The 68,887-nt window shown below is 45.1% G+C and overlaps 5 protein-coding genes across 7 annotated transcripts; 4 read left to right on the forward strand and 1 right to left on the reverse strand.

Annotated features, from left to right (window-relative positions):
- The first annotated feature begins 2,796 nt into the window (after nucleotides 1–2,796).
- Nucleotides 2,797–15,032, forward strand: TRAF1 (TNF receptor associated factor 1). The gene is made up of 9 exons (XM_063316171.1): nucleotides 2,797–3,320; nucleotides 5,077–5,149; nucleotides 7,676–7,774; nucleotides 8,340–8,456; nucleotides 10,397–10,462; nucleotides 10,587–10,997; nucleotides 11,289–11,466; nucleotides 12,167–12,315; nucleotides 14,284–15,032. Exons 1-9 carry the CDS (start codon nucleotides 3,106–3,108, stop codon nucleotides 14,500–14,502), a joined length of 1,527 nt encoding a protein of 508 aa, XP_063172241.1. The 5' UTR covers nucleotides 2,797–3,105; the 3' UTR covers nucleotides 14,503–15,032.
- A 6,818-nt stretch (nucleotides 15,033–21,850) lies between these two features.
- Nucleotides 21,851–38,080, forward strand: PHF19 (PHD finger protein 19). Its single transcript, XM_063316174.1, has 15 exons — nucleotides 21,851–22,095; nucleotides 25,980–26,169; nucleotides 27,626–27,707; nucleotides 28,429–28,524; nucleotides 29,019–29,116; nucleotides 30,567–30,715; nucleotides 31,058–31,153; nucleotides 31,306–31,374; nucleotides 32,015–32,135; nucleotides 32,586–32,653; nucleotides 33,419–33,589; nucleotides 33,686–33,761; nucleotides 33,950–34,035; nucleotides 34,270–34,365; nucleotides 35,031–38,080. Exons 2-15 carry the CDS (start codon nucleotides 25,990–25,992, stop codon nucleotides 35,380–35,382), a joined length of 1,740 nt encoding a protein of 579 aa, XP_063172244.1. The 5' UTR covers nucleotides 21,851–22,095; nucleotides 25,980–25,989; the 3' UTR covers nucleotides 35,383–38,080.
- Nucleotides 38,081–38,998: 918 nt separating this feature from the next.
- Nucleotides 38,999–46,667, forward strand: PSMD5 (proteasome 26S subunit, non-ATPase 5). 3 transcript variants are annotated; one of them, XM_063316027.1, is made up of 10 exons: nucleotides 38,999–39,202; nucleotides 39,867–40,014; nucleotides 40,410–40,523; nucleotides 41,246–41,374; nucleotides 41,918–42,027; nucleotides 42,566–42,708; nucleotides 43,239–43,430; nucleotides 43,575–43,684; nucleotides 44,450–44,590; nucleotides 45,126–46,667. In XM_063316027.1, the coding sequence occupies exons 1-10, from the start codon at nucleotides 39,018–39,020 to the stop codon at nucleotides 45,381–45,383; spliced, it is 1,530 nt and encodes a 509-aa protein (XP_063172097.1). In that variant the 5' UTR covers nucleotides 38,999–39,017; the 3' UTR covers nucleotides 45,384–46,667. The 3 variants fall into 3 exon arrangements, with proteins under 3 accessions (XP_063172097.1, XP_063172098.1, XP_063172099.1); XM_063316028.1 differs by having other exon boundaries at nucleotides 39,870–40,014; XM_063316029.1 differs by lacking the exon at nucleotides 41,246–41,374.
- Nucleotides 46,668–47,656: 989 nt separating this feature from the next.
- B3GALT9 (beta-1,3-galactosyltransferase 9) lies at nucleotides 47,657–48,811 on the reverse strand. Its single transcript, XM_063316457.1, has one exon. It carries the CDS (start codon nucleotides 48,809–48,811, stop codon nucleotides 47,657–47,659), a length of 1,155 nt encoding a protein of 384 aa, XP_063172527.1.
- A 6,405-nt stretch (nucleotides 48,812–55,216) lies between these two features.
- LOC134506225 (kelch-like protein 20) lies at nucleotides 55,217–67,897 on the forward strand. The gene is made up of 7 exons (XM_063316315.1): nucleotides 55,217–55,374; nucleotides 58,537–58,720; nucleotides 61,406–61,549; nucleotides 62,525–62,658; nucleotides 64,368–64,576; nucleotides 65,881–65,987; nucleotides 67,720–67,897. Exons 3-7 carry the CDS (start codon nucleotides 61,476–61,478, stop codon nucleotides 67,820–67,822), a joined length of 627 nt encoding a protein of 208 aa, XP_063172385.1. The 5' UTR covers nucleotides 55,217–55,374; nucleotides 58,537–58,720; nucleotides 61,406–61,475; the 3' UTR covers nucleotides 67,823–67,897.
- Nucleotides 67,898–68,887: the final 990 nt, after the last annotated feature.

The raw sequence follows: 68,887 nt of genomic DNA on the forward strand, positions 1-68,887 counted from the left end.
CGAAAGTTTCTAGTCCTCGTGACTCCTTGAAATTGTAGGCTATGCCTGCTGGAATTTCAAAAGCCAGCATGGAAGACTAAAGAAGAATTCCAGCGGCCAATATAAGGTGTTCTGGTACTCTTTCCTGACGAAAAAATCATCATCATCATCATAGATCACTCAAAATAGGGTAAATGTTCATATCTGATATATTTGATCGTATGTGTTTGTGTGTTTGTGTGTATGATAATTTGTTATATGTTCTCAACAGCGAAGCCACTGAAGATATCACTAGACCCAGAATTCAGTGAAAGTTGTAAATCACAGGTTGCCAATGCAGTTTCTACTGCAGGAAATGGGGGGCTGGCTAAAATACCTGTCCTAACAGTCAGGAACCACGCTGAGACAAGGAATAGGTCTCTAGTGTTTTATTACTGCTACATTAGACAGAAAATCCTAACAAACTGAAGAAGCGTGGGAAAAACCCAGACAGATAAACCCCAAAGTTAAGGCGGGTCTGCTCTGAGTTTCTTTGAAGGACAGTTCAAAGCCTCTAAACTACGCATGCGTTTTCCCCCCTGGATAGGGGCCCCCTCCTGCTCACCATCAGTACTCATGACAATACCCTCTGTTACTGTAATGGAGAAATTCTACCCATCAGAAACCTTTTTCTAATTTTGAGGAGCTGCTTGCATCCACTCTAGATACTTCCCTTCTGCAAGTCCCCCTTTTTCTTTTTTTAAGGAAAAAAAAAGACTGAACAGGGCAAACCTATGCCAAGACTCATAGCTTCACAGAAGTGGCTGGGACCATTTGGACTATCAGGTCTCTGTTTTGCTCTCTGCAGAAATCCCAGCCCAAGTATCTCCTAGAAATGGCTGTCTGGCCCCTACTCAGAGGTAAGCACCTCTGCATTCAACAGGACCAATTTTGGGGTATCGACCTGCAGGCCGAACTGCAAGCTGAAACTAACAATAAGTTTTCGGTACTTTCCGCAGCTGATCTATTTCCTCTGGTAATTCCCCCTCGGCTCATCCTTTGATGAGCTCAGAGAAGAGGCAAAAAACACTCCAAAACACAACAGGATGTGGCTGGCACAGAACTAGGGGCTCAAAGTGCTGGATTCCCCTAATGTAGGCAGCCAATCTGCAGCAGAAAGGTTTGCAAAGCAGCATTGCGCGGGTGGGAGACGGGTGCAGCTTGCAAATGCAACTGACAAGCTGGAGATGCTGGATTGCTGGGCATTTTGCAAAGGGTCCGTTGTTGTTTTTTTAACAAGCAGCAAAACCAGATATGTCACAGCAGCCCTTGTGAGCTAACACGCATGCATGCCTTGGAGGGGGTATATTCAGTTTTCAAGATCATCTGTCCTAGATCCTGTCTCTCTAGGAAAGAGGGATCTATTTATGTTGCTGAGGACAGACCAGATTTACCTGATGCACAGCAAAATAACAACATTGACTGCCTTGAAGGTCGTGATAAATTTTGGCTTCGAGGGCATGAAAACCTGTTTCAGTAGCTGTCCACTACAAATTTCATTTGCCATAAAAAACAAGGAATTTGCCTTCTTGCTAAGGGTGCGGGAATATCAAAGGCAGCTGAACGGCTGCTGCAGGAAACAGGACGCTGAGATTAGATGGATTTTCTGTGCTTCTGTGGTACAATAGTTACCATAACATATCCTTTTCCCATCTACCAGCTTCAGGTTGTGCTGTTATATACAGGTTACTGATCTGGTTCGTACTGGGATGGGAGACCATCAGGACCGTCCAGGCTGTGGGCCAGACAGGGAAGCTGGAAAATATACCCCCCCCAAAAAGGCAAAGATAGAACAGCTTTCATATGGTGACCAAGAATGTTGTATGGATAGATCACATACAGTTTTGTGCCTAGCTCTGTTTAAAGGAGGTTTACGTTGATAGGATGATGAAGTGGGTTACTGCAGCAGCATCTTTGCGAAGGGTGTTCAGGCAATCAAATTGGCAACGCCCTTGCCCTGTCTTCCTCCACGTGTGAGCTTCATTTTAGAAAAATTAAACAGGAGGAGGAGGAGGAGGAGGGGGAGGATTGGTCAATGAGTAGTCCATAAAACCCACTGCATGCATAAAACAGATACTGATTAACCAATTAGGTAAACAGATCAACCTGCTGCGCACCTTGCATATTGCACAGATAAGAAATGCTAGGGGTGCCTGCTCCCCATCCTAGAGAAAACGGGTCTTAGGAGCCTTATCTGGGAGATCTTGAGCCCAGGCAAGCAGAACAAAACATCTGAACTTCTTCTTCCAAGGCTTGGCTTGGATTAGGGGGCCCTTGGAAAGCGGTTTTGGGCTAATGGGCCAAAAGAGCTGAACGGTTTGAGATAAGAGCAAACTTCTCTGGATCTGGCTTTTGTCATGATTAACAGCTGCCCGACTGGTTGAGCTCCACTTGCACTGAGAAAATAGGTCAGCCTAAGACTAGCGGAGGGATCATGGTAGGATTTGAGGGCAGAGGACTTGGGCATGGTGTAGTGGAAGGAACAGAAACACACACACACACACCAGGACAACAGGATGTTTCTCAAAGGGAGAGAGAAGTCACGCACATCACTGGCCCCCAGCCTCCCCCCAGAAGACCCTTCAACAAATCTGAATGTTTACCCACACAGACTTGGCCAGGCCCATTCATCTGTGAAGATGGCGCAGACATAGGGCAAAATCCTGCCCTATTTCCTCCCTCCGGCAAAGCCTGGGACCCAGCCCCCCTCCTCCATCCAGGCATCTCTTTCCTGGGTTGAGGTGGACACTGTGGATAGGCCAGCTGGTCCCTCTGCCCTCCATGCATGCTGCTCCTCTGTCTTTCCTGCCCTCTGCTCTGCGTCTCTGTGTTTTCGGGGGAATTTGAAGGCTGACTTTGCAACTTCCTGCCTCGGCTGCCTCAAAGCCTTGCGCTCGGCTCCCTTCGCCACCGCCCGGCAGCCTTTGAAGGCCACCTTGGAACGACAGCTCGCTAGCTTTCAAGCCACCCCGGCAGGCCGGAGACACCTTGGCCCTTGGAGAGGGATTTCTGCCTGAGCGCTGCAGGCAGGCGAGGCAGCGCCAGCGCGCCGCTGATCTGAAGTCCCCTTTCTCTCTGGCTGCGCGGATGGCAGAGAGACAGCGAAGCAACGGCTCGGGCGCTCCTGCAGCCAGCTCCTCTCTGGATGAATCCAAGCCACCTTTGGGCTCCCCGCTTGGCGTTTGCGCCAGCGCGGGGGAGCCAAAATACTCCCGCAGCCCCAGCGGGACCATCCTGCAGGAAGAGCTGCAGAATCTCTGCGGGAATCCCCATTACACGGCCTGCCTGACCTGGATTACCCGGTGAGTCTTTTTTGCAGAGGGAGGCCACGTGATAAAGGGGCGCGGGGTGGGGGGAGAGAAAGAGAGAGAGGGAATTGAAACGACAGTCTGGTGCCCGTAGGAAAAGAGGAGGGAGAATGAAACTTGCGGGGGGGGGGGCGGTTTGGCGGAAATATGCGGGGGGAGAGGCACGGGGCACTCTCCTAGGCTGTCAAAATGTAGAGCCAGGGCCGATCATCATGGATGAAGAAAGCTGGAGAGACAATTAGCTTAGGATGCCTATCCTGACTAAGAGGTGGAGGAAAGATTTCCTCCTAGGCTTTCATCACCGGCACTGTCCTCAAGCCCAGGGTTGACCTCCTAACTGCTGCTCTACCTCCCAGAAGAGCATCTAATCCTAGCAGCATCCGTTCCTCTCTGCCTCTCTGGGGGGAGAAAGACCCTCTCACCTCACTCCCCTCTGCCAGGCCGTGGGGAGGGAAATCAAGGGGATCTGGATGCTGCGGGAAGTGAGCCTGGTGTGGGGTGGAGAGAATTGTAGAAGGTCCCTTCTATTGCAAAAGACAAGGCTGGTCAATGGTACCAAGAGGCAAGGCAGGCTGATTCTCCTGTGATTGTCCAAACGTTCTCTGAAGGCTGGGGGCGAAAATTCAGGGATACATGAGAAAGACCCCCAGTTTGAAAACCCAGATGATGCATCAAATGCCAGGTTGTGCTCTGCGCTAAAGATCTCAATCTTCTCCTCTTTCTTCTGTGTGCTGGCGAGGACTACGGTACCTATTTACTCACCCACTAAGCTTATTGCAGCCAAACCAAGAAAATTGTAGGATGACTTCTTAAAGGCCGACCAATGTTTTGTTTCATTTTTGCACGCGTCACAGAAATGCGTACTATTTTGCTGCACAATTTTCTCTGCATAGAGAGCGTGGCCTCCTCTCTACTCTCATAACCTGGTGAAGTGGATTAAGCTAGATTAGAGCAGGGAAAAGGAAACAAACCCGGCTTTGCTGGTGAACCAGAACTTCTGCCTTTATATCTCCCATCCTCATCCAAGGCAGTGTCTGCTTTGCCATAGTTCTTGTTGATATTCCCTCTTCATGGAAAGGGAAAAACCAATTTAGCAAAAATCATGCCTTAAGACTTCTCAACTGCTCTGTTTTTTTGAGCCATGGAAATGCTTGACAAGAGGTTGCTCCCCACCCCCAACTTTCTTGCTCTTCAAACTTTAGGTGAGGATGTCCAAAAGAGTTCTTTATAGGTGTCCCGGCCTGGGAAAACGATTTCAAGATAATATTAGAGAGACAGTCTGGTGCAGTGGTTAAAGTGCTGGACTAGAAGCCAGGAGGCCATGAGTTGTGGTACTCCCTTAAGGATAAAAACCAGCTGGGTGACTCTGGGCCAGTCCCTCGCAAATCAAATCTCCTTACAATGTTGTGGGGAAAATAGGAAGAGGGAGCCTTAAGGATGCTGCCTTGAGTTTTAAAACAATAAAGGCAAGATATAAAAATAGTGAAGATCTCTGCCATAGATTCTCTTGCTATTCAGAGTCTAAGAGATCCTGAAGTTTTAGTCTGGAAATGTGATGATGAACCTTTTGGTATCAGTTTCAGTCTTGAAGCCTGTAGATGCCTGCACATATCTGAAGGATTTTCCCCACCTCCGTGGCTGAAATAAGTGTTAGTTCTTTTAACTAAATAAACTAATCTGGCCTTTGAAGGATTCCCATAAAAAACCCTCTGGGACCATTTTATTTTTCTTCTTTTTCCTTTCCACTCAGAAACAATAACAACCCCATATGTCAGGGCTGTAAGGCAGAAGATTCTGGCCTTGCTGGGAGATCTGAAGAAAAGGTATGTTACTTCCCCTGAACTTAGCAACGGTTAATTATGTGTAAACTGCACAGGTTAGAGTTGAAAAATGGGGAATGTGGACAAAGGTTGTGGAAAGGACTCATAGAACCATTGTGTGCTAAGATTATTGCCGCCGTTGTGTCATGATGAAGCCATTAAGTTGGAAAAAAAATTAATTCCACATGATTCAACAACATTGGGAGATTTCAAGTCTGGCTGCTTTTCCGAGTGGAAATTTATCCCCTTATCAAACAACAGTGTGTCAAAAAGGCTGCTGTAGTTCCTCCAGAGTCCATTTCACATGTTCACAGACACAATGAGCAAACAAACTCGGTGTATGAGTTTACTAAGCAGTGCACAGAGGTGTGAACAGTGGAAAGTGCCAGTGAAATGGTCCTGTTAACTCCTGCATTCACACAGTGGTCCTTTTGCCACACGTAACCCTGTGAGCTACTAAGCCAGCCAGACCCCTTTGCCTGTGGTTATGGAAGTACACAAGCACATAGACTGGTGAGAGATCGCCATTTGGAGAATGTAGAATCCCACCCACTTCTCCTAAGAAATCTCTGGAGCCTTTGTGGCATTAACAGTTAAGCCAACAGTGCAGTCAACGAGTACTTGGGTGTGTTCAATACTGCCATGCCTTGATAGTAGGTTCAATCATGGTGAAGATGTCTTCTTTAGCTGCTCTGTCTAGAAAACTCTTTTTCTTGGAAGATTTAGTAGACAAAACGGGGCAACTGGGTTAGGCATTATCCTGACATCATTAGGGGGATGGAGGTCTTCATTCCATGCACGGCTGGATCTGTTTTGGGCTAAATTGAACTACTTAGGGGCTACTTCTGACATCACACTAACTCTCTCATTGACTAATTAAGCGTGTTGTGGTGGGAACAGGGTTATTCAGTTACAGGGAGTCAGTTATCTGAAGAGGAATCCAAACATTTCCCCATGTGGGGAAGCTGGTACGTAGCTCACATCAGGAATATTTGCCTGTAATGTTACCCAAATGTATTTAGCATACAAAACATTAACAAACATCTGGCTTAGGATGTTGGACTAGCTTAGCTATCCTTTCCCCCCCTCTAAAATTTATAAACAGCCTTCAAAGCCAAATGGAAAATCAACAAGCGGCAATAAACACCATAACTTGGTAAACTACAAACAAAGGTAGAAGCGTTTTAGCCAGACTGTATACTTTCTCTTTAACGGATTCAGCGTTGATTTTCAAACCAGCTTTTGAGCAATGGTTGAAATGGTTTTCCTGGGACAATTTATGACATCGGAAACACCCTAAAACCAAGTGCCTCTTTAGTTTGAAAATTTCAGATGACAGAAATCCCAATTAAAGCCTCGGTCAACGGTTTGCCTGGCGTAGTTAATTGAACCGCGTGGGTGCCAGCGCAGATGACTTTTCTTTACTGGGATTGATTAGTCTTTCAACGAAGCTGTTCGCTGCCTGTTAAAAGCAACTTCCTTTGAGGTTGTTTTGGACTGAAAGAATAAAGCAGCAGGCAGGCATTTGGTAAAACCTGGGCTTGGATGTACCACAGGGTGCAATAGTCCACATCTGACTGTTGTAAAATCATGTTCTTTCTGAAAATGGTTTTGCAATTTTCTTGGAAATGTTGCCATTTGGGTAAGCTCTTATGAAAAGTCAAGGGTGGAGAGGGACCTGCAAACCTCCAACATTCCCTCTAATTGCTCAGGGTGAATTTATTATGTAAATTAGAGAACCAACATAATATAATGGTTAAAATACAGTGCTGGGAACCAACAGGATCCAGTTTTGAGACTCTCTCCGGCCATGAAATTCATGGAAGGCTTTGGGCCAATAACTCTTAGCCCAGGCAACTTCACGAAGTCCTTTTTAAGATGAATGCTGTGAGATTTTCTGCATGTTTGCTGCCTTGAACTCTTAGAGAAAAAGTGGGTGATAAATGCAATAATAAATGTAAGGGGATAAAAAAAATGTGCCTCAGTATAGGAAGACTTGCCTTGGAGCGGCAAAAGATGACAAGCCTATTTAAAACAAAAAAAGGAGGGGGTACTCCTAATTCAATACAACCAACATGTTTTATACATGGATTTAAAAAACACTTTTAAGAGCTAATCCCTCACTCTGGATGGCCACATCTGTCTATTTCATTTCTTCCCACATCGAAATCCCTTTTAAAAATTGCATTTCGCCATGTCCTCATTTAAAGACACTTGACAAAATGTCCTCCCATCCCTACTGAAAAAGCAAAAACCAAAATTCAGTAGTGGTACCGATTAAGGAGATTTTCAAAAGTCCTGCTGGATCCAGCTAAAGCTGGGTCCATTTAATTTCAGCGCCCATCTTGCAAACCATGGTTTAGGCCAGAACATGTGCAATCCCAGCCATTGCAGTTCATAAACCCAGGTTTATAGCTTAACAAGTGTTGTAAACCCGCCTACCTGTGTTTTTACTCAGCAGGCCATAGCCAAAGAAATAATGGTGTTGCAAGGTTTAGGCATATTTTGTGTGTCCCTGTTTGCTTCCAGGGTCTTAGCAAGGCTGCCGTTAACAAGGAGATTCCGGAATTTGCTGTACATTGTGGGATCCCGGGATGCAGGTGGATGGGTGCCATGACCAATTTGGAAGTAAGTGAGAAGGTGTGGTGGCTGGGGACTGGTGAGAAAGCATGGAATGGATACGGGAGGTGATCATAGAGCATCTTATTGAGTTATTATCTATGTCTAAGCTATTGTCAGTAAACTCAGAGATGGCTAAGGGAAGGGTTAAACTCTCAGATAGGGAAATCTTCTTACAGGGGTGTCCACAATCAAAAAGTCAAGATGGTGGTCACCACCATACCATCAAAACCCTGCCCCCTTTTATGCACACTTTTTGGACCCCCTTCCCTGCAGACACCCTTTGTTGTTTATTCGTTCAGTCGCTTCCGACTCTTCGTGACTTCACGGACCAGCCCACGCCAGAGCTTCCTGTCGGTCGTCAACACCCCCAGCTCCCCCAGGGATGGGTCCGTCACTTCTAGAATATCATCCATCCACCTTGCCCTTGGTCGGCCCCTCTTCCTCTTGCCTTCCACTCTCCCTAGCATCAGCATCTTCTCCAGGGGCAGACACCCTTGGGTTCCTATAAAAATCAAATTCCCTTTCCCCGGGGGTAACGTTTTTAAACGTTTTTTAAAAACTTATCTTGCAGGATCATCGCCGCACGTGTGAATATGTCCTGGTCAACTATGGTCAGGCAGCGATGTGCAGGATGTCGATGGATCCAGACACTGGCGATCTTCCCAGGACATCCGAGAACGAACACCAGGTCCCGCCATAAAATCTGTCCGACTTTTTTGGCCCATATCTAGACACGTTTAGGTGTGCGTTCATGGGGTGGGGGGATGGCAGGGAAATGTTGGAGGCTTGGCCTGTTGCAGTATTGAAAAAAAGGCATTTTCCAAAAAACAAAAAGCAAAACCTTAAAATGTTGAAAATCCTTCAGCCGAAGGAAATCTTGGACCTTCATTTTACGGCCATCTGTTTGATTTCACCTGTCCAACATAAAGCCCAGGGTGGCTTTCTCTTCCTGTTCCCAGCAAATGCACACAACACACACACACACACACACACACACAAACACAGACTGAACTGCTGGCTTTGATTGGCTGGCTGGCTGGCAATTATTACTCTTATATCCCATTTTTCTTAATTATTACTCTTAATTATTACTCTTATATCCCATTTTTCTCCTGCTAGCATAAGCTGGAAGTTTGGTGGTAGGGAGGCCAGGAAAATCTCTCCTTTACCACAGTCCTGTGAGGTCATTTAGCCTTGTATGTAGCACATATAATACTTTATCTTATTTCAGTACAGTAGTATTTGTACAGCATAGACTAAAGATGATTAATACTGTAATGTTTAGATAACTTAGGCCATTCAAGATGGAAAAAAGAGAAGTCTTCTATCAGTATTAACTATGATTTAAAAGGTCAATGTGAATAGGCAGATTATTCAGCTTTTTCATCCAGAACTGCATATAACATTAAAAAAATGCTACAAATTACATCAAAATATTTGTTGTACAATAAGGGATTCCTATTACTTAGCTGATCACTTAGTATTAAGGTCTCCACTGTATTGTTACTTATTATTATTGGTGCATGTTTAAAAAAGAAGATAAAGTCTTTTTAAAATTCACTCATTATTATTATTATTATTTTGCCTTTCCATCACATTAACGTTAAGACTTCTCTTTCTGTTTTTGCAGTCTTTTTAGTCCCACAACTCTATGCGCAGGGACAGAGATGGGTTTCTGCACTGTCTTCCCAGGATATGTTTGCAAAAGTCACAGGAAGAATAACGAGGAATGAGCACAGTCCCCCTTAGACAGCCCGCTATCTTGATATCTGACATTTTTCCGGGCTCAGTGCCTAAACTTTATACAAAAAGTCTGAGACAGAACCATTTCACAGCTCACACTTTCTTCCCAGTCCAAGAAAAATGTTATTTCTCAAGTTGGCAGAACTTGAGATGCCCCTTCACTCCTGCCGCTCAACAGCTTTTTATTTTGAAAGTCTGCTGAAAGTTGATCTGGTCAAAGTATTTCAGAAAGACTTTTGAGTCTGGAGGAAAGTGCACTGCAGACGACGTCCTGCAGAGGGGTCTGATCACTCATCTTGTATGTTTGAGACACACTCCTTCACCTTCCCAGTCTATGTTCACCAGGTTAAGTGTGTAAGTGTGTGTGTGTGTGTGTGTGTACTCCGACAGATCTCATCGGGACAGCTGCATGAAATGCATATTCCCCTCATCACAGCTCCAGTGGTAGAAAAAAAAATAGGGCTTTCCATGGGAGTGCGACATAGCAATTTTTATTCCAAGGGTGCAGATGTGAAATTAAAATAAATACTAAAAGTGCATAGGATTATTTATTTGTTTATATTTATTAGTTAAATTTATATTACCGCCTATCTCCCCCAATACAGGGAACACCTTATTCCCTGGTAACCCTTCTCATCCTATCGAGCCCTGATTTTTTTAAGTAGGGTTAAGACAAGGGAAGTTATGAAAGTCTACATTTTAATTTAAAATGTTTATATTTCTATTTTTTCTCTATGTCTCTATGTCTGTTATCTACCTACCTACCTACCTATCTCCATCCATCCATCCATCCCCTTCTTCTGTCTCCCTTTCTCTCTCCACCCACCCACCCCCCTCTCTCATCTCTGTCTCTCTTTCAATTTTTGCCAATCCTTTCCCCAGTAGAATCCTTCAGGGCTTTCCCCCAGTGATGAAGGTTGCCGATTTTCCAGGATTGGATGCTCCTTCAAGGTAGGCTGGGAAGCTGTGGGCAGTAGGAGCTCTGTCAAGGTGTGGAGACTCCAGCCAGTGCCCTAGATGGATGCCAGACTGAGAGTCTTTCTCCTGTTGAGGGTGCCCTGTTCCTTCCCAACAGGGAAACACAGGGGACCAAAAAGCACATGAGAAGAACGCTGCGGGAAGGCACCTGTTGCTGCTGCTCCAGTATGTCAAGCACCTGAAGGCGAATTCATCCCCAAGAGTCAGTCAGCCCAACGCACCATCAGTAGATGCCAAGCTTTGGATGAATGCCCCCCCCAGCCTGAAGATTCAAGATCCTGGGGAAGAAAGCTCCTTCTCTGCATTGCCTGTGGAGGAGGGGGAGGTGAGCTGGTGCACGCTGTTGAGAAAAGTGAAGAGGGTCTCCTGGCTGGAGAGCAAGCTGCAGGTCTTTGAGAACATCACATCAGTGCTGAGCAAGGAGATGACTTCATCCCGCCAGAAAATCTTGGCCTTCCGGGGACAGAGGGGCCTTGACCAAGATATGATTCGTGGCTTAGAGCTGAAGGTAAGTCTGCAGAAAGGCAGTGGTGAGGATTGCCCATCACAGTGAGCCACAGTATTGTTCCACTGTGATAACAATGAATTTGTACACAAGACTCAGCTAGAAGCCCCCAAGTGACGAGATCGGTGAACTAGTGATGTGATAGCTCAGCTGAATGGGGGAGCCCAGCCAACTGAGTAAACCCCGATTAAGCAAACCAGAGACTTGCACAGTGTACCAAACAGGCCTTAATCTCTGCCAGGGCACAGAGGTGCCCTTGCAATCCAAAAAGAATGAACTTTTCTCCTCTCCAAGATTGCTGATCTCCAGCGATGCCTGGCGCAGAAAGATGTCACGCTTCTCAGACTGGAGAAGAGACTTCACTCCTCCAAGCAAGTTTCTTATGATGGTGTCTTCCTCTGGAAAATTACTGATGTTCATCAGAAATGCTACGAAGCCATATGTGGGAAGATCAACAGCTTCCAATCACCCGGTGAGCCTCTATATCAAAACCAGCCTTTTTTACACTGAAGCATTCAATGCGGTTTAGCTGTTAGCGATGGGAGGGAGTAAAAATCCAGTGCATCTGGAGGGCACCAGGTAGGAGAAGGTTGCTTTAGAAATGGTGTCAGCATTAGGACCATGCATGCTTGAAAAGCAAAGAAGACTTTGGACCTTATGCAGCCTCTCTCTGATGCTCATTAAAGTTGCTCATCTTTTTTTGAGCACTTAGATGAGGCTGAAAAAAACGCTAGGTGCAATTTTGGGCCTGTTATAGAGAATTTAAAAAAAATGTAAACCCTTGAAAGAAGACTGCTGCTTAGCTGAAGAGGAGAGGGGACTGGTTCTTCCAATGCACTGATTGACTGATCAGTGGATTCTTCACTTGATCTACTCAAAAGTCAGTCCTGGTGCATTCCTGGTAAACGGCTAAATGCTGCAGCTCAGTGGAATTAGGCATGAGATCTGCAGCATGTTCTCCGGAATGCTTTGATAAATGTGGCTTTGATTCTTCATCAAGTTCCTGCCTCCACCTCTCCATCCCCTCCCCTCTTCTCCCTCCCTCCCTCCCTCCCTCCCTCCCATCTTCTCTTCCTCCCTCCCCTCCCCTCTTCTTCCTTCTCCCCCCCCTTCTCTCCCCTCCCCTCCCAGATGAAACTGCCTCTTAATTTCCAAGGTCTCCCTGTTTTCAGCCTTCTACACCTCCCGATATGGGTACAAACTGTGTGTGAGGATCTATCTGAATGGAGAAGGCAGAGGCAAGGGAACACACATCTCGCTCTTCATCGTACTCCTCAAGGGGGACCATGATGCACTGCTCCCTTGGCCTTTCACGCACAAGGTAATGGAGATCAATTGTCGTTGCCATGAAGAGAACTTGCAGCAAAGGGAGAATGGAGATGGTGCATTGGCTGCCTGGGTTTTAGCACTTCTGCATGGGTCATCTGGAGGCAGCCAGCCCAGGCTTAGGAGGGGAAAATGGAGAAAATACTGCTTACAGTTGGATGGATGAAGCCAGAAGCTGGGCAGAAGAGGCCAGGGAGTAATAATGCATCACTGTGCATTATTTACTTTCCTGATTTAGTGAGAGGCCAAAAAGTAAGGAAGGAAATAATAGTAACAAGTGAAACCAATAAAAATGCCATGCAGTGCAGAGTGAAAGAAGCAATATAATGAAGGCTGGCTGGAGAAAATGACCCCGAACAGCTGAGACCTTTCATACAACCCTCCAGAATAAAAGCTGAACCTTCTGACAACCACGGCACTTGAGCACAGAACTTGGCAACCTTCCTGGAAATCCTCAATGAAAAATCAGAGTCAAAGGGTTTGGGGATTTTCTTCCATTCGTTAAGCAGCTTGACATACTGTAACATAAACCATAGAAAGAAAATAAGATAAAAGATAAGATAAATAAAACAAAATGGAATTAAAAAATACATAGCCAGCATGGGAGAAACCCAGCTCTTCTGGGCTGTGAATTCTGAGAGCTGAAGCCCTAATTCATGGGTGGGGGGCAGGGGGGCAGCCTGATGAAGACTCCGGAGGGACTGTCTTCTCCAGTATATCTGATGTCACAACGTCTCCCAGAACCAATGAATCTTTGGGCGGGGGAGGGGGAGGTTTTCAAACAGGCTTGTAATTTAAGTCCATCCCCCACTTCACAAAGGGATCCACTGTGGAAAGACAGGCTGGTCTTCCTAAACTGACGACTGAACCAGAAAAAAACACAGACTGATCTCCAGTGTTGAAAACACGGGATCCCTCGAAAGGAAAGGGATTAAAGGACGCTAAGTCCTACAAACGGCAGACGAGTTAATCTCCGCCTCTTACGTCAACCCTGCCATTTCCTCTAGATAAGAGTGAGTTCAGCGGCAAGCTGGTGGCCCAGCACAGTTGGCATTCCAAAGCTACTGTTAAGGAACAGCCAAAGAGGAATGGCTGGCCGCTTGCCTGCAGGAGATGTGGGATTTTAGTCAAGACGCATGAGATCCCCTAAATTAATATTACCACGCTTTCACTGAAGGCATTTCCTTTTTCTTTGATACTGAAAGACTATGAAGAGACACCTTGGTAATTGGGTCTGGTGCGGAGAGGTGAGCATGACTGGGATCTTGCCAAGGCCTCCGCCTTTGTAACATTGCTCATGGCTCTTTCTTGGGAGATTCCTGATCCTGTCTCTCCTGCCCACTGCTGGGAGGGGTTTCCGCTCTGTTTTATTGGCCTCTCTTTGACGGTCTCTCCAGTTCAGCTCATCGGACCGCTAGGTTGAATATTTTGAGAATGGGCTCACAAAGCACATTGTTTGCATTTCTGAGAAATGTGGAGGAGTGCAGCTTCGGGTTGGATGAGTCAGAGCTGATGGATAGAGCTCCTGAACTTTGGACCTAAGTCCAAAAATCAGATCTGGCAGGACAGGGAAGTGTCTTCGGTGCCAACTATGGAGCAACCTTGAGCGATGGGTGAACAGCTCCCTTGGGGTGGATTGTGCCCATGTTGGGTTGCAAAGCAAGGGTGCTGGTGGGGGGCTTTTCTCTCCTCTCCCCCACTCTTCCCTCCAGGAAGGCATTCAAATGGATTGGCTTTTCAGATGTTTTGTCCTCACACTCTGTTCAGCCACAGAAGTTCTTCCATCTGGTGGCCTTGAGATACGGGAAGAATCTGCTTTTCCTCCTTGGCTACACCTGTCCTTGTAGTGCCTTTGCTTACTGACGATGCCTGAGAACCAAAGCCCAGCACAGGCACTACAAGGAGGTTCCCTGTTCTCCATAACAGAAAGCTAACCCCATCCTTTTTCTCTGCTGCCTTGCAGATTACCTTTGTGTTGCTCAGCCAGGACGACGGAGACCATCTTGCGATGGCTCTCCATCCTGACCCCACCTCCGCCTCCTTTCAGAGGCCAGAGACGGACATGAACGAGGCCAACGGCTTTGCCAGATTTGTCCCTTTGGCCAAGTTGCAGTCACCGAAATACGCTTATTTAAAAGAAGGCACCTTGTTCCTCAAGTGCATCGTAGAAACCGGTTCATGAATCCTGTCTTTCTGGAGCGAGGGCATATTTAAAAGCTGGGAGCAAAACTGGAAACATCTCGGGTGATACGGATTTACAAGAAGGTTGATTTGGCCCTGCAAAAGGGCTGATCCAGCACTGCAGTGGAACTGATTTGGGTCTGCGCTGGAGGTGGGCTGCGTGTTCCAGTTTCTGGTCTCCAACTCCTTTCCTTGCGTCCCTAGTCCTAATCCAGAGCGAGAGGACATTGTCTTTGTGTCATTTTCAAAAGCTGTTTTCCTTTCCTTGTAAAAGTCAAAATCTGGCATGGTGAGATGACAAATGTGACCGTTTTTGTGAGCACATTGAATGCCAAATTTTGGGTGTAGTGTGTGAGAAGTGTCATGTTACTATTTTTTTTTTTTGGTCAGGAGGGCAACTTTCAGCTTATTAATTTTTTGAAATTAATTGACTGGAAACAGGGTGTAAACCCAATTAGACGTGTCGTAATTAGCGTACAGTGTATCCTGTGTAGTTTATTTAACTGACTGATTAAAGATGCTTCCGAAGAAGCAATTCCAAAACTTACTTTAAAAATACACATTTGGGTCAGAACACATTTTAGAACACACTCATCTTCTTTTATTGGGGAAAGATGTCTTAACATTTTGCTTTTCAAAAAACATAAAATTATATGAAGGTCACTCCTGAATGCATTTTCCAGTTGCTCTTAGCCCCTGCCTAAGGTTGCTTTGCTTTGCTTTACATCAGAAGAAAGCACTGCATTCCCTAAGAGGTACAGTAATCTGGTTGGAGACCATATAGGGTAGGGCTGAAGGAAACAGCTGAGAGAATCAAAACTGTAATTTCTTAATATTACTTCTGTCTCCCCAAAGGAGCTCTAGAAAAGCAACTCTTGTGATCAGAACTGATTCTTGCAAAGGGTGTTGATAATAGAAAATGAGCAAGAATTGCATGACATTATTGTTGTTGTTGTTTATTCGTTTAGTCGCTTCCGACTCTTCGTGACTTCATGGACCAGCCCACGCCAGAGCTTCCTGTCGGTCGTCAACACCCCCAGCTCCCTCAGGGACGATTCCGTCACCTCTAGAATATCATCCATCCACCTTGCCCTTGGTCGGCCCCTCTTCCTTTTGCCTTCCACTCTCCCTAGCATCAGCATCTTCTCCAGGGTGTCCTGTCTTCTCATTATGTGGCCAAAGTATTTCAGTTTGGCCTTTAATATCATTCCCTCAAGTGAGCAGTCTGGCTTTATTTCCTGGAGGATGGACTGGTTTGATCTTCTTGCAGTCCAAGGCACTCTCAGAATTTTCCTCCAACACCACAGTTCAAAAGCATCGATCTTCCTTCGCTCAGCCTTCCTTATGGTCCAGCTCTCGCAGCCATATGTTACTACGGGGAACACCATTGCTTTAATTATGCGGACCTTTGTTGTCAGTGTGATGTCTCTGCTCTTAACTATTTTATCGAGATTTTTCATTGCTCTTCTTCCAAGGATTAAGCGTCTTCTGATTTCCTGACTGCAGTCAGCATCTGCAGTAATCTTCGCACCTAGGAATACAAAGTCTTTCACTGCTTCTACATTTTCTCCCTCTATTTGCCAGTTATCAATCAAGCTGGTTGCCATAATCTTGGTTTTTTTGAGGTTTAGCTGCAAACCAGCTTTTGCACTTTCTTCTTTCACCTTCATCATAAGGCTCCTCAGTTCCTCTTCACTTTCAGCCATCAAAGTGGTATCATCTGCATATCTGAGATTGTTAATGTTTCTTCCAGAGATTTTAACTCCAGCCTTGGATTCCTCAAGGCCAGCTTGTCGCATGATGTGTTCTGCGTACAAGTTGAATAGGTAGGGTGAGAGGATACAGCCCTGCCGTACTCCTTTCCCAATCTTAAACCAGTCTGTTGTTCCGTGGTCTGTTCTTACTGTTGCTACTTGGTCGTTATACAGATTCTTCAGGAGGCATACAAGATGACTTGGTATCCCCATACCACTAAGAACTTGCCACAATTTGTTATGGTCCACACAGTCAAAGGCTTTAGAATAGTCAATAAAACAGAAATAGATGTTTTTCTGAAACTCCCTGGCTTTTTCCATTATCCAGCGGATATTGGCAATTTGGTCTCTAGTTCCTCTGCCTTTTCTAAACCCAGCTTGTACATCTGGCAATTCTCGCTCCATGAACTGCTGAAGTCTACCTTGCAGGATCTTGAGCATTACCTTACTGGCATGTGAAATGAGTGCCACTGTTCGATAGTTTGAACATTCTTTAGTGTTTCCCTTTTTTGGTATGGGGATATAAGTTGATTTTTTCCAGTCTGATGGCCATTCTTGTGTTTTCCAAATTTGCTGGCATATAGCATGCATTACCTTGACAGCATCATCTTGCAAGATTTTGAACAGTTCAGCTGGGATGCCGTCGTCTCCTGTTGCCTTGTTATTAGCAATGCTTCTTAAGGCCCATTCAACCTCACTCTTCAGGATGTCTGGCTCTAGCTCACTGACCACACCATCAAAGCTATCCCCGATATTGTTATCCTTCCTATACAGGTCTTCTGTATATTCTTGCCACCTTTTCTTGATCTCTTCTTCTTCTGTTAGGTCCTTGCCATCTTTGTTTTTGATCATACCCATTTTGGCCTGGAATTTACCTCCGATGTTTCTAATTTTCTGGAAGAGGTCTCTTGTCCTTCCTATTCTATTGTCTTCTTCCACTTCCGCACATTGCTTGTTTAAAAATAATTCCTTATCTCTTCTGGCTAACCTCTGGAATTTTGCATTTAATTGGGCATATCTCCCCCTATCACTGTTGCCTTTTGCTTTCCTTCTTTCTTGGGCTACTTCTAGTGTCTCAGCAGACAGCCATTTTGCCTTCTTGGTTTTCTCTTTCTTTGGGATGTATTTTGTTGCTGCCTCCTGAACAATGCTGCCAACTTCTGTCCAGAGTTCTTCCGGGACCCTATCTACTAAGTCCAGTCCCTTAAATCTATTCTTCACCTCCACTGCATATTCCTTAGGAATATTAGTGAGCTCATATCTAGCTGATCTGTGGGTCTTCCCTAATCTCTTTAGTCTGATCCTAAATTGTGCAAGAAGAAGTTCGTGATCTGAACTACAGTCAGCTCCAGGCCTTGTTTTTACCGACTGTACAGATGTCCGCCACCTTTGGCTGCAAAGGATGTAATCAATCTGATTTCGGTGTTGTCCATCTGGTGAAGTCCATGTATAAAGCCGTCTCTTAGGTTGTTGGAAGAGAGTGTTTGTTATGCAGAGTGAATTGTCTTGGCAAAATTCTATCAGCCTATGTCCTGCTTCATTTTGTTCTCCCAGGCCATACTTACCTGTAATTCCAGGTGTCATTTGACTGCCCACCTTAGCATTCCAGTCTCCTGTGATGAAAATAACATCTCTTTTAGGCGTGTTGTCCAGTAGGTGCTGCAGATCCTCATAGAACTGCTCTACTTCAGCTTCTTCAGCATTTGTGGTTGGGGCGTATATTTGGATCACTGTGATGTTAGATGGCTTGCCCTGAATTCGAATTGAGATCATTCTGTCGTTTTTTGGGTTGTATCCAAGCACTGCTTTAGCCACTTTCCTATTAATTATGAAAGCTACTCCATTTCTTCTGTGGTCCTCTTGTCCACAGTAGTAGATCTGGTGGTCATTTGATGTGAAGTGGCCCATTCCAGTCCATTTCAGTTCACTGACGCCCAGAATGTCTATCTTTAATCTTGACATCTCACCAATAACCACATCCAATTTGCCCTGGCTCATAGATCTTACATTCCAGGTTCCAATGGTGTGTTGATCCTTAGAACATCGGATTCGCCGTTCACCGCCAGCACCGTCGGCCGCTAGCCGTCCTTTCGGCTTTGAGCTAGCTGCGTCATCACGTCTGGGGCTAGTTGAGCTCATCCTCTGTTCCTCCCCAGTAGCATTTTGACCATCTTCCGACCTGGGGGTCTCACCTTCCGATGGTATACCGACATATCTCTGGTTGTACTGATCCATTTAGTTTTCACGGCAAGAATACTGGGGTGGGTTGCCATTACCTTCCCCAGGGATCGCATTTAGTCTGACCTCTCTGTCATGACCTTCCCGTCTTGGGTGGCCCTTCACGGTTTAGCTCATGGCATCATTGAGGTGCTCAAGCTCCAGCACCACGACAAGGTAACGATCCTTTGCTGAAGATGACATTATTAAGGACTGCATAAAACGAGTCCAAGGACTGGATGTGGCTCTAGGGTGGCCAGTTGCCCACCCCTGCTGAAAATAATTTTTGTTTGATTGTTTGTTTATATTCCAAATTTGGTCACTGCCCATCTCCCTCAAAAGATCCCAATCCTTGTCCCTCAGTCTGCAACGGTGCATATCAGGTGTAGATGGCAAGAATCCCTTTCAGCTCCCCAGAACTGAGCTTGTTCAAAGCTGAGCCTCCAGCTTCTGGACCTTTGCAGAGAGTGGGCTAAGCCCACAAATGCCAACCTTGAGATTTTGCATTTATATCTGCAATTTGTCAGAAAAACACAGAAGCTCTGGAATTAACCTGAGCAGAATGAAAACATTGGAACCAGACAAATATGGGGAAAGTTTATGCTGAAATGGATGCTGTTTAACAAAGCCATGGCCGTTTCCAGATTATTGTTTGCAATTAACATGGACTTGGGGTTTGTGGGGCTTAACGTGGGCTCAAAACAGAAGACTGTCCCTCCTCCTTGTTTGATCAGTGGTAGAGCAGGTTCTCCAGGAAGTCCCCCCCCCCACCTCCAGTCTGGAATGAATTATATGACAACATCTTCCAAAATGTTGTTTCTAGCCATTTTCCATGAAACCACTTGAATGTCCAGGAGAGTTTGAAGTCCGCCTCCTGGCTCTAAAGGACAGGGGGTGATAGCAATTTCCCAGAAGTTCTCTTCCTGGGAATCAAGGGATGGAGAGTGATTCCTGGAAAATCATCATGGGAGCTTATGTTAACCGTTAATGCCTGGGGACCACAGATAGATATGTGGGATTAAAAGGGGTGCCATTTTTAAAGGAAGTAGAATAAAGCCATATCTCTGCAGAGGGATCCCTTCCCTTTATAAGATCTTTACAACCAGGAGGGATTTGCATATGCTCTTAAAACTAATTTCTGATTTCAGAACGCTTCCACTCCAAGAATATACACTATATTCCAAACTCCATTGAGAGAATCCTGAGGGTCTAGCAAAAAGCCAAAGCAGAGTTCCAGATCTGGAAACTGCTAAGGGACAATAAGATTGTAATTATGTATTGAAAAGAATGTCAGAAGTCATTTACATATTTCTAATTTTTGTTTCTTTTTCTATCCTTTCCCCTCCCTCCCTCCCTCCTTTTTTCTTTTGATTTGTGTTTAGTTAACAACAACAGCAACAACAAAACTAAGTCTGGAATCTGCCCATCTTACAGAAGGAGGATTTCAGAGGCATCTGAGCATTAAGGCTGTTGTTGTCATCCTTTTGATGACATCTAGGCAAGGCAAGGATAGCTTAGTCGAAAGGGATGTAAGGAAAACACTCCCAAGGGGAACAAAACTTGTTCTGTGTTTGGCTGGCACCTGGCTCTGCAAAAGGCATTAAGAAGAGGAAGGGGGGGGGAGGGAGGATATGCAACACATGTATTTATAACTGTAACTGTGTCATGACTCACAACTGCTCCATCATGACTCACAGCAGAGTTTAAGCCTTCCAAAGCCTGCTTGCAAACAGGCTGGTGAAAATATTTTTCAGGGCATCAGGCAAAAGCTGCAGCCAGTTCCCAGGAAAGGCCTTGCTTGGTCCTTGCCTCAACTGTGAGGGCCAAAACTCAACAGGGAGGTTGCTATCATTTGGCCAACTGGTTGTGGCTCCTGAGGATTGCTTTGCCCCAAATTAGCCCACTCCAGACCCCTGCCACAACGTTTGACTTCCAGCCAGAACCGGTGTCAAAGTTTTGCACCAGTTTGGCATCCTTTTGTTTGATCGAGCTTGGGATTGGTACAGACCTTTCAAATCAGGGTTCTAAGGACTCCCCTAGAAAATGACCGTTGTACAAACCTGGGGCATCGGTTTTGGGTGGGAGTCAAATGGTGACAGCTGTAATTAACACAGGGTGCAAAATCTTGCAGTGCTGTTGATACCCGCAGAGAAAACGTGGGTTGACATCGGTGTGTGCCCATAGGGGAATTAAGAGCTGGCCTAATTCTAGGCAGGACGAAGGACTGATATATATCAAGACAGATTCATAATCTCCTGGGATCTCCCTTTCCTCGAGAACAGCCCTTTGTGCCCTACAGCCCAGCCTGTCTAGCGAAGCTCCATTTTCTCTTCTGGCAGCAAAATATCTTAAACTGACTCCCAGCCAGCCGTTGGCACTCCTTTTATGGTAAATATCTTTGAGAAACCCTCTCTTTTTAGCAATTCTTGAGACGGGGGCTGCTTTCAAAAAGCGAAACATACATTTGAATGGCTTCAGCAAGAGTCCATGGACTATGCATCCTCCCTCCTATCCGATGTGGTTGTTGTTATTATATACATTTTCTTTCCATCATTCCAATAAGGGCTCCCTCAGAATAGCAGTTAAAATGAACATATCCGGTCTATGCACTGAATCGACCCATTTCTACGGTTTCTCAAGACCCTGACTTTGTTTGCACCATTCGCTAAAACCACCTCCCCAAATACGCTGAGGTACACGCTAAACTTATCACGTGTGAATGCAGCTGCTCCGTCGGTAACGGTGAACATGCACACCGGAAACGGGTGGTGAAGCAGGGATTTTCCGCGGGGAGGAGAGGCCGTGAACAAGCTGGGGTCACTATTCCAAATGTCGTATTTCACATTAGCCAAGCCAATCAGTTAAAATAAAATTATTCAGGGATGGGGAGGGGGATGTCCCCGTTTACTCCCGTTTATTGGGCCGCTGCCAGCAATGGAGGGAAAAAATAACATTGACACAAGATGCAATCAGAAGGAATTGGGGGTATCAGCCACGGAGCTCAAATCCACAATTATCCCGTTCCCAAAGTCTTCCAAAGGGTCCCGGTGGCAAATTAAAGAGGGGGCGGGGAAGCAAGAAGCGTTAACAATTCGCGGGCGGTTTATCCCCAGCAACCTGGGCCTGCGAGGTATACTGCCTCCGGCCATGGAGGCTCCACCCTGCCTCCGCGCGCGGGAAAGCCTCGTCCCCGAAGTTGGCGTTCTTGTCGGAGGGGGGAAAAGGGTTCCCCGCCCCTCTCGGCCGAGAGGATGCAACTTACAGGAGGAGCTGGGGGCGGGGCGGTGGAAAGCCGCCGCGCTAATTGCACGAGCCAAACCGAAATAATTCGCGGGAAAAAAAGGGAGAAAAAGCAGAGTAAAAGAAGAAGGGGGAGGAGGAGAAAAGATGGCGCCCCGCCGCCACCAGGTTGCTTGCAGGGAGCTACGGCCGCCCAAGGGCGCGCGAGGACTTTGCTGAGCGCGGTGATGCGCTCGGGACACCCCGGTCGGGGCGCGGATACGTCGAGGCTTACTTCTGAGCCAGCCCCCCTCTTCGCCCTCGGGGCATTTCCTCCGCGCCTCGCCATGGAGCAGGGCAGGGAGCCGGCCTCGTAGGAGCCCACCGTCCGGCCCCGCAAGTAGGTAAGGGGGCGCAGGGAGGAGGGGGCGCGGGAAGTTGGCAAGCGCGACCTTTTTGCAGCGCAAGCCAACCGGGTTTATCCCATCATCATTGGGAGAGGGATGATTTCAGAGTCCGGATCGTTTGGCTTTTTCTAACCACAAATTTCGGAGTTACCCCCCTCAAAGAAAAAACGAATCTCGATTTCATTTGGGCAGGGTGGCACCTTTAGAACTGGGTTGGAGCTAAGTGGGACCCTTGGGGGGGGCTGCAGTTGCCCCCTCTAACCTTAGCCAGAACGTTACCCCCCCCGCCCCGCAGCCTCTTGGCACCACCCAGGGCTGCACGCCGCCCGTTCCCACAGCACGCCTGGGCGTGCAGACTTAAGGCTTTCACCAGCCACTTCGGGGCTTCTGCTGCTACTGCAACCGGCCTCCTCCTCCGGCTGGGCGGGACCTGCCCGTGGACACAGGGAGGACCGGTGGGTGGTGGGCATCAGCCGCCCTTCTTGGCGGCCCTCCTCGGGAGCAAACCGCCCCGACCTCTCTGCGGTGGCACCGGGGGTCTGATCCAGCAAAGGTGGGTAGGAGCGCCTGGCGGAGCGGCCCAAAACGAAAGCAGCGCGCAATTCGAATTGCTTTGCAAAGAGGGGGAGTGGAGGGTGGGGGTGGGGGTGGGGAGGTCTCTATGCGGGGGAGGGGTCAGGAGAGGGTGGCTCTGTGTTACCGGCAAGTGTCTCCCCTCCCCACTTTTTCTGCAAAGGCGAGAGAGGTCTGATCTTCCCGTAAATATAATTGAAAGGGAGGTAACTTTTGGTAATTCCAATCCTCTCCCCGCAATTTCCGCTCTTCACTGCAGAGATACTCGGCTTTCTGGCTTGGGTCGGTAACTTTATCGACCGCATCTTTTCTCTCCTGGTCCCCCGCCCCGCCTCCCCGGAAACCTTTGACGTTCGAGACCCCACCTAGCCTAAAATGGATATATACTCGAGTTTGGACCTCTTTTTTTTAAACTTTTGAATCAGCCAATGAGAGCCCGTGGAGGGGAGAACTAGCTCTCAGTCACTTACAGCCTGGGAGATTTGCAAAATAAAAAATACATATTTTTAAAAAAACCCGGGGTGGGGATGGAGATTATGATTCTGCATGGTAAGGTGGTTCTGACACAACTTGGAAAGAGAGGAGACAAGAAGGGAAAGGAGGAGGCTGGTAGCAGGTAGCACATCCATTTCTACCCACCCACAGGAAAGATGAGTGGCCAGCCTTCCAAGTGAGGAGGGGGGTGGGCTAGATGGAACCTCCCTGGCTAGATGCAGTATCAAAGGTGTAAGAGGCTGCTTATATCTGCTTAATAATCTGAAATTAATATTCGTCTCCAGCCAGGCTTCTGGAAATGCAACACGATGTCGGTCTCATTTATTTATGAAGCTTCCTTTATCTCTGAGATCCCACGTCTTTATTTCAGTTTTATTTCTGGGGTTTACTCTTCATCTGCTCAGTTGGGACGGTTGATAAAGTTAGCGAACATGCTGGTGGGCAAGGCTTTGTTTTAGTACCAGCATCCTTTGCCTTGCACCCACCTTCTTCCAAAGGGAGACAATTCCAGGAGAATTTGCAGAACAGCGTTTGGGCTTGTTTTTTTTAAGGAATCAAAATTGATGTAATCTGCGCAAGTCATGGAAATGCAAAATTCTTGCCAAAGACTTCTAGGAAAAAACATCCAGAGCAGAAAACTTAAAAAAAATATATTTCTCAATTTTGCATTTGCATAATCATGGGTTTTCTGAAAAGCAAAGCGGATGAATTCCAGGCCTCGTCCTTGGAAAACCAGAGGCACTTTTTGTAGTTTGGAACGTTTAACGAAGGATTCTGGGAAGTGAAGTTTGAACCTTTTTGGGGGCCTCAGAATGGGAAGTGTGGTACCACTTAACCTTACTCTCCACTGTGGTGGTATCTCTGCTTAAGCCAGTGGCCTGCCTATTTGAATATGCCCCATCTGTTTGGTTCAAGGCACTACAGTACAATATCAGCGTACGATTTTCACTCCTTTCCTGGATGCTCCTTAATAGTTTCTGCCAATCCTGCAGGAGTAAAACCATGGTTTTTACTAGGCCCCCCTTGAGATGCAACAGACTTTTTACATGCCAAGTGGGTGCTGTGGGTGTCGAGCTACAAGAAAGGCATGATTTCTGAGCTGACCTCCTTAAACATGGAATGAATATACCTATTGACTGAAATGTCAGGGGTGGTCCTATCTTTATCAGAATATGGATGGTGCATTAGATGCACCAGCACATCAGTTTGCAGTCTGATTGGCTGCAAGGTTCTATTTATGAAGGGAGTAGCCAAGTATATTCCATGGAATTCTGCCCTGTCAGAAATCGGGGCGGAGCTGTCTCATCCTGCTCTCAATAAAAGCATCTTTCCTGTTAATCCTTCCAGTATCCTATGGGCTCTTCCTACAGTTTTCCCAAGACAGGAGGTTCCATAGCCCATCAGCTATCTAGGGGCCTGGAACATCAGTCAAGATGTGTTCAGCCGACATCTAGAGCAACAGTCCAACGAGGCTGTTCTTGGCACCCAGCCCTGCTCCCAAGCATCCTGGCCATTTTGATCTCCCTCCGGAGAGATGGGCGGTGACAAATGTGATAAATAAATAAATCTCCAGAAAGCTCTGCCTCCCTGAACTGTGCAATAGTCAGCTTGGGCAAGTGACCTATAATGTTTTCACTGACGCAGCTGGCTGTGCAGACATTGGAATGCCACAATCTTCACACGGGTTGAACGCTGCCAAGTGAGAGCAAATATAGAACTTGGCAAAGGGAACCATGCTACTAGCTCCCTGGACATCTTTCTTTCTTGCTCTTTGGACTAAAAGCACGTTGAGTGGTGGGTGTTACGGGATGAACTCAGGCCAGATGTGACTACAGCCATCAGCTGTGCCTACCAACAGGCTTGGCACATTGTTTCCGGTTATACAGATGACCTTATGGAAATTACACGGTACAGCCAAGAGTGGTGGGTCTCCCACTTCTGCATGTTTGCTACACTAGAACTGTCATGAGTAAGGATGGCGAGCAGGGGGCTCCCTTCCAGACTGTTAAGCGCATGCGTAGCACTGAGGAATTGGGCAGCCATTCAAAGAGACACAGATCGGGACCGCCTTAACCTGTGGGGTTTATATGGCTGGGTTTTTCCCACGCTTGTTCAGTTTGTTAGGATTCCTGTTATGTATGAGCAATAAAACATTAGAGACCAGATCCCTGTCTCAGAGTGTTTCCTGGGAGTCAGGACAAGAACCCTCTTAAAAACAAAATCCATTCAATCGTGTCCGATTCACGGAAACTGCCTGGACAATTCCCTGCAGTTTTCTTGGCAAGGTTTTTCGGAAGTGGTTTGCCATTGCCTGCTTCCTAGGGTGAGAGGGAGTGACTGGCCCAAGGTCACCCAGCTGGCTTTGTGCCCAAGGTGGGACTAGAACTCAGGTCTCCCGGTTTCTAGCCTGGTGCCTTAACCACAACCCCAAACTGGCTCTCTTAGAGCCCTCTTGGGTCAGTACAAATGTCCAGCATCTCCAATGCCACTCAATCGGTCAGGTGGCCTTGAAAACTCACAAACAGGCCAGGCGACTGGGGCTGTGCAGCAGTTCAGTTTTGATCTCCAAAAGATGCTTTGCAGCACAATCTTAAAGCTTGGGGATTGCATGGCAGCCTTTGGTTTAATGTAATCCAGCTGGCGAAAATCTGCCTGTTCTAAATATCTCAATTTCTGCTGTCTTAAAACTGCAACTTGGCAGCCGCGGGCAATAACAGATCAAAAAATTTGGACTTTGTAAGAGAGTGTTGTGTTGTTGTGTTAATCCTAGCTACACAATTTTAAAAATGATACTTTTTTCTTTTCTGTTTTAGCCCAAGGGCCATGGGGACTCCTGACACTGGGCACATCTATGCAGCCATTGGACACCTGCAGCAATCGATGGCAGATTGGGCAGCCAAAAACCAGGACAGTCGGCGAGAGCTGATGGTTAAATTGCCAGAAGGACAGTATGTCCTGTGCCGTTGGACTGATGGACTTTATTATCTTGGGAAGATCAAGAGGGTAAATAATACTTTCTCCCTTTCCCTTTCCTGTCTCCCTGATTTCTCCAAGCTGTTTTCTTTCTGTTTTTATTTATTTATTCTTGTAACATTTGTATCTTCTTTTTCTGCTACAAACAGCAATAGTTGGATACCCTCAAAAGCAAGTGAGGGAACGGAAGGGATAATTAATAACCTTTGGGTTCACAGAGCATGTTGAGTTAGCTCAAATGGGGTGGATAATTCATCGTTTATGGCAGCCTTTCTCAACCTTCTGACCCTTGAAATTTTTTTCAAGCCTCGGGGAACCCCTGCACATTCAGGCTCAAAGATAGGCCAGAAGTTGCAAAATTATTATATTCGTTTCATGGGTAGGCCTGTATGTATGCCTTAACAGTGTTCTCAGACTGAGAATAAAGAGTGAAACTTACCTCTTTAATGTGAAGTTGCCCGAATTTAAAATAATTTTTTAAATAAATCGTGATCTCCCAGGGAACCCCTAGCGACCTCTTGTGGAACTCTAGCATGCCCTGGAACCCTGGTTTAGGGTGTTGGGGGAATCCTACCTTTCTCTTTCCCGGCAGCATAAACCAGATGTAGCATGAGTTGTGAACACAGGAACTGTATTTTGCTACCTTAGCGGGTTGTGGGAATGCAGCCATTAACCAGCATCGAAGACAGGCTCAGAAGTGGGGAAGAACAAAGCGGATGCACCAATCAGAAGGGAATTGCAAAAAGTTAACTAGCATAGCCTCAATGGGGGCAGATATGGAAAAAGCCCAGATTGGAGCTTCTTTGATTGATCTTTTTGCCCTGTTTTCGAGTAGGTAGCTAATTATATCTCCCTCTGCCCAGAGCCTACTTTCTAAGTTGGGATGGAGAGAGAATAATCTATGGCCATTTCCAAAACGATGTGTCTCCATCCTTTTACTGGCACTACCTCGCCCTTCCTTCTCTTATCCTCATATAAGCCAGTTCTTTGGACACCTACATTTTTGTGCAAAATGTTCCTTTTTCCCCCCAGTGCTCATCCTTTCTGAGATGCCCAGGGGGGTGAGGTTGGGGCATTTAATCTTTTGCTCTCTGCTCTGGTCTAGCTTCAGATCAGGTCCTGTGGTATCTCTAAACCAGGGACGCCCTCAGCTTTCTCTGAGCTGAGCCTTTGAGCAGGGGGCTGAGGCTGGACTCCAAAGATGGAGAAGACTTGGCGATGCTAGAATACCGAAGTGTTTATATGTCATTGGAATGCGATTGATTAAACACAATGAGTGTGGTAGCTGCTTTCGCACAATATTTAAATTTGTTCCCTTCTGTTCCTTCGACACCTGAAATCTGATGGCAATTTTGAGCGGGATTCCAGGAACACACTCAAGTTTTTCAGGGCTGTGTGTAATTGCTTGGCCTCAGGTTGCACACCCTTTCTGTACTGGGCATTAGGCTTTGACCTGCTTTTTTCTCTCCTTTTTCTGCATTTACAGGTGAGTGATGCTAAGCAGAGCTGCCTGGTTACCTTTGAAGATAACTCCAAATACTGGGTGCTTTGGAAGGACATCCAGCATGGTGCGTGAACTCCCCCGGTCTCTCCCCCTTGGGGAATTCTCAGCATCTTCAGGCACTCTTGCTGCAGATGGGTGATGGAATGAATGGGGACTAGAATCTTGCAGGGTAGAGTTGGGGTGAGCAAGATCTCCTTGGAACAGGTGGATTTAACTTCCTGCCCCTCAGAATAGAAGGCATGTTTTGGGTGGTTTTCTGGTGTGCAAACTTTGTGTTCAAGGGAGCAGTTTTGGAGCAGATTATTCAGAAACGTGATTTCCCCACCTTACCCCCCCCCGGTTATTTTTTGAAATGGCACAGTTCATTCTGGTCTCTATCATATGGCGGATATTATGGTTGAATAAAGACCTCAGAGAAAGGGCAAAGTGCATGGGCTGCTCTGAAGACAGAAGAAATTGTCCTGAAGACAGAATAATTACTCTGAAGACAAAAGAAAGAAATGTCTTTTCTCTGCTCCCAATCACACCCTCTTCTGAGCAGTGGAGAGTTAAACATGGCATCCTTTGCAGTAAACCTGGGTGCAGGGGGTTAGCCAGCCTGAAAACATAAGTCTTGCCAAAGGAAAGGATCACCTCTGACTCAGTGGCAGTTGGAAAATGTGGGCTATCCACTTACTCTAATGTGCTTTCCCCACCAGGCTACCCTTCAAATGCTTGGATTACGGTTCTAAGTGCCTCTAGATCAGACTTACCGGAGCTCTTTTTTCCCTGTCCCTGCTTTCTAGCTGGTGTACCTGGTGAAGAACCCAAATGTAACATCTGCCTGGGGAAGACAGCAGGCCCTCTGAATGAGATCTTGATCTGTGGGAAATGTGGCCTGGGTGAGAACATTTTCCAGATCTTCCTCTGTCCTGGTTTCGGGTGGGCATGGATCATCCCTGCTATTCTTGTTTCTCTGCAGGGTGTGAGGATTTGACGCACCCTCTTCTGGGTAGTGGTATGCAAAAAGTTTAAAATTCAAAACATTTCCAGCTTGAGTTCAAAATGCCCCTTTGACACTTGAAGGAGCTGTTCTGCCTTTATCAGAGGCCTTCCCCACCCCAAAACCCCACTTCTTGCTCCAGACATCTCTTTTGGACTCTGAAGAAGAAGGGCCATTCCACCCTTGAAACCTTTCAGGAGTGGTAAGAACAGCATTAGAAGGCTTCTGGTAAAACTGGGGAGATCTGTTTTGAACTCAACTTCTTTTGAGCCACTTGAGTCCAAAGTGACCTGTATGGTCCTGGAATGGAGTTGTTGGTAAAGCTGTGGATGCTCCTGCATTCCAGCTTCCAGGATGATTGGAAACATTCTGTTTCTCCTTCCTCCTTGTCAGGTTACCACCAGCAGTGCCACATCCCACTGGTGGGGAGCCTTGAAGAGTCCTTGACCCCATGGTTTTGTCGGAGATGTATCTTTGTACTGGCTGTGCGGGTGAGTGGTGCAATTCATTGAATCATGTGCACAGCACAATTTTCTTCATGTCATTCCTGCAGGAAAATCTAAGGAGTTTTGAAGAACATTAGAAAGGCGGGGGGGGGGGGGCATCAGGAGCTAAGCAGAACAGAGATTTGAATGAGTGTCCATCAATGCGCTTTTCAAATTGGATCACCTGATGGCTTTGATGCTTTGAATGGAATCCAGCACCTTCAAATTGATTGGATGGACTTCTAACAATTCAACTTGTAGACTGAACTGCAAATCTAAACCATAGGCTGGCCCTGGACGGGTTGATTCAAGGGAGCTTCTGTCCTCATTCCAGATTCCAAGAACCCCGCTTAGTTTTCCAGGAAAAAGCCTTGGAATCTGCACAATTTTCTTTTTTAGAAATCTTGCTGTTATAGAGTACATAAAAACCAGAATGAATAACAGCAACGAACAAACAAACAAAAAACTTAATTTGGCTGAAGCTATGTCTATAATAACTTTGACAAGATTTCTTGATAGGTTTACTCATCTTTGTTAGTCACTTTCCTTTCTTTCCCCCCCAAAAAGTGATTATATTTTTCAAGAAGAAAACATGGGGGAATCATTTATTTTAAATGTATATTTTTGAAAGGATATAAGAAATACAATACAAGAATCGAGTACAAGTTAAGGGTTACAAGTGGGTAAACTGAAATACTATATGACTAATATATTGTAACGTGTCATCGAAAGCTTTTGATACTACGAGGTATATACATCCATTTTCTAATCAAAATACGCCCCTATTAAACTTAAAGCTAGAAGTACTCGATTAACACAGTTCAGACCATTAAAAAAAAGACAGTTGGTAGTAAGTATATGTTAAAAACAATACTGTAAATTATACATCAGATTAAGATACAAATTCAAAAACCCGAATTTTGGATGTGGCACAATTTATTTAAAAATTTATTTAATCACAATTCTGTGAATAAATGGCTAGCATATGAATGGTTTGCCAATCAGAATGAGATTTTACATCAGTTTTACTTTTTAAACACAAAGGTCAACTTGGGTGTGTGTTGGTTTGTTTTATTTATTTATTATTCAAGTTTTGCTACCGCCCATCTCCCCCAAAAGGGGGACTTGGTGTTCGACTTGGGTGTTTGTTGAATGGTCGTTACATCCTGAGAAATCTGCCGCAACTTTCCATTCCAAAATGGTGCTAAGTGGGGACATCCCTGGGGAGGTTGAAAAAGTCAAGATGGCAGTGGCCACTGGGTGATCAAAAGTCCTGTCGATCTTGGTATGCGTTGTGTGTGTGACATGGGCAAAAAGGGCTTCAATTGCACGATGGCGGCTATCAATGACTTCATTGGCCCTTTGACAGATGCCACTTTGACTAAACGATGGTGGGAGGAGAGGAATTATGGAATTGAGAATGAATAGAAAATGCTGTCAATTGTTGCTTCCCCAGAAAGGTGGTGCGTTACGAAAGGGAGCAATCGCCAGAGCACTTCAGATGGTCAAAATGGTCCGGTGCTATAATCTGGAGCAGCTGCAATGGGATTCCCTGCACAGAACAAATCAACAGCAATGTTACTGCTACTGTGGTGGGCCCGGCGAGTAAGCTCAATTTAGGACAATGTGGGGGGCGTCTGAGGGGTGGGCAAATTCTGGCAGCTAAGCCAACAGTACAGGTAGAGGTACAGGTAGTCCTCGTTTAGCAACCAAAAGTGGGACCAGCGACTTGGTCGTTAAGTGAAGTGGTTGCTTAGTGAAACAGCAACTGTGCTTACCATCTTACTTCAGCTGTCCTTTGCTTACAGACCTGCGAAGGTTGTAAATGTGGGGGCTGGCCGTAGAGTTGCTTTTTCATCGCTCGTCAGTGTGGACGGCCACTGTACGAGGCAGTCGCTAAACGAGGATAACCTATAGACATAGATACGTTTTCCCATTCCTTCTCAGGTGGTACCTGAAAATGCTGCAGTGCAGTGAGTGCCGACAGTGGTTTCACGAAGCTTGCATACAGTGCCTTAACCACCCAATGCTGTTCGGAGATCGGTAGGTACGGCCGGAGCCCTGCTGACTGAGGAGGATGGGGTTTGTAGTCCGACCCATATCCAAGGCAGCAGCTGGGGTGGGAAGCTGATTAAGGGTCTTGTATCGGTCTGAAATCAGTAATTGGAGCATATTCTCTCTCTTGTGTCTTCCAGATTTTATATTTTCTACTGTACAGTGTGCAATCAGGGTCCGGAGTACCTCAAACGATTGCCTTTGAGATGGTAAGATGCCCCCCTCCCCAAAAAAGATTTCCACGCTGCATGTCCCAGTGCACCAGGCACCACTTACCCCTTGGAACAAAAGAAGCAGCAAAGCAGGTTACATCATGGAGCGCTTCTTCCATTCTAATCCTAGGTTTTAAAAGGTGGTTTGCAGATTCAGGCTTGTTTCCCAGAAGGGTCAACCGTAACAACCTCAGCAACGGACTTAGAAGCTGGGTGGCATTCTTGTCATTTTTAGCACAGTGCTGTTTTTAAAACTTCTCCTGGAGCAGGAAACGTTTGGAATGGCATGCCTTATTCTGAGCAACTGAGAGCCGAGGAAATGGGGCATTTGTGTGATATCAGTAACAAGTTGTCATACCTTATTCAAAGGTTTTACTGTTCAGATTTTTATGAATTGTATGGTTTTGTTAGGTTAATCATTGGGAGCCACTGTTGAGGAGGAGGATGGTGATGATGATGATGATGATGATATTTTTATGGAGGTGCACAAGGCTAATACAAAGAAAGAAAGATTTGGCCATCATGACACGTTATCCCTGTCCCCTTGCCTGGTGCTATAAAAATTGCCGTCGTCTTCCTGCAGCCATTCCCCCCAATGGGAAGGTCATTGTCTCCTTTGTTTCCTGCCCACACACAGGGTTGATGTTGTGCATCTTGCCATCTACAACCTGAGTGTGCAAAGTAAGAAGAAATATTTTGACTTTGAGGAAATCTTGGCCTTTGTCCATCACCACTGGGACCATTTTCAGCTTGGGAAGGTATGTGGTGCGAGCGTCAAATCATTTTCTTTATTTGTTATTGGCTTCTGTTTGAACGTGAGCTATCTTCCAGAAGAGCTGGGGTATTTTTATAAGCTGCCATTGCTAAATGAAAGATACTTCATGCATGGAAGTTTCCCGTATGGCAAGAACGTGGGTGCACAGCGAGGGTTTGATAGGGATCTCCTCCACTCTCAACTTGGCATTAAACCTGGGACCTTTGGGGTTGCAAATAAATTCTCCAAGTTTTTGCCTCTTTTCAAAACCTAAAAGCAAGATTCCAGCAACAGAAGCTAAGACAAGTAAGAATGGGTCTATGAAATCCCACAGATCTGGTTAGAGAAGGGGATGCTGGATTAGAGAGAGCTTGGCTTAGTCCCCCAAAGATGTTCTTATGTAGGCGCTAAAAGCTCATTTGGGACTGACCTTGCCTTAAAATCTCTTCCCCAGTTGACAGCAACTCCTGTGGCAGAACAAGGCCCCCTTCTTTTGGATGCACTAAATAGTTACAAAAGCAGGTGAGCTGAAAAGAGTCTGTCTCCCCATTGCTTCTGCAACCGGTGCAGAGATTCAGTGGTCTGCATGCATTTGGAAGAGCCTCCTTTCTGTATTCTTCTGCCTTTAACCCTTTCCAATCAGCCTGTGCTGGGAATATCTTCACAGCGGGCTTGGCCGGGCTGCCCGTTGCCTTGTCCTGAGCTGTTGAGGCATTGTGAGGACAGGGACTTAAACAGAGAGGCAGCAAAGGACTCTTCCGTTTCCCCGTTGTGTCATCTCAGTTCAGTCATTTTTCTTTTAAGGGTGGGGTTATCACAGGCCTGGGAAGCTGTTATCCTTGCCACTGTGGGCTATGGATAATTCCTGAGGTCAGAGCAGGACTGTTCTGCAAATTGCAGAAAGTCAAGTCAGAATGCTAGTGTTTTAATGCAGCTATGTGTGAGCCAGTTTGGTGCAGTGGTTAAGGCACCAGGCTAGAAACCGGGAGGCGGTGAGTTCTAGTCCTGCCTTAGGCACGAAGCTGGGTGACCCTGCTCCAGTCCCTCTCTCTCAGCCCTAGGAAGGAGGCAAGGGCAAACCACTGCTGAAAAACCTACCCAGAAAACTGCAGGGGCTTGTCCAGGCAGTCTCTGAGAATCACACACGATTGAACAGATTAAAAAAACAAATTCAGCAATATGTTAGGCAAGACTTATGGTTGATAAGTGGTTTTGTTTTGTTTTGTTTTAATTTCTCAATGAAATCTCATCGAGCCAAGATTCTGGATTTTCTTGGCGGCTTTTCAGGTTTCTCTGTGGGAAGGAGATCAAGAAAAAGAAATGCATCTTCCGCTTGCGGGTTCGAGTCCCCCCTAATCCTCCAAGCAAAATTCTCCCGGAGAAGTTGGCGGGACTGGTTGGTGGCAGGACGAATGAGCCGAAGAAAAAGGGGAAACTCGCCTATTCGCACAAAAGCAGGTCTGTGGAAGCAAGCAGAGGCTCTTAGCTTGGTCTTTTGATTTCTCCCTTGGTGCCGCCTGTCTGATTTCTTCTTATTTTTCTCTTTCTCTCCAGTTTGCTCCCCCACCAATCCCAGCATGAAAGGAGAAGGAAAAAGTCCAAATTCCTCTTGGAGGATGCAATTCCAAGTGTTAGTTTGCTAAAATTACCGGTTTGCTTGGCTTTAAAAAAAGCAGACACCTCTGCTGTTGGGAATTGCCCCGAGATTTCTTGTGGGATTGGGAGAGGCCTGGTGGGTTTTCTTGCAGATGAATTTCCCACTTGAGGGTGCTGGATAACGGCTGTTGTTCTTGCCTTCCTTTTTCCTTCCTGCTACAGAGCGATTTTGCCTCTGCTTGGAGCACTAACCATCACCTGGCCAGCATCTTCGATTTCTCCCTGGATGAAATTCAGAGTCTAAAAAGGTAACAGCTTGCAAGCTGCACGTGGATTCACTTAATGACCATTTTGCTCAGCAACCGAAATTCTGATCTCAATAGTGGTCGTTAAGCGAGGACTACCTGTATGGCAAATATCCCTGGTTGGGCTGCTGATTGCTGGCCCTCTTCGTGTGCTCAGAAGCGCTGCGGGTCCTTCATGTGCTCTGTGACTCAGCCTTGGTGTAAGCCTAGCTGAGCGGTGTTAATTCTCTTTTCTAGTGCCAGCTCAGGCCACGTTTTCCTCTCTGATGTAGATTCCATGGATGCTGCCAGCACATCGGGCTCAGCTTCAACTAGCTTGTCCTGTGAATCAAGGTGGTACCAATATTTATAAACTCAAAAGCCTTCTCCCTTTAAAAAGGGGTTCGCCCCCTGAAAGTTTTATAATTGGCCTGTAGGAAAAAATAAATGGAAGGCCAGCCTGTTTAGTTAAACTGGCTAGCCCTCTTCCCACCACCTGCTGATTTCCTGAAGTCCAGCTCTCGTTGTCCTCAGTCATCATCCACAGTTGCTGGGGAGCCCTTTGGGAAGAAGCCAGCTCAGATAAGGTTGATGGCCAGCTTTCAAAGCCGTGAGTTAAGGTGGTCCTTTCACAACATTTCTGAGTGCAGTAATATCAAAATGCCTGTGGGCGCTGGCAAAAAAGTTGTTTTCTTAATTTAAAGAAATGCCTTCACTGAAAAGAGAGCGAAATGAGGTGGGCTCGATTAATTTCATTATTCACTGTTTTTCATGCATGGGTTACTTGTCTCCTTTCCCATTCCAAACATCTTTGCTTGCAGGCTGTCTGTTGCCTTTACCAAACACATACTCACGCGCACACATTCACACGCATCCCACCATCCCCTTAAAGGCTGCATCGGGCTCACAAAAGATACCCTGCCATTTTACAACATGGGAAACGAGAACTCTAATTTCCAACCAACTGTTTCACCTCGTGCCATAGCCCTAAGACGCGCTTTCTTACCATCTTTTGCCAGAAGGAATGTCGGTAGCCGGAAGCGCAAACTGTCCGCTAAAACATACACGCCACTGGACACCAAGCAGAAATGTTCCGAGCATCCTCGGAGGATGGCCCCCCGCTGCTCCTTGGACGACAGCGAGCCAGCCAGCAGTCCGGATTGCCCGGACAATGCTATTGATTGCCACACTTTGGAGAGCTTGAGCGAAGATGACTTGTCCCTCTCCCACCTCAAGTCGTCCATCAGCAACTACTTTGGAGCCACAGGCCGGTTAATTTGTGGGGAGAAATATCAAGTGTTGGCTCGGAGGGTGAGCCCAGAGGGAAAAGTGGAATATCTAGTGGAATGGGAGGGCAACACCCCTTACTGATGTGTGTCGGGGTCCGGCACGTGGAGCCCTAAGAAAGGAACAGGGTGGGGATGGGGGAACCAACTCCTAGAGTCGTACGATCTGGTGGCAAGGCCAGATTTGCCTTTAACGGCCTCTGTTTCAGGCCAATTTTCCAGCCTGTCCAAAACTCCCTGCTGTAAACCTTAACTGGGCCCTTTGGGTTGGGCTAAAGATTGAGGAGGTAATGTGGGTGGCCAAGTATTGCTCAATCTTAGCTTGGTTTGGCCGTTAGGGGGAAAAGGAGGAGCGAATTCCCAGTGTGGCCCTGTAGAAATGATACCAACTGGACAAGACTGGCTTTATCCAACATGGTGCCTCTTTTCCCCTGTGGTAAAGGATAGCAAGAGCCCAAGGGGGATAAGCAGATAGCCCTGCCTAGCATGGGGAACAAGCAGAGGGTTGGCATTGAAGTGTAAAGCAGGCTGAAAGGATGGCTTGGGTAGGAAGGCATGTAAGAATAGAGCCGAAGAGCAGAACCCAGGTACCCCTTCAAGCCTCTGGGTGCACCCCAAGGATCCCTTCCCAGTAGAGTTGCAGTTTTAATGTGACAAAAGGGAGGAATTAGGAAATGCATTAGAAACACACATTAATTTGAACTTGACATTCGGTTGGGGAGGCTCCAGCCTTGTTTGTTTTGGCTTGATGGTTTTAGGAATATGTCTCCAGCTTCCAAGCCATGTATAGTCTCGGGCTGGGAAAGGCTCTGCACTACCACCGTTGCATCTTTTCATGCCTTGGGAAGATGCAAACTCAGTTTTGCCTTGGCTCTGAGCAGAACTGCTGCCATTTTGCCATTCTGTCTCTTCATTCAAAGCACGGCGATCATTTTCCTGGGTCATCGGGACATTTGGTAACCCTGCCTGAGAAGAAAAATGAGGTTGAGAAGTGTATTCTCACTAGACTCTGGAATAAGTATTAAAAACAAGATGTCCTCAGCCTCACAACAGCTGGAATTTGTGATCTTCTGCTGGGTGTTTTTGAAACTGGTTGTTTAGGGCCAGATTTTTTCTTTGGAAATTGCTGTATAGAGGGTTGGTCTGGGGAAGGGTCCCAATTCCATGCAGAAGAAACTGGGTTTCCCAGAATCTCTTAGGCTGTGAGTGTGAATGTGCAAGGTTGGTGTGACCTTCGGTAGGAGGCTCATTTAAAAGCTAGTCAGGGCATAGATCCAGTGGGAATTATAGAGGATAAAGAGTTTGGGCAATGGAGAGACAGAACCTGCATCTCTAAGGCTTTCTCCAGAGATTGAAGGTGGCACCTTGAAGGTTTAAAGAAATTTCTTCCTCCCACTGTGGAAGAGGGTTCTGCTTTTCTACCTCATTCTAAGGGTGCTTGAGAATTTCTTTTGAATTTCTCTGGGTGTTTTTGAGCTGATCTTATGACTGGAGGTGGTGAAGGGGGCTACTGCTAACTGTTTTCTGTTACGTGCCTTTTCATGATTTTGTCTCCTCCTTGGCTGATCATACTTCCTAAGTCGGAAAAGCCTCCTGGGCTGAGTGCCATCCTTGTATCTCTTCTTGTCCAAGAAGCCAGAAAGCCTGCAGATGGTTGAGGGAGGAGTTTGTTCCCCCTCTTTCCATCCTTCTGCAGCCTCCCTGAAATCCAAATCTGAAAAACCTTCTGAAGGAGTTTCTTCTCATGGTCTTCTCTTGAGGTTCAGTGGAAAGATGAGAAGCCAAGGAGGCTGCAGATAGCTGGAGCAGAAATCTATGAAGAAAGGCAGGACCTTCTTGCTTCTCCCTTGGCTACGAAATAATATAAAAATGCCACCCTTTATCCAAGAGAATGTAAGCCATGTTCTCTTTTCCTCTGAAAGAAAGTTCAAGAACAATTTATTCATCTATCCAGCTGAGAGTGGTAGAAAGAAATACAGGAGGAACTTTTAGCATGGCACCAATTATGCTACAGGTGAACTTGGTGGCAGTGGCTACGAGAGATGAAGCCTCCCTCCCTCCCTTCCGCCAGTGTCCTTATGTCCAGTGAGAAAATGGAGCTGCTGAAATAAAATCTACACATTCGGGAGTACAAGGTGGTAAACCCTGATCTGGAAGGGTGACCCAGATCATTTAGGCTGCACAACAGGGTTGCATTTTTTCAGTAGTCCTCTATAAAATAATACTTTATGTACTGACAGGCTAGCATATCAGGGTTCTAACACATTCCTCTTGAACTGGCCCCCTCTTGAACTGGCCCATTTTGGGTGAGGCTATTGAACTAAAGAATGTACTGTCCCGTAAAAAGAGGTTTGCAATTGTTCGACTGCTTTGGATGAAAGCCTGAAATTTGGCTGCTGCATTTTAAGTGACCAAGGACCCTTCTTCCCTTTTTCAAGTGCCTACATACATACATACATACATACATATTTGTTATCATCCCCAGAAGAAAGGATTTGCAGAGCAATTCTGAATTTAGTTGCATTTGCCTGCTCCTGTTTGCACAGTTAAGTTCTAGGCCCCTACAGACAAGAGAGGGCCTCTAAAATATATATTCTTTTTCCTCAAGAGGGATTTATTTGTATGTTTAATTATTATAATTATTTTTGCATTGGTTTGGACTGAACTTGTAAATGCTTCTGTGCACCTTCACGGTCTCAAGGCTGCTGTTTTTTGATAACTGACCTTGTGTGTGTTCATTCCATTCAAAGTGTAATTAATGTGTCAGATGTACAGCTATTAAAAAAAAATCTTGATAACTTTGCCATGTCTTTGTATTGCTGGCACTGGGTGAGAGGTTGATGGATGTGGGCGGAACCCTACCAGAAGGGAAAGGGGCAGAGAAGGAAAAGGACAAATCCAGTTTTCCTGTTTTCTGGTGCAAAGGCTGATTTCAGGCAGATGTATCTTTGGATAGCAACCCAAAATAATTCATAATGATTGATTGGTGTAACCCATAGTATCATTGTTCGGCCTGAGTTTGTTTTTTCCAAGACATGTTATATAAATTGCTTATATAAAGCGCAAGCCAGGGGCATATAAAGAAAAAAAAGAACAGCGCATGTCTAAATTGCTCTCCTTCCCTCCCCTGCTACCATCCCTGCTAACGGGCTGAAACTGGATCAAGCGTCCGATTTTCTTTACACTTTGAGTCCCGTTTTGATTCAGGGACTGGGTTTTTAAAACACAGCTGAGCGTCATAGGGGTATAGAAAGAATGACACAACCCCTCATGTGGGGTAAAAAACTGAGGCAAGACAAAGCGGGTAGAGCCCCCAAAGTGCACGCGCGGCAGCCCTTGACTTTACAAGCATGTGTCAGGCTTGCTGACAAATTCTGCCTGGACCTATTTTTTTAATTTTAAAAAGCAGCGAGAGGCGTCATGTTAGCCCCGCATAGCGACTTCGTTGGGAAACACGAAAGTGTGGTTTCATCCTCTCATCCGCGCAGGGTCACCCTCTTGGGAGTGGGAGGGGCCAGTTTGGCCTCATGCCGAGTCCTCCTCCTCTTCCCCTTCCCGCCCGGCTTCTCCATCCAATCAGCAGCCTGAGCGTCGGCGAGACCACGGCCGTCGCAATAAAGAGGGCGGCCCCGCGCCTGCGCAGCTGTGCGGACCCGAAAGGGAGCCTTTCGCCCTGCCTCCCTTGCTGAAGTCTCGCGAGGCGGTCCCTCCCCTTCCAAGATGGCGGCGGCCGAGGTGGACGCTGCGCTGGCGCTGCTGGGCCGGATCGCTGGGCTGCCGGAGCCGCTGGAGGAGCTGCGGGCCCTGCGGGTGGCCGTGCAGGCCCTGCCCCCCGGCGCCCTCCGCGAGCGAGGTCCTGGCTTCCCCTTGGCTGGGCTCTTCGTCCTCATGGCCCGCGGGGACAGGTGAGGGCGGATTTGAGCTCCTTTCGCCAAGGAGCTAGTCCTCATTGAGGATTTGGGGCCGTGCTGCGGCGCTACGAGGTCGGGTGGTCCATGGGGTTGAATCTCAGGATCCAACTTAAAGACTGACTTTGTGTGCATATATATTTGGGTGTGCGTGTGTGTGTATCGAATATAAATATGTGTCTATATATTTCTGCGTGGGTGGATATAGAAAGGGTTTTACTAGTTGTAAACACTATGCCCCCTGGTCTCTAGTGTCTCCTCTCCCCACCTTTCCTCAAAATTTTGCATTATAAATGGGGAAGGCTTGAAACGTCCCTAAGGTTCATTAAGGGAGGGCAGCCACAGGGTGGGAAACCGGTTAGTCTGATCAAATTCTGCCAGAAGGTTATGCAGTTGCTGGTGAACGATTGTGCACGGTTTTGGGAGGGCCTTGATTAATTTGCACGGAGGGTCATGCCAGAGAGAGAGAAGCTTTTGGACTTCATAAACAGTTACTTCTTAATTGAAGATTGGTGTCTGAAGGTGGAGAGTTTGGGCTTTTAAGAATTTTGCACAAGAGTAAGACCATAGAGGAGGGGGTGCACTTACCTTGGATTGTTTTGCGGTATATCAAAGCTTATTTTGTTAACAAACTGCTGGAGTTTTTCTTTCTCTTGTAAAGCAGCGAGCAGATCTCTTTATGTGTATCTGTCTTGGAGAGATTCCTGCAAGTCATGGACCCCTTGGACGTAATCCAAAACTTTGGAGAAGAACTTCAGAAGGGACTCTTCCACCCTGATGATTCAGTCAAAATCCTAACCATCTCCCAAGTACGTGCTGCAGTTTAGCTGTTCAAATGCTTTGTAATCTTATCAAGGGGGTTAAGAATGCGATCCTATCCTGCCATGCATTTCTCTGTTTACTTGTATGTACTGCAGGCATCTGAAACATTTAACACTGGAGGAGGCATACTGCATATTAATTTCACCTGTCTTTGTATGTAATTGTGTTTAAATTACAGTAATTGCCTTAAGAATCTTGACTAGTAAGTGGAATGCAAATGCTTCAGGTAATTACTTTAAAGTTTTCAGTTTATGAAACCACAGTGCAGTAAAAAATAGCAGAAAGGACAGTTAAGAATGAAACTTAAAGAACAAAGGTAAGGATAGAAGAAGGATAGAAGTTGGAAACTCTCCAGTGACTCCAAATTGTGTTGAAATCCTAGGTGGGAAGAGTAGTTGAAGATCCTGTCGCTGTTAGAGAAATCCTTAACACTCCTGAATTATTGAGGCAGATTGTCTATTGCATTGCTGCGGAGAAAATAGCTGTGGCAAAAGAGGTCAGTGTTTGTGATCCGATGATTGCTTTTGGGGGGGTGGATCTAATGCTTTGGAGTTTATAAATCTCATAATCTATTGAGCCAGTTGCTCTTTCTCTCAGCCCTGGGAAGAAGGCAAACCACTTCCAAAATCTTGCCATAAAAACTTCAGGGACTTGTCCAGGAGTAAACACTGACTTGAAGGCGCCCACCCCCCAAACCCCCAAATCCATTACTGGTAGCCACGTGGTCTGGAGTAATGGAAACTGTACTGCAAAACATTTGGGGGCACCAGCTTCCCTGTTTGTGCTTTCAAAACCCAAAACGTAGAACCTTCAAGTACTGCCTGTGGGACTTCCACACTGAATCTCATAGAAAGAAAATGGATGCATCCAGTTATTCAGTAGCTTTGATCCTCAGAACTGTAGTAGAAACTATTTATTTCTTGGGTTTTTCTAATGTGTACATTTCTCTATGCGTAGACCTCTGACTCCCTTGCTTGTCAAGGGTCAGTTAAAATCCACAATGTACTGTGCGACCCCATTGTATGAAGGCACTCTTCCTTCTGGAAGATTTTTTTTAGAGAATGGTTCTATTTTTCATCTTAACCTGAAGAGGTGGAGAGAAATAGTTCTCTGTTCAGACTGTACAACTTCTGCACCTTTTATTAATTTGGGGTCTCCACACCCCAACATATGCATAGGTCTGCTTCTCCTGTTTTCATTGACATCTTTGTTTCTAAGGCCATCAAGTCATTGTCCAGGATAGCTCAAACACCAGAGGGCTTGGAAGTTTTGCTGGTGGGGAACTTGCTGATAGACTTAAAAAGCGTCATGGCGAAGAGCGATGTCATACGTTATCGCGTGTATGAGGCAAGAGTTCTGCTTTTCTTTGGAGCCTAGCAGGTAGAGGGCAGAAATGCATTTCCTTAGCTGTCAGGTGGATGATGTGATTTGGGGGATTTAGAAACGGAGTGTCTATTGTGGCTGGCCGGGGTAGGTATAAGTTCCAAGTTGAATAAAATTAGTGGTATTGAATGTTGTGAAGGTTAAGGGGAGAGGGTACATTTAAAACAGAACTTGGTAAGAGTGTGGATATATAGATGGAGACCAGCATGAAATTCCTTTAAATGGATTGATTGATTTGGCATTCCGAGGGTTATACGGAGCATGACAGTAACAGAACTGAAATCTTTGGGAGTGAGTGGGATCTTTTTCCATTTTAAAGGGAAATAAATGGAGCAAACCTATCGGCGGCTCAGCACATCTGTGTTTGCTGACTTTCTTAGTTAAATAACTCTGCAAATCTGATTTACAAATTTGGAGGGGGCTTGGTGGGGGTAGGCTGCCTTTTGCAGCAGAAATGCTGTTCAAGATAGGTTTCTCAGATTCCTGTCTTGTGTGCCTTTGTGTTAGCTAGTAGTCGATATTTCCTCCATGTCGGTGGATTCTCTGAACTACTGCGTGAACAGTGGTTTGATGTCAGAAATGATTGGAGAACTGACTGGAAACGATGTGCTTGTCAGGTACGTAATGGGACGGGCCTTGGTGTGAATGGGGTCGTTTTAGCTTTGTGGCCATGTTGCCTAGAGAGTATCCTTGCTATCTCTTAGCTGCTTGGAAATGAATGCCTGTATCTCCATTCTGCTTGCTACTTATTTGCCGATCTCTGGCCCAATTCATAGTTTGGGTCCAGTGCAACCCTATAAAAACGTGGGTCTCGGCTTCCACGGTTTGCCCCTCCCCACTTCCATTGCCCCAAAAAGTCTTTATGCGAATGGCTAATCTGGCCTCCCTGTTCAGGGATCCTGGCTTTAGGTAGTGCTGAATGAGAAGCAGGCACTTGCGAGTCCTTCAGGGAGCCGGGCAGTGTGGATTTCTGTCCTGGGGAAAAAAACCTTGGTGCTGTTTCTTACCACCAATGTATCTCGCCCAAATAGGGGAAGACTCGATTAATTGTTGAGAGAAATAAATTAGGGTTTTGCTGCAGGTGGGGTTTCCTGGAGCGTGGAAAGGAATATCGAATGTCTCTCTGATGTGGTCTGTGTGTTTGTTTTAAAACAGAGCTACCTGTATAGAGATGGTGACCTCATTGGCCCACACTCAGCACGGACGACAGTATCTCGCCCAGCAAGGCATCATTGACAAGATTTCCAATATAATCATTGGAGCTGACTCCGATCCCTTCTCCGGCTTCTACCTGCCAGGTGATTGCACATGGCCTTTTGCAGTCTTGATCTTAGTTAGGTTGATACTGTACCTTCATGGCTGCTTTTCTACCCCCCCCCACCTCGCTGCCCTTAGTGCTGGAGACTGGAGGCTCCCAAGCGGGTCTCCCATTGGCCCCAAACCTACTTTGCATTCAGCAAGGGGGCTGCTTCATGTTCTGTAAGCGTTCAGATCCTCCGTTTGTTTCATGCCCTCTTTCTCAATCCCAGTTTGGAATATTTGTTCATTTCTGTTTTCTACGTAGGGGATAGCAGAAGTATAAGCTTGTCCTGCACAGCAGGGACTAGTTCTGTTGTAGGAATTGCTTGCTTTCTGTCTTTGTAAGGTTGAAATCTGGCCGTGCTTTTGGTTCTTACTTACTTTATAAGTAAGACCAGGGAAAAGATAGCCCTCGATGCCACTCACCTGGTGGCATCTGGTGGGTGCCCTGTGGATTGAAGCAGCTGTATTGTGATGCTTCAAGTAGCAATAATCTCCTTTCTCTGTTGACCTGGGGCTGTCTTGGCAGGATTTGTTAAATTTTTTGGCAACCTGGCGATCGTGGACAGCCCCCAGCAGATCTGCGAGCAGTATCCTGCCTTTCTGGAGAAGGTGTTCAACATGGCTGAAGGCCAAGACCCAACCTTGTTTGGCGTGGCGGTGGACACGATTGGGATCTTGGGGTCAAACGTGGAGGGCAAGTTGGTGCTCCAGAAGACAGGTCAGTCTATTGTGTGTGTGTGTGTGTGTGTGTGTGTGTGTGTGTGTGTGTGTGTGTGTGTAAGATTACAAATCGGGTTGCAGGGCAAGAGGGAGGGGGTGCTATGCATGCATAGCCACGACCAGAGTTTGCTTTGATTTTCAGGGAGTCGGTTCCATCGTGTGCTAAACAGAATTGGACATCAGATAAAGAATGCTCCGACTGAGATGAGAATCCGATGTCTGGATGCCGTTTCATCTCTTTTGTACTTGCAAGTGAGTTATATGCAATCAACTTGCCTCCCCTGCCTCTCGCATGCCCGCTCCCACCTGGCAGCAGCTGCCTGAAGCCCCACCGTGCCTCCCCTGCCACCCATGCGCCGTCCCCGAACCTCACTACGCTCATGCCATGCCTCCCCGGCCACCTGCATACCCTCGTGCACCCTCCCCCTCCCCCCCCAGGAGCAGCCACTTAGCTGCCTGGCAGCCTGCTTGCGAGCCATCTGGGCCTTGCAGCTTCATGCCAGCTTCCCCCCTCCCGACTTTGGTTGTTGGAAGCCGGCAGGAAGTTCCAAGGAGGTGCTGGCTTAACAATCCACTATCCTTGCTTAACAACAGCAACGGGGACTGCAGGGATTGACATTGCGAAGCAATGCAGTCCCCTTACGACGTTGCGCTTAGTGACCAAAATTCCGGTCCCAATTGTCGTCGTAAATCGAGGACTACCTGAATGAGCAGAACCTCTTCCATCCTTCTTCCTAACACATATGCAGGGTGGATTTGAAAGCTGCAGACATGAGTCATTTTGGCAGCAGAATGTCGCTTTCTAGACCCTTTTGAAGAGATATTCTAAACTCACATTCTACACTCGCAAAGCATCAGGTCAAAATGGTTCCCAGAAGCGTATTCTGCCATTTCAATTGCTGATCTTAGGTGCCAAAAGTGATCTAAAGTGGGAGTTGGATGCTTTGTTCCAAACTTTCAAGAAAAAGGATTGGTCAGGGGCACTAGCAGACTCACCCCCTACTCTTTTGCATGCAGCCTGACCATCAGACCGAAGATCTTCTCCGGATGACAGAATCTTGGTTTTCCTGTCTATCCAACCAGCCCTTGGAACTCTTCAGGAGCATCAGCACCCAGCCATTCCCTGATCTCCACTGTGCTGCCTTGAGAGTCTTCACTGTAAGATTCTTTTTTCAGGAGATGCCTTTGCAATTGGCTATACAGCATCGTTCTGTCTAGGCCTGCTTTTCCTGGCCTGGCATTCTTTGAATAAATTGGGGTGGCATCAGCCAGAATTCTCAGCTGGTGGTTCAAGGATAATCAGGGTTATATTCCAGCTGAACTGAAAATGCTTTAAGAGATCCTTTCCTCTGCTGATTAGTTCTGTTTTTGTTTCAGTTTGGAAGAGTTTAACCTAATGACTTTTAAGGTAGCTTAAAAAGAGGCTAAACTATAACATGGTCATGAATAAAAGAGAAATCTTGGTGGGGGGGGGAATCATTCCAGAGGGCAGGAATTTCAGCAGAACAGGCACACTTCCTGGATCCTGCAAGAGGACATTCTTTAATTGACAGAACATTCTGCATATTTCCCCTTGTCAATTTAGTATAGCTTTTACATCAGGTTAAATATATTAGACTAAATGTAAACTTTTTTTAAAAAACGGAAGGAGTACAGATGTACGCCTTTTAACAAAATCTGCCTTGTACCCTAGGCCATTGCTAATCAACCTTGGGCCCAGCAGAAGATGTTGGCCAGTCCTGGCTTTGTGGAATACATCGTTGACAGAGCAGTGGAGCCAGATAAAGCTTCTAAGGAGGCCAAATATGAACTTGTCAAGGCCTTGGTTAACTCAAAGACCGCTGCAGAAATCTTTGGAAATCAGCATTATTTAAGACTGAGGGCTTACATGCGCGAGGGGCCGTATTATGTTAAGGCTGTCTCAACTACTGCTGTGGAAGGAGCTGAGTAGCTTTGGATGACATAATTTTAAGCTACTCGCCAGTAATTCCAGGGTTAACTAAGGGTTCTGAACATCTGGAAGGGGGTTGACCTGTTGGTTTGTAGGGAGGAAAAAAGAAAGTGAAAGGAATTAGCTTGGCATGACTTTCTTACTTTTTGACTTTGAAATGGCAGGAAACTGGGTTGAAATACTGAGATCTTCTAGGTACTTTCCTGATGGGAAGTGTGGATGCCACCATTTTACAGTGCTTAAAACCCACTCTCTGAGAGAAAGGTTATGACCCTTAAGTGAGACTCCTTTGGAACGTAGAAAACACTTCTTTTTTTTTTTGCTTTCACACTGGATGTTTTACCATCTTGGTTTATTTGCATTTCTTTTCCTTTGATTGTGCTCAGGGTGACTCATAGTTCAGATGAGCACCAAGTATTGCTTTCCAGCAGTTCTAAATACCATGATACAAATATTCATCCACGCAACTTTATGGAGGGAACAAATAAGATGATTTAATCCAGGTCCTTGAAAGCAAGTAATAAAGCCTAAATATATATTACATAAAAGGCTAAGCACATCTCCATTTTACAAAGAAGTGTGGATTGTCCATCCTTCGCCCAGCCTTCATCTCTCTTCTCTCAGTCCATCCTCCAGCTCTCAATCTCAACCCAAGGAAAGGAAAAACTAGGCTCCCTTCCCTTCCCAGGGCCACTTTAATCTCAACAGTCTCCTTCAAAAGAACCTCTTCCAGTGCTTTCAAGGGTTATAAAGTTACACACACACAAGATACTTCTTCTACGATTCAATCAAGACACAGCACTGTCCCTTATCCTACGTATCAGGCTCTGAGCATGGTATAGCTTGAAATAGGTTGCACAGAAAAGTGGCTCGGCATGAAGGACCAGAGTCCAATATGCATATTCCAGCTCAGATTTATGGGTGTTAAATGCATTGGTGGCTTACTACTTGACTAATTTGGGAAGCAGGAAAGTATCTCCAACAACAGATGAGTCCCTGACTGTAGTAAAGTTTGGGTAGTATCCCTACGTACAAAAATTTGTTTTTCTTCTGTTTTGGGTTAATTCATAAAACGCATCTTGAACTGTGTTGGTATTTGCAGTCTGATTTTTAACCCCGTTTTGTTCAGGTTACTGCCTTTTGTGTATATTTCGGCTCTGTAATAATTCCTTTTTGATATGTATTGGTTTCCTTTTGTCATGCATGTAAGCATCATGTAGAATGACCCCTTTTAAAGATGAAGTGAGATGGTCAGATTAATTAAATTTGGGTAAAAAGTCTTCAGCTTCTCATCTGAATGTTGTGCTCTTTGAAATATGAACTGCTCAGGATAGATTATGCACATGAAAGGCCATGATGAAGATCTGGATCTCTGTGTGTAGAAGGATTTGGTGTTTTGGGATCCCACTGTGAAGACTGGAGGACGGCCTGATAGTCTTGTGATTCTCTTTCATGTGTTCCTGTATGGAAATAATCTTGAAGGTATGCAGAAGCTGTTATGGGAAAATAACTCAGTCCTGGGATAGGATGACATGAGAAAGAAACTCAATCCCACCTTGATGTTTTTGGGTATAAGAGGAGGCAGAGGGAAGCTGGCAGGCTTTCAAGATTCTGTTGTTATATACCCTATAACAATACAGGTAGTCCTTGACTTACGACCACAATTGGGACTGGAAGTTGCTAAGCGAGGTGGTTAAGTGAGTCACGCCCAATTTCATGACCTTTTTTGCCATGGTTGTTAAGTGAATCTGGCTTCCCCCTTGACTTTGCTTGTCAGAAGTCAGCTAGGAAGGTTGCAAATAGTAATTGCGTGACGCCGGAATGCTGCAACCATTGTAAGTGCAAGCCAGTTGCCAAGTGCCTGAATTTTGATCATGTGACTGCAGGGACGCTGCAACAGTTGTAAGTGCGAGGACCGGTCATCAGTCACTTTTTTCAGTGCCATTGTAACTTGAAAGGTCACTAAATGGATGGTCGTAACTTGAGGACTACCTATGAAGGAGTGTTCCTGGATTCCTTGCGATGTCTGTTGCCTGACCTGGTCTACTTAAAATGGTTGACAGTTCCTGAGGATATGAGGGAGAGGATCACTTTGAGCTCTGGCTCAGAAAGTTGGTATGGAAAAGGAAATTATACAATGCCTTGTCAATCTAGGGAACTTCCCATAGAATGCCGCGATGGATCTTAGCAAAACTAGTCTAGATCATTGGGTAAGCCCATGAGGAAATCAAACGGGGGGGGGGCATAATATTTTATTCCTTGAGTTGTTTGTTCTAATCAGAAAAACGGAGAGCCTCTTTCTGAATGGCGTTGACACTCGAGTCTTTCAGCCCACCCAGATACGTCATGACTCTGCAGGACACCAGCCCATAATAGGTTTCCAGTAATGTGCAATCTTTACCAGCCTTCATCTCCTCCCATTCCTGGAGAAGCTGGCTGGTTTTTGATACAGAGGAAGTGAAAATATATTTATAGCAGCATCGGTTGTACCAGATACGCCTTTTCCCAGAAAACCGAGAGCTGTGGATGGGTACAACGCCGGCCGCTCTTGCAGAGATTCCCACAAAAATGCCAGGGGGCAGGGAAGGAGAAACTTCTCCAGCCGTTATGTAGATCTTCCGGGCCACATCCTGCGAGATGACAAAGGCAGTAGCACTGCAGTAGTCAGGATAGTGTTCTGGATATTTTATTATGGAGGCGAAACTGCCATTTTGGGGCTCCTTGTTGGGGATGTCTTGATGAATCAGCCTCCCGAGGTAAATGTCTTCAGGGTGAGATCTTAAGTTGAGCAAGTATTCAACCAAGGTTTGGAGGTTAGCAAACATGTCCTCGTCAATTTTGAGAATGAACCTGGCCCCAGAACAATAGGTGATGGTCCACTCTACGGCCCTCTTGATTTTCAGCGTCTGATTTTCTGGTGTGTCAAGAAAAGCCCCTTGAATTAGATCCTGTTGCTGGTCTGTTTCCCTGATGACCTCCAGTTGGGTGGTAGCTGAAGATGGCTTGCCCAACACAAATAAGACCAGAGTGGTGTAGCCTTGGACATGGGTCAAGTTGGCCCATGTTTTTCGAATTGCGTTGCGCCTGGACAGGTTTTCGGGGTAGCTGAAGACGAGAACAACCAGAAAGACCTCTCGTTTGGAGCAGGCTTCTGAGTTGCTAATAACATAACCCTTGGAGATGTTGGCTTTCAAGGGGGACATGTCCAATATCCGTGCTCTTTCCCGGACTTTGAGGACCTTCATGTCCATGTAGGTGGTGGGGATGACCTGTAAGAGATATTCCTCCACAAGGTCAGCTCCAAAGAGCAAAATGTGGAAAAGAGCAACATTGAAGAGGATGAAACACCACTGGTGAGTTCGGAGCCTACAGAAAATCAGCTGTTGAAATGGAGAGGAGTAAAGATTAATGGTCATTTCCTTCAACATTTATGCTTTTCAGTTCTTGCAGCAGAGTTGGAATTATTTGTGACGATGTGCTTAGTTTAAAACTGGTGTAGGAGACTGTTGTTTGGCTATGCTCAGTATTTATATAATGTGTTTAGAGTAGAGAGACGCACATACAGGGTATATACAAACACTGGAATACATGCCATTCATTCCATCTCTGATTCTGTTAATATTAGGCTGAATATTATGAATTGAGACAATCAGATTTAAAGAAACGTACATATTTAAAACCATCATTTTTGGAGGACTCACTGGCTGAGTGCTTTCTCTGGATGTTTAAGGTCTCAAGTTTAACCCTGGCTGCCCCAGATATGGCTGAAATACTAGAGAACAGCAGTCAGCCAAAGGAAGCCTGAATTAGGAGAAAGTTTATTTCCTGTTTCAGATCTGCAGCGTAGGATGCGGGCCAGAACTGCAAACTTCCAACAACTAGCAAAATGCATTGCAGAAAAAAAAGCATGCACCTAGTTTCATAGTTGTTTGATAGTGATAAAAGCTCGGTGCTTACCTGCATGGTGTTCATGGAGATGACCCTGGAATTTTTTGAGTCGGACAGCTGTGTTTATAGCTTTGGACGTATAGGCAGTGTTTCTGCAACTGAAGTAGCCAGCATCCAGATAGAGTTTCCCTTGTGTCGGTAACCGCGTCCAGCATTCTTTTTTTCCATCAGCTTCGACTCCAACAAAGCAACTGTAATTCCAGAGGAGGGCGATCATGTTACCGTTGGCATAGAATCCTTTCTCTTAACTTCTGAGTGTACAACACAAGAGGCTGCAGAACAGCACAACTGAATGAAAGGGGTGTGTGTGTCCACTTAAAGAGACGCAGGGTTTGTTTTGCAAGACATCCGTCGCAAATGCAAGTTTTTTAGAAGAGGCGAGCGATTCAGTTAGGATTTTTTTAAAGTAAAGATTGTGGTTTCAGTGAGCAGAAGACTTTTGTTTACAGATTTTTTTTGGTTTTTTTTAACACTTCTGAGGGTTGTGTGAGGCATCTCTTGAAACCCAAACTGAAATACTAAACTGCTAGGAGCTCCCTTTTCAACTGGAAAAGTAATTATTAGATGGCTTGTATTCAGATTCGGGAGATGCGGTCAAAGGCCATCCGACTTAGCGAGTGGAATTATAACCCATTCCTGACCCCTCGCCCGCCCCATCTTATACACGTTGCAGGATCTAAACAGCTTTTTGGATCGCTCGCTGTCACAAAATGCACTATTGCATCTTTGCTTCTGTAGATCGAATCAGAAGAGGAACCAGGTTCTCTGAAACGAGGCACTTATTGCAATTAGTTGGACTGGTACCAAACGCTGCTCATAAGGAACTCCCTCCTGTCCTCAATTAGCCAGGCTGGTCAGGACGTCTATCTACCGCAACACGGTGTCATCAGGTGGGGTCAGTCTGTTTGGTCTTCCAACTGGCTAGCTGTGCCCTCTTCAATTTCTTCTCCCAATTCGATGTTCAGTCCACCCCCTCCTTCATTAGCATTCATTGGACTCTCTAGGGGGTTCTTTTCATTACTGGTCTGCCCCCCCCCCCGGCTTTTACCATTAATATAAATATATCAAGGATTTGGAAGAGCTGTGCACCGTCTATCCAGCAGAGGTCATGACTGAATAGAACAGCCGACATGCCAATTGACTATAAGTAAAATCCAACTCTGTCCTGGGGATGAGAGTGGGTGGAAGCATTTGGCCGGCAATTAAATGCAATTTTTGGTGTGTGTGTCGATTTCTCCTCCCACCAATTTTTTTTTTGCCGGGGGTGGGGGCGGTGTTCAAGTTAATGTTGGCTCTTGGCAACTGCCTGGGCAAGTGCCTGCAGTTTTCTTGGCAAGATTTTTGGAAGTGTTCTGCCCTTGCCTCCTCCTCCTCCTCCTCCTCCTTCCTAGGGCGGAGAAGGAGGCTGAACCCAAAGTCACCCAGCTGGCTTTGTGCCTAAGGCAGGACTAGAACTCCCGGTCTCCTGGTTTCTGGCCTAGTGCCCTTAACCACTACCCCAAACTGGCTCTCCCCAGCTACATGGGAAACAAATTTTCAGACTATGCAGATATTTGATGCAACTGATACATGATTGAGATTGTGTATGTATGTGTGTGTGCGCCTTTGAGTGCATTGCTCCAGGCTAAATAGATGTTTAGGGAGGGGAGGTGAAGAAAGAAAGAAGGAAAGGAAGGAAGGAAGGAACAGCAAGCTTAGATGTAGGTAGCAATCTTTACTCTGGCAGTTGTTTTTCTCCATTAAGTTAGACTATGATTTGCAGAGGGTTATTTATTTATTTATTTATAAGTCTGCGGGGACCAAGAGGAACGCGTGGCCACATGCCTTGCTCAGAGCAGGGGGATCCGATGCCTGGCCAAGCATGCAAGGTTTGTGCGGCATGTGGAAGAGATCTCTTTCCACAGGTGCAAAGCGCAGCCTGGCACATGCGGACGCCTCGGCCCTCTCGGCTCCTCAGCAGCTGCTCATGCGAATCTCTTCACAGTTCCCATCAACTGCTTGGTGCCATTCGCTGGGGCGGGGGGGAGGGCCCAGCTGAGGGAAGGCTCAGACGCAACCCGTGTGCAAACCATTCCAAAATACCTAGTAGATGTAAAACAGGTGAGAACCAGTTCTTTCTCTTCTTTCAACAGGGGAACACTATTTCTTGGATCCCATGTTCTCATGGCTGTGTGTAATCATGCTTGTTTAAGATCAGTTTTGAGAGAAGCTCATGGGCCTTCTCTGTTCTGTGAAGCAAAGTCTGCATTCATACAGTAGAGCTCTAAGTTGAGGTGAGCAACATGCAAGGGCTGTGTTCACAAAACACATCATCTCCCCAAATAAACTATATTATAGCTAAACATCATGGGCTTGTTCCCAAGGCACGTTATGTCAACAACTGGATTTCCATAACATGCTACACCACAGTCTTCCAAGATCTACTGTAGTCTGGTATGTTGTGTGAACTGAACCATTGTATGGCTTTAGGCTAGTCAATACCTTCAGTCTGTCCCACCTCACAAGCCACTGAGGAAAGGATGGGAAACAAATCAGAAAGCAAACAAACTTGATACTATATATCAAGATTTGATTGCTATGTTAATGAATAATATAAACACCGCTAACATGGACACAAACTTTTAATTTCAGGAGATATATTTCTGATTGGGTGCAATTGCACTGTGGTTTTCTAGAAGCCAACTTCAGGCTCAGGTTGTTATTAAGTGGCTCAGTTCACATGCATCTCACTAAGCTATGGTTCTGGGTTAGGTAAAGGTTTCCCTTGACATTAAGTCCAGTTGTGTCCGACTCTAGGGGGTGGTGCTCATCTCCGTTTCAAAGCTGAAGAGCCGGCGTTTGTCCATAGACACTTCCGTGGTCATGCGGCCGGCATGACTACACGCAACGCCGTTACCTGCCAGCTGAAGCGGTACCTATTAATCTCACATTTGCATGTTTTCGAACTGCTAGGTTGGCAGGAGCTGGGACTAGCAACGGGAGCTCACCCCGTCACGCGGATTCGAACCACTGACCTTCCGGTCGGCAAGCTCAGCAGCTCAGCGGTTTAACCTACAGTGCCACCACGTCCCTTAGCCTGTCATAAATCCAGGCACTGGGCTTTGCAAACTGAGGTTTATAGCCTAGTGTGCTGCATAAATGCAGTTGCTGGTTGGATAGTCAATGAACCATGGTCACACAAATGGTGGCTTACAGCAATGTCTGAACCTTGGTTATGAGTGAAGGGTATCCTTGAATTATATCCTCTTTTTTTTTCCCCGGCGGGGGGGTGGGTGGGGGAATTGAAACAGGATGTGTGTTCTAATTTTGAATTTGCAGTTGAATTTGCCATTCTGTTGCAAATTAAGAGGAAGTTGATTACAAGCCAAGAGCCAGAAAAATAAAGGAAAGAAACCACCCAGAGTCCTCCTCCTTGGGGGAGATGGGCGGTGATAGAAATTTGAAAAATAAATAAATAAGGAAACAAAACTTGGGCTATTTGCTCTTTTCCCAAAGCTCCTTCTAAATTTTGGAGTATAAACCTCAAGGGGCAGATGTCTATTGGCTGCCAAAGAAACTGGTTTATGGTCCAGCCCTTTATTATGGAGATTAATCCTTAAACTAGCATAGCAGCGTATCTTTTCAAGCTCTTTCATTTTAAGACTTACGGCTCTAATATTTCGTGATTTCCTCTCTCCGGGGATGACAGACAAGAATGGTGGTTGGACTGGGGTGGCATAGAAATTTTGTGAAAGGAATAAGAATGGTGTGACCTCACCCAATCCTTCTATGTAATTTTTAAATATGCAGCTTAATACATAGATTCATTATGCGAAGACCCAGCTTTCTGGGAAAGGCTGTAATGCTGGGAAAGGTGGAAGGAAAGAGAAGATGACCAGCAGCAAGGTGGGTGGACTCAGCTTCCATGGCAATGACGGCACCATTGGAAGACCTGAAGGATCAAGTTAGGGATAGATCGTCATGAAGAAAATCCATCTACTTGATCACTAGGAGTCAAAAACAACTTGATGGCACATAACCATCATCAGGTGCACATCAATCTGATACTGGGAGAATCTGCAAATAGTTCAGTGCCATCCCTGTGGCTCTCTGGCTGCTGTCACTGTCAAGTAAAAGGGCTCAGGAAAACCACATTTCCCAGGCACCCCTTAAACCTGGGTCTGGGTACCACCATGTCTTGTGTGGGACCCACATTTACTTAACTCAAGCATGCATTTAGCCTTGCCTTCTTTTTTCCTTTCTTCCCCTTCCCCTTCCCCCTACTTTTTCTTTTTCTTCCATCCTTCCTTCCAGGGATATCTGCAGGGAGTCAAAAAAGTCAGCTACAACCTTGCAATGAACCCCCCACCCCTTTTTTTCCCCCATGCATCAGAACAGGAGCAGAGTGGTTTTGGAGTCAGTGCTGACTGCCCCATTCATGTTATGAGTTGCACTGGGGCAAAAGAAATGTGATTTAAAATGACAAGATGATCTCAAGAGTGCCTCATGAAACCAGCTGCCCAGTTCCAAGCTGGAATAACATCCCTTTGGCTGGATATCAGGTGTCTGGTGATGCAGACACTCGCCTCTCCAGAGAAGAACAATAGTTTCAGGAGAATTCCCCCGGCGTGTGACTCACTGAAGAGATGTCTACCATTCCTATTTTTGGCTTCCAAGTCTGGATATAAGCCTGGGACTCTGCATCTTGATTCAAGAGCCAGCCTCCCTGGAGCATCCATAAGACAAGAGGATGGGTGTCTATGAAGAAAGAGGGTAAGTTAATTCACTTTGCATGCTGGAAAAACTGGCAGATGCTATCTTGAGTTTGGGAATGATTACAGATAGCCCACATTTTCATTGTTTTATTAACAAGGTCAGTGGTGTATGCATATAAATATCATTTATGGATGTCATTCTTTTTAGCCAGCCTAGAATCAGAGTTTTCGCTGAAGACGCTGGATTGGGGGTGGCCGTTTATGAATGTTTAATTTTGACTACAACTCCCCTCCTTTTCTCTCAGACCGGTCCAGGTCACAGAGCAGGGGTTTTGGCTTTAGTGTCACAACAGCCCTGAGAAGTAGGTCAACCCATTTAAAATAGCACATAGAAAGTGGTTTAGCAACCTTACAGAGAGACCAGAGATTTATTCCTTTTTTGCCGAATTTCAGAGGCTGTTTAAGATATTAGCTACAAAATAAAGTATATAAAATATAACCAACTCCTGGTGATGACAGGGCTGCGTCATGTGCTTGGGAACAGGATGAAAGTGATTTGTAAGTTGCCTTTTTCCAGGACATTTTTGACTTCTTCGTCTAGCCTACAGCCCTGGATTCCTTAGTCTCCCATCTAAGTACTAACCAGGTCTAACCCTGGTGAGCTTCCATACCCAACAAGGTTGGCTAGGTGCTGCCATCTGCTAAGATTAAAAAAAAAAAACATTTTGTGGTAGGACTGACTGGCCAAATACTGTAAACTATTCTGCTACTCACATATTGTTCATTGGATCCCAGCAATGCCAAGATCCATGCTGTTCTTCCTTCTTAGAGTGGTTTCCTTTTAAACCAGATTTGAAAGGACAGCCTTCAAAGAAAGGACTATAATTAGTAAAGTAGGACCCATGAGCACCCATTCCTTAGGGGATGATCAAAACTCCTTTTAGATCTCTTTAAAATAGTTCCTCTGCTTGTTGTTTACTCTGAGTCAAAGACACACTGTCTAGGGATGGTAAGTGGCATCAAAGAAGCATCTATAGATGTTTCTAAAATTTCCTGGCCTCTTTTTTTTTTTTTTTAGGGCTTCCTCAAATGACTCTGGCATCAAATTCACTTTGCAAGGGCCAAAACTTAGAGCCCATTTTAAATTTCTGCAACACAACATAACACTTAGCTTTCCTTTGGAAGGTTTCTTACAGAAGTGCGATAATTGTACTTTTTTCATAATGTTGATGATGATAGAATCTTGGGTTGCTGCAGGGAGCAGGTCGAACCAAACAGAAAGCTGGTTAGTTGGAGAACCAAGCATACATCTTCCAACAGTGGACGTCCCTTAGAGGTTCTTTATGCTAGTAAGTATATTGTGTTGTCTTTTTCTGTATTTCTCCGGCATAGGAGCTGGCAATGCTCTCCTCTCATGGGTGGTGGGTGGAGAAGACGATGACCCAGGAGATTTTAGAACACTTTTTACAAAATGTTACACCTTTAAAGCATTTATTCCTCATACTTCAGCCAAGAAGGGTTACAGATTAATAAAAAGAGAGCTTACTGTATAAAAAGACAGGAAAACAGCGGAAAAAGGTTGGGTGAGAAAGGGAGATGATGATGAAGCAGAAGTTCTTAATACTGTAAGGATCATAACCTCTTCATCTGCCGGTCAGTCAAATGTCTGTTGGAATGAACAGTTCAGAGGCCAAGAAAAGTAAATTTATCCCTTTGTCCTCTCACTCTGCTAGAGATGGGAGAACGCCAATGCGTGAAGTTTTATTTTTGTTTTTAATTAATTGTGTTCACATTTACATTCTGATTGCCAAGTCTCTGCCTGCATTGGAGAAGACAAGAACTGATGCTAATGCTGAAGCCATGGAAATAGTGCTAACTTATCTTAGACCTTTACGGAGCAAGCTAAGTTTGCCATTATTGCGGAAGTGTTTTATTTACCGCTTTTCTAAGTTGTAGCAAGGCTGAGACCGGAGTGACCGTCGAGATGGTAATTTTCCTAGGAGGAGCTGTTATTAGAAATTCAAAGGTGGTCTTGTGGCATGCAAAGAAAGCAATTAGGAAAAAGTTCAAGTTTCTAAAAGAAACTCCTCCAAAACTTAGCAGGACATCCTGGGGGCTTCCTAAGGATGGTTATTATTGGCAAGATGCAAAACTGGAACAGTTCCCTGTGCTTTCATTTCAATTTTATGTTTTCCCTTCCTTCCTATGAACACCTCCAGAGCTTTCAAATCTGTCACACACAGTCACTCACTCAGTCATTTTATTTCAGTCATCGACCAGCAAAACAAGAGTCACAATTGATCAGAGTAAAACAAGCTATAAAATCACATAACAATACAAGTAAAACTGTAAGTTAAAGTTCAACAATTTGGGGCGTAAAAATGAATATAGTAAAGTGTGATTTGTAAGGCAACGAAATGATTGTTTAGAATAATAGAGTAGTAAAATTACCGATCTGAAATATATAGAACCATTCTAATACTGAAAGCTATGGAAAAATTGTAATTAATATTATTATTAGTGATATAATGTGTAAGGAAGGATAATACATAAGGACTGGTTACAGTTTCAAAACTAAAAGTTAGAATCCAATCATACTGACTATTTATATTGTTAAAAAGTCATACATAGCTCACATTGATTCCTTCCATATTTTCAGAATGCTGTGATTTCCTTGACATTGGATAATCTGTGTTTGTAATTTAGGCAAGGAAAAGGTTCTGTACTTTTTTTTGTTTTTAATCGAATGGCATAGCAGTTTGGTGTTCGTGCTGCTTTTTCTTGCCGGGAAATCCTTGTGAGGTCCAGAAGCCAGATGTGTAGACTATTTAGCCGTGACAAGTCATGTTGCCCAGGTGCACCACGAGGAGGCTAGTCTACATTGCACCGAGTTGGGCTGAGAGAAGGTGACTGCCCCAAGGTCACCCAGCCGGCTTTCAGGCCTAAGGCAGGACTAGAACTCACAGGCTCCTGGTTTCTAGCCCAGCACCTTAACCACTAGGCCAAACTGGCTCTCTGTTCAAAGCAGAAGGGCCTCAGGTCATAAGAGAGGCATCTGGGTTCAGCATGTCCAACCGAAGAAGCCAATGAAAAGTCAGGCTTTGCCATTGTGAGTTCAGCCTCTCCTGTTGGATTGGGGCCTGCATGAATCCAGCATTTGCATGACTACATAGGAAATCATGCATGTGGCTTGTTTAGCTTTTCGAATGAACCAGATCTGCAAATCCTGGTTAGCATGTTGTACAAACGCAGCAAAGTGAAGTTTATTCAACAAGCCATGAGTAAGCAAACCACGCCTTAGTGCAGTGTAGGAGCCCAGCCTTTTCTTTCTCTCTGCACCACTATTTGGATTTTCTGCAAGTTATCATTAATAACCAGGAGTAAGAACAAGCATGAGTCACAAACTGTGAAAGGTATCTTTGGACCACCCCTTTCCAAGAAATAGAAACCATGGAACTCTCTGCTACTAGATGTAATTTAATCAGTTTTGCAAAGGAGCTAGCACGGTTGATGGATCTTTGGTTCCTCCTGAATCCTAGGCAGGAAACCTTCAAATGTGGTGGCTGGTAAGTAATGGTGGAAGAGGGCTGCTGGGCTTCTGTCCAGCCGTATGAGTTTCCTAAATGAGGTGTACCTGACTGACCATTCAGTGCCACAGGATGATGGACTAAGTAGGTCTTTAACCTGGTCCAGCATTCTTCTTCAGTTCTCATGAAAAAAATATTTTGGCAGAATACCACATGGAAAGACACTATTCTTTGCCAAAATATAAAGAGCTGATTAAGAATCTCATCTACTTCCTATTTAACGAGCCATTTTTCCCATGCTGCTAAGCAGAACTCCTTCTGTTAAGGACAGCCATTTGAAAAATGCCCCTCTCCCCAATTCTTTGCCAGCTGGCAGGCTGTCATTCCTTGGAGGGAATGAATGCTGATGGTGGAATTCACACGTGCCTTTAGAAACTCTTAATGAGGACAATCGATTGTGGCCTTAACGAAAGGCAGTAGGAAGTAGATTCACTGCACCTGTTCAGTTTTCATTTTGTTTTGATGGCTAGAAGGGAAAAGTTTTCAGTTGCTTAAAAAAAAAGTCCAGGCCAGAAGGGAGCCTCCATCCAGCTGTTTTCTGTCTTGCCTCTGAGCAAATCAACCAGGGTTGGGTAAAATAAATAAGGAACTGAATTCCTGCACAGCACTCCCCCGTATATTTCCTCAAGGCGGCCTACAGGGTCATTTGACTTGATTGGGAATTGCAAATTTAAAGAGATCGCTCTACAGAAAGAGTATCTTTAGTCTCTTCATTCTTTGAAACCATCCCCTGTTCTATGTTGGAATTCCCAAGGTTGCTCTTGGTCCCCTAGCATCCAGCAGAACTTAAAGCCTTCTTCTCCAGCGTGAAGTTTAAGCCACCACTGAAGACAACTAGATAGAATGATAAGACTCCAAGCTCAAGGGAGGCCAAAGGAAGCTGGTAATATTTTAACCATTTTTTAAAACTACTTTAATTTGTAGTTGGAGGATTAAGCCCTACAGGCATCATCAGTGGTGTAGAGCGTTACAGTCCCCTGGATCACGAGTGGCAGGTCCTGGGCTCACTCTCAAGGCACCGGAGTGGCCTTGGCGTGGCTTCCCTTAATGGATCCATCTATGCAGCAGGTGGCTATGATGGACTTGTTTGCCTCAATAGCGTTGAGAGGTAAGTGGGTGTCTTGAGGGAAGAACATCTAGAGATGGTTGGTGGCAGGATCCATCCTCTATTTTCTAGTTATTCTTGCAATTTGTTCCGGTCTACTTTGTGTTTTGTTTGTTTTTATGTCGCTCTTCATTTGTCAGTTGGAGTTGGTGGCATCAAATTGAATAAATAAATCCCCCCTACTTTATTTTGGTTCGTGGTGGGGAGCAGTAGAACACATTGGGAGGCTGCAAAAGGGGTGGGCCCAGGAAAACCAACAGGGAGTGTGTCTAATGCGAGGCCCCCTTTTTCTTCAATTCCAGTGACCTTTTTCTAAGTTGCCTTTCTCTCCCACTTTGTCAGTCTGAAAATGTCTGCACTGAAGTTCGATTCCCTCCTCCTGACTCCATCCATGCATGAAGTTGTGCACACATGGTTTATGGAGTCTGTGGAGGTACCACTGTTTGAGTGGGAGTGAGAAGGAGTTACTTGCAACTCTCCTGCCTGTTCAGAGAAATGTTCTGTGCAGTTCCTTATCCTTGGGAGATTTTATTTATTTTTTGTATATCAAATTTATTCCCTGCCCATCTCACCCAGAGACTGACTCTGGGAGGCTGATGATTATGACACTCCTGGTATTTTTATGATGCTTACTTATTTACAAGCTCAGTCAATTATACAATGACGTCAGTTCCCTAAAAAGAAAACATAAGCACTTCTAATACTCCAGGGCTACTATTCCTTTCCAAACAGGTGCAAAGGGCAAGTTTCTCGCACTTGTGCTTTAGGTGATACATTCTCCATATCCAGAGCTGGTTACCGACAGCTCTCTAGGCTGGCTTAAGGAAGCAACTTCCAGTCATCAGTGCCCAGCAGTGATTTTTTTTAAAAAGCACCTGCTGCCATTAAGCTAAATAAACAAGAAGCTTGGGAGAAAATGCCTCTTGTGTGAACTCATGCCTGAACTTTAGATACTTTCCATGGTTAGGCAAAGCTGTCTCTGTCAATTGAGGCTGACGGTACAAAGGGAGAAGCCTCATCTCCGTCATCTGAGAAATGGCCTCCAAGAATGCCAGTAGCATCCTTGAGTGCTGAGTACCTAAAATTTGGCAGCCCTGAATGGTGTCCCCCGGGTTCATTAATCAGTAACACAGGAAGAAACCTGTATACTGTAGCTGTTGAAACCCTGGAAAACAGCTACAGCAATAATAGGGTGGTAGAAAAAGGCCTCACGTTGAGAAACTGGGGTCAGAGATGGAAACATCAGCATTTCTGAAAACTCCATTTAATTGTGGCATTCAATAGGCAGCTATTTAAGTTGCTTTTCTGTCCTTCTTTCTGTTTCCAAATGAAACATTTCTGAGTAGAGCACCAGATTTAAGCCAATCATCTTATTCCTTGCCCAATCATCAGACTCAGAGAAAGATCAGTTTTACCTAACCTGCTATTCATTTCGTAAAATTTCATTTTAATCTTGATGTGGCGGCATCGCCTGCAAATTTATTTTATACCTGCTTTTTAAATCTCTGATATTTTGCATTGGTTGCCTGCTGGTTTTATTTATTTATTTATTCATTCAATTTATATTGCCGCCCATCTCAAACTAGTGACTCTGGGCAGCTAACAACAATAGAAACAGCCATGATATAAAACAATAAAGGCAATAACAAAAATTAAAAATAAATATGAATACAGATGGGTTGGTTGTAACTGTTTTATTGGGTATTGATGTGTCGTCATTAAAGTGGATATTTTGTTCCTCAGTCCAAACTCATCCCAACTTTCCTTCCTAAAGCTTGTTTTCGGAGCTGTTTCTAGGTTGGGGATGTGAGTCAGGGCAGACTTTCTCTTGTGTTGTGAGGAAGCTGAAAGAGAAACCAGAAGTGCTCTAAAAGTCAACAGTGAACAGAAAAGCTGCCAGCAGCAGAGTCTGCTAGTAGCTTATAAACAGCAGCTTGATCCGGGCTGCAAAAAGGAGAGATTCAGACTATTTAAAGAGACCCTGCCTCAACAAACTCACTAATAAAAAAGTCTGGAGGTTCCTATCACAGTTTTCAAGATTCTGTACTTCGTCCCTACAACTCCTGATTGAAATCTGTGATTCTCTCTTCCCTGCTTGTGTCCTGTCCTGTGGACCATGTCCTGTGGTTGAGGCTTCCTATCACTTCCGCCTTTCCTGGGCCAATCCTCCCCTTAGCAAAGGACACACAACTCGCAAGGATGTTCTGACTGACTTGGCCTAACAAGAATTGCCTCTTGTCGTGACATCCCTGGTGCCCCTTTAGCACCTTGTCATTCCTGTTAGATTGGATGGATTGCTTTGACAGTCCCGTTACCGCTCTGTTTCTCTTCGGAGCTAAGCTCAGTGTCTCCGGCTCATTCCATAAAAGCTGCCGATGAGAGCTGACCTCAGCTGTGTCTGCCAACTAAATATAATCTGGGGTCGAAGAAGAGTCACGCTATTTTTTAGCCCCTGTTTGCTGCAGAAGGCTGGAGGCCACCTTGGGAAAAGGAGCACCTTGTTGAAAGATTAGCCTTGTTCCCTGTGATGTAAGTCAAAAATTTGAATTAGGGTGGCTTGGGATTACTCCGGCTCGGCAGCAATCTTGTTATACCAGTCCTTGCTTTGGGTCAATTTTTCCTCCTCCCATGGGGTAAAACACTTGCCCCCCACCCAACCTGTCCTCTGTCTTTCTTCTTCCATGGTAGGTATGTGCCTGAAATCAATGAGTGGAAGAGAGGTGTTGCACCTCTTAGTGAACCCAAGCAAGGTGTAGCGATGACTGAACTCGGCGGTTACTTATATTGTGCTGGTGGCTTTGATGGGCTGGTGTGTCTCAACACTGTGGAAAGGTAAACCCCTGTTTGGATGCCTAAAGGTAGTCCTCGCTTAACAACCATTCACTCAGCGACAGTTCAGAGTTATGACAGCACTAAAACCCAACTTACGACTGATCCTTGCATTTACAACTGTCGCAGCATCCCTGTGGTCGTATGATCGCCATTTTCGACCTACCCAGCCAGCTTCCAGCAAGCAAAATCAACGGGGAACCACAGGGTTTGCTTAATTACCATGTGGTTCACTTAATGACTGCAGTGATTCACTTAACGACCACTGCAAAAAATGGTCATAACATTGGGTTGAATTTGCTGAACGATCAGATCACTTAGTGACCAAAATTCCAGTCCCACTTATGGTCATTAAGTGAGGACTACCTGTATTTGAGGCCATGCTGGCCTGCCACCGTAGCTAATCTTTATACTTAAATTGCGTTTTACCTCCCTCAAAGATCTCCCCCCAAAGTTAAATCAAAATTAAATGACATAACAGCTGGAAGGAGATGGGGCTGGTGTTCATCACCTTGGGAAGCTTATGGGGAGAGATTGTAGGGAGGCTGGGAGAGAAGATGTTATCAAGAGAAAGGCAGTGAATCCATTGGCGGATTATCTCATCCATGGCAACTCAGCCCGGGTGGTGAGACGCTTAGGAAGAAGCATTCAAACCATCCCACAAGACTCCATCTGAACGAACTCACTCTCAGCAAGGCTGGGCAATTCTTCTTGCGGTTTCCCAGATTCTGCATTTACCCCAAGACTAGCACTAAGGTGCCCTCCTGAAACCTGTGTAATTTTGGGTTTCTTGATCTTGCCTGGCTGCGTAGGACTTGAGAGGTACCCGTGTCATGTTCACCGTTTCAATGTTCTGGTACATCGTAACGTTTCGCATGTCATTTTCCGGTTTTCTGGTTGGAGAGGTGTGCTCTACCTTTGAATTATAGAATCTTTTGCACAATCACCTGCTTTCTCCCCATTGCTCGTTCCTTCCAGGTACGACCCTGTGCTGGACAGATGGCAAAAGATGGCACCTATGAACTGCCATCGAAGAGGCCTAGGCTTGGCAGCGCTGGGTGGATTCTTGTATGCCGTTGGGGGCTCCGATGGCTATTCTTCCTTACGCTCAGGTACGTTCTGGCTGTGGAATAGATGTCCTTCTTGTTCCATTATAAGACAGACCCTTGAACACGTACCTTCTATTTAAAACATTCCAACTTCCCTCTTTCCTCATGCCAGTGTGGCACTGACTAAGACATTCTGTAGTGTATTTTCTGACTCAACATGACAGGAAATAATTTCCCTGATTTTTGGCATTCATGGCAGGAAGGAGAATATTGGAAATAATTGGTGGGTTGGGCACCAATTTGCTACACGGTTGTATAAGAGGTGGACGTGTTTTATATCCTCCTGTATGTTTGCACCTCTCCTCGCTTGCTCTCTCTTCCCTTCACGCAAACATTAAAAATAGAAAATGATTATGTGTGTCTGTGACGTTAATTGAAACCCATACTTCTGACTGATGGACTTCTGTGGGCTGTGTGTGTTGAAGGATAGAAAAAGCATTCCAACTTCTTCTCTTTTTTTAAATAAAGCTTTATTAAGTTTTTTAGCAAATACAAAAAAACTACAAGAAATGAAATAAAGTATACTACTAGGGAAAAAAGGAACTAAAAAGCATGAAAATACAAAAAAGTATGTACAGTAAGTATCCTACATACTAACTTCCGACTTTCTGCAGCAAAGATATAAATAAGCCACTTATCAATCTCTTACTCTAGTTCAGACAGGAATGAACATTACTTCTATAAAACTTTTCCATTCTCAGTAAAGCATTTCCTCAAAAACACTATTTTCCCCTTAAAATGGATATATAAAAAAACAATTTTTATAACATAAAAAAATTCCCCCCTTAATAGACAGATAATCAAATATTATCCTTCCTCATTACGATTTTACTCCTAACCAAAACATTTATAAAGCATTCCAACTTCTAACCACGCCTGGTTTGCAATAGCATGCACGGATGTGTAACTATTACATTAAGTTAATTAACAACAGAAGTTGGATTAGGCAATTAGTTAACAAAGACACGCCTACAACTGTATTAACAGTACGATATAATGTCAAAATAGATAATTGCAATAGGTAAAAAATAAAAGGTGAAAAAAAAGTCTGGAAAATTACACTATAGACAGAACAGCTACAGGAAAATTTGATCCTATGGTGCAAGTCATTTTCTTTGCTTCTTCATCAGAAGAAAATGAAGTAACTCCTAATTCGGACGTTGACACTACATATACTAACCGTTGCTGCAAATCAGATGTAGATTTGTCCTTCCAGTGTTGTATAACAGCTGTTTTAGCCAGCTGCAGAGTACAAAAGATGATAATGGGATTCAAATCATGGATTGGTTCCTCAATTTGACACATGATTGGGTATCAACTGAAAATAGGAAACTATTGATCCCAAAGACTCAAGGCAGAGCCAAGAAGAACATATGAGCCAATATGTAACACATAGCAATTGATCTGCTTATATTAACAGTCTTGCTGATTTCAACGCCAAATATGGAAATAGAATAAGACCATATCCACTGAGTTAATCCTCTTCTTTCTGAATTTCATCTCCAACATACAATAAAAGTCTATTCTGCCCCCTCCCTGGTTTTAAAAGCATGCTAGTCCTTTCTGGCTCTTCCATACATAACTATTATTTTTCAAGGCACAAGCTGCCCCTTCCAGCTTTGAAGGCAATGGGTTCCCTCATGCTAAAATGTCAACTAGGAGCACAAACAAAAATGAAAGTTCAAGGCTCTCCAACTCTTTTCCTATTTCAGTCGAGCGCTACAATCCCATAGAAGACCGGTGGACTCCCTGCCCTCCACTCCGGAGCTGTCGTGAAAACCTGGGTTGTGTTGCGTCACAAGGCAAGATCTATGCTGTTGGTGGGCAGGATGACGTAACCGAACTGTGCACTGCTGAGCGCTTTGATCCACTCACCAATAGATGGATTCCCATTATGCCCATGAAGTCAAAAAGAAGTAAGGTGAGGATAGCCAGGCCCAGACAGGAAACAACCAACTTTGGCTATTCTGGAAAAGCTAAGTAGGATTGGTCTTGGTTGTTACTTGAATGCGAGACTAACAGGAAATCCTAAAACCACAGGTTCGGGAAGTTAAGAAAATACCCACTTCTGTGTTGCTAGGATGTGCCCATGGAGTCACCAACAGTCAAGATCAACTCATAGGAAATTTGACTGTTGAACAATATCACATTGACTGCTTTGATAGGCTATCCTGCTTCTGCATTTGTGGTAGAGGATTTGTGGGGGAGAAAGTTCTCAGTGACCACCAATCTGGGGCAGTGGCTCAGGCAGTAAGAAGGGAAGGGTACTATCATGCCCTGCTTGAGGGGCCTCCAGGACAAATGGTTGGTTCATCCAAAAGGGCCTTCTCATGTTTTCTGTTCAGTGTTTGCTTCAGATTACTGACCCCAAATCCCAGTACTGTAATGGGATTTATACATACTAACTTCCAACTTTCTACAACAAAGAAATTTCAAAGAATTTGAAATAAGCAGTGTTTCATTTGCAGTTCATGACCAGGTTCCATGCCTTGCTCATGGGGTTACCCCAATCCACTGTGGGGACAGGCGTGATTAATTACGGGATGGATACAGCTCAACCTTCCTTTGAAAGAATTTCAGAGAAGCACGAGATCTGAAAATGCAACTTCCTTTAACAAACAGCCCCCAAGTTTTCACTCCTTGTAAGAAAGGAAAAGTCACCTTTTTTTAAATGCTCCCCTCTACTGAATTTGGAAATTCAAAGGCCATTGGGGAGGGAGAAGACTTTTTTTAAGGGTTATACAGGTAGTGATGCCAGCTGTGGACTAGTTGCATCCATCTCTAAATTCTTAAGATTAAATTTATTTATGTACTTATTGGGTTTATAGGCTGATCTAATGAGCTGACTGAGTGGTGCACAACTCCCTGTATCCATACATTTGGGTTAAAAGCCAGATAGATGAACAGAACTAAAAACATACATTGTAAAACAACCATGTGAACCCCAGGAATTAACATTCCAAACACAAAGTGTTAGAGATGTCTATGTTTTTTTAAAAAAACCCACTATTGGTGATGATTTCCAAGTTTTGGGAACTTTTCTCTTTATGGGCTGAATATATGAACAAATCTTAATCTGTGATAAGGCTAATGGCTTTACTGACACAGATAAGAGAGGTTAAGTAAGGTTGAGTTAGCCGTGTCCTACACCCAATTAAGGGGTTGGAAGGAAAACGTTTTTGGTGTGGTTGGCTGTAAGCTACTTTTAAATTTTTTTGCATGCAGGTAAATCTTGCTGCTGTCGGTGGATACCTCCTAGCCATTGGTGGATATGATGGCATCGTTCATGTTTCAACGGTAGAAGCCTTTGATCTGGATATCAACTCATGGAGGTAGACTTGATATCCCTTTGCAGAGATGTTCATCCAAGGGATTTCTCTTAGTGGCACAGTCTTATTCTGTATTTTTACTCTGCTGCATGTCTCCCAGAGTCTGCAGATTAGAATGGGTTACAAAAACTATGAAATAAATACATGACAGAGAGAGAGAGAGAGAATTACTCTCTTGTAACCTACCCTGAAGAGCCTTTCTCTGCAGGATCTGCGTGCTCTCAATCCTACTCTTTCTTTTTATTTCCAAGTTGGAAGCCTGCCTTCCTGCCCTCTGGAAAAATCCTGTTTTAGAGTTTAGAAGGCACTAAAGGTTGCCTTAGAATGGTGCAGTGTTTAAGGGGTGCTGCTAATCCCCACTGATTTACAATTCCTCCTGCTGTCTCATATTGCCATTGGTACTTGTCTAAGCATATTGAATCTCACTGGGGTTAGGATTATTTGTATTGTTTTTTTCCCCCCCAAATAAGTATTTCTGCAAACCTTGGGGATTTCTAAAGGGTGGCAATTTAGTTATCTAAATCACTGGCAAGCAAAGCCTGAACAGTGAAAATAGCTGGAGAAGCGATGCAGTACCATCAGAGCCTCTGCATTTAGTCACGGCTTGAAATATACCATGTGGGAGGACAGTCCATCTTAGATGTGAACTCTGTGATAAGTCTGCTCTTCTTGTTTCCCTCTTTGCTCCATGTGTCCTCTTGCCTGCGAAGCATTTTGCAGGACCCGAAAGCCAGCTGATGTCTGGTGAGCACAGAGATGGCCTGACTCTGGGCTCTAAGATGAATTGTTGTCTTACAAGCACCGCAGCGATACATTGTGTTGTACATCTCCGTCTATGAGAACGGCTTTTATCCACTTCCCCCTCTTGAGGGCCGTTCCATGTGTGATATTTTGACCTCCAGAGTGGGGCAGGCTGAGAATTCTGGAGACGTAGCCCAGCGCATTTGGAGAGTGCCTTGATTTCTAGAAGACTGCCTCGTAGGCTTGCAACAACGCATCAGCCAAAAAACAAGGAGAGTAATCCATCCATCTCCAGAAGACATTGATTTGTAACGTTCTGCCCAAGTTGGCACAGGAAAAAAAGAGCAGGGTCTCTTTTGCAGTGAGCTTGACTCTTGGAAATTTCATGGACACTTAGTGAAGTTTCTTGGCAGCGAATAGAACTGCTGTAGTTGGTCATTGTCTTCTTCTGGGAGATCCTTTTTCACCCCCAACTTCCCAGCTTAGCCTACAGTACTGATGATCTCCCATCCAAGTATCCCAGCAGCCTCTTCCAAGCCTACTTTTTGAGATCTGTTAGGGGCCAACACCTAACAGGCAGCACGTGATGCTAGAGCAACAGGAAGAAGATGAAAATTGAAGCTAAACTGTAGAAAGATCCTTGTGTCGGAATGCTCCTTCAGATAAAATGAATATACAGTCTACTTTCACTTTCTTCTCCTATCTGCTCACTTACAATCCAATGGATGATATTTCTGGAAGTGAAACTGAGTCACAGTGGTGGCCTTTTTTCCTCCCTGAGGCATTAGAAGCATAATGTCGAATGTACACTGTCTCTTAGGCAATAGGGAACGGTGGCCGTGAATATTTTCATAAATGTTGGCGGTGGCTTGCTAAATAAGATACCGATGCGAGTTAGAGATGTCCATCGTTGACAGGTGCCATTGTTGTGTGAAACAAGCTTTGCCAACAAGCTCCTGGAGGTTAACACTGCCCCTTGTTGCTTCTTTTGCAGATGTTTTGGCAGCATGAAATGCCGACACCCAGGTGGAGGTGTCACCGTGATCCAAATGACCCCAGAAGATAAGGAATTCTTTGAATCCCATTGGAGCAGATAACCAGAAGATGAAAAAGAACTAATTCTAGGTTCAGGATAGGTTGGTTGAGATATTTAGCTAGAACTGAGTAGTAGCAGGAACAAAGGGAGGGACATCAATATTAGAAACAAGATGTATGGAGAGATAAGCAACCTGTCTTTTGCCCCACCATTAATTTCAGGGTTGGGGTATTCTTGGATCAAGCATAATTTTTTTGGCCATCCCCAAAGCCCTCTCCAGTTGCACCACAGAAACTCAGAAATGGCCTGCTGAATAGCAGTGGAATGATTTTATACAGTTTGGAATTAACAGAAACAAAATCAGTGTGTTGAGTTTTTGGTATGCTTTGCACATCATCGCATTTCAGTTAAGATATGCACATATCCATACCTAATGACTATAAAAGGAAAGGGCCAAAAATCCTATTCTTACCCCATGTATGTTGGTTTGTTTGAACCACATCACCTGTGATCCTTGTTCGTTGACTAAAAATGCTTCTTGGCCCTAAGACGGTTTTCTGCCCCTGCAATTAGATAAGGAAAATGCCCTCCTACAAAAAATATTCTCTCCTGAATTCATGTTGGGTAGTGATATTTTAAAGATTGGTCATCTCCACATTGGCCAGTTCATGACCTCAGCTTAATAACCTTGGATGCTCCATATCTAAAATAAAATGATTGAATCCTTTCAAGCGGACAGATGGATTTACACCATCATAGATAGCAAAGTGTGCACGTGTTTGCACATATAGAAAGAATTCACAGTATTTGGAAAAAAGAATCTAGTTTCATGCATGCTTTCTTTCAGTAGAAGACGGAGTATAGGAAGAAGTAGAATCAGCTATCAACCTTGAGTTTGGGTGACTGCATTATATTGAGTAACAAAAATTAAAATATGGCATTGGAAGTGTCTGCAGCAGAATTCCATTCTGTTAATCCAGGGCTTCTCTCCATGGGGCAAAATCAGTAAAAAAAAATTTCATTTAAGAACATGTTTTGTGTTTACTAATGCCCTATTTGTCAGAATGTCTTGAAATTAAAAAAAAAATGGAAATCAGGACAGGAGTTGGCTGCAAATTGTCTCTTT

This window comes from Candoia aspera, chromosome 16 (genome assembly GCF_035149785.1).
Source record: "Candoia aspera isolate rCanAsp1 chromosome 16, rCanAsp1.hap2, whole genome shotgun sequence".
Taxonomy (NCBI): Eukaryota; Metazoa; Chordata; class Lepidosauria; order Squamata; family Boidae; genus Candoia; species Candoia aspera.

Excerpts from the sequence above, each read along its gene's own strand:
- B3GALT9 (XM_063316457.1), bottom strand. The coding sequence starts at position 48,811 with ATGTTGAAGGAAATGACCATTAATCTTTACTCCTCTCCATTTCAACAG.
- PSMD5 (XM_063316027.1), top strand. The coding sequence starts at position 39,018 with ATGGCGGCGGCCGAGGTGGACGCTGCGCTGGCGCTGCTGGGCCGGATC. Across the intron at positions 42,028-42,565 it reads GGAAACGATGTGCTTGTCAG|AGCTACCTGTATAGAGATGG; the intron begins GTACGTAATGGG and ends GTTTTAAAACAG. Across the intron at positions 44,591-45,125 it reads CTGCCTTGAGAGTCTTCACT|GCCATTGCTAATCAACCTTG; the intron begins GTAAGATTCTTT and ends CTTGTACCCTAG.
- LOC134506225 (XM_063316315.1), top strand. The coding sequence starts at position 61,476 with ATGACTGAACTCGGCGGTTACTTATATTGTGCTGGTGGCTTTGATGGG. Across the intron at positions 61,550-62,524 it reads TGTCTCAACACTGTGGAAAG|GTACGACCCTGTGCTGGACA; the intron begins GTAAACCCCTGT and ends CGTTCCTTCCAG. Across the intron at positions 64,577-65,880 it reads TGAAGTCAAAAAGAAGTAAG|GTAAATCTTGCTGCTGTCGG; the intron begins GTGAGGATAGCC and ends TTTTGCATGCAG.
- PHF19 (XM_063316174.1), top strand. The coding sequence starts at position 25,990 with ATGGGGACTCCTGACACTGGGCACATCTATGCAGCCATTGGACACCTG. Across the intron at positions 26,170-27,625 it reads ATCTTGGGAAGATCAAGAGG|GTGAGTGATGCTAAGCAGAG; the intron begins GTAAATAATACT and ends CTGCATTTACAG. Across the intron at positions 27,708-28,428 it reads TTGGAAGGACATCCAGCATG|CTGGTGTACCTGGTGAAGAA; the intron begins GTGCGTGAACTC and ends CCTGCTTTCTAG.
- TRAF1 (XM_063316171.1), top strand. The coding sequence starts at position 3,106 with ATGGCAGAGAGACAGCGAAGCAACGGCTCGGGCGCTCCTGCAGCCAGC. Across the intron at positions 3,321-5,076 it reads TGCCTGACCTGGATTACCCG|AAACAATAACAACCCCATAT; the intron begins GTGAGTCTTTTT and ends CTTTCCACTCAG. Across the intron at positions 5,150-7,675 it reads CTGGGAGATCTGAAGAAAAG|GGTCTTAGCAAGGCTGCCGT; the intron begins GTATGTTACTTC and ends GTTTGCTTCCAG.